Raw genomic sequence first — 72,089 nt, forward strand, 5'->3', positions numbered from 1 at the left:
GAATGGTGTCTGCCCATTATAATCAACCGGGCATATCTGATGAGTGGCTAGCACTAATGAGTTTGGAGAATAAGAGTGTTATTTCACGTGCCAACACTGAGGAGCTACTCAAAGCACACGAGACTGTTGAATTGGCAATCAAAATGACACAATTTCTCACTAAATGTATAAACATACACAGATCTTGGCACGACTGCTGGTGCCTTTTCTGTGAAGTCATTTGAAATTCTGGGCACTTGTGTAACAGGGTTGGTTAGGTTTCGACTTTCCACTGCAGATATGTATTCTATGTTTATGTATTCCGATTGGTTGGTTCGGAATACATAAACATTGAATATAAATCTGCAGTGTAAAGTCGAGGCTACCCTTGCAGATAGGGGGAGATCGCGAACGTCAATTCTCCCCAGGTTGATGAGTCTATGCACGTGTGAGGTCACTTTCTAAATGACTGTATTCTATTTTCATTTGAATGTTTACGAGTTCATTATGTACATTTCCTGATGTGTGTGTGTGTATATTTGTGTGTATGTGTGTGTGTACACAGTGCCTGTTAGATATTGGGGGCTTCCTGTGCTTTTGTATGTATGATTGCTGTATGTGTGATAGTCAGCTAGCATGCTTGAGCTGTAACGATCACATTAGCCCCTGCTAATACACACAGTCCAGCGGGTAAGATAAATAATTGTTTCATTTTATGATACAAATATCAAACATGGTTCACTAATACTAAATGCCTTAATCAACATTTTAAAGATTGGAGGCAATCTGGGAAGAGTGTAAGTCAACCAGGTTAAACATCCAGATTTTCTGTTAGCAGAAAATAGGGTAAAATCATTTAAACAATATAGAAATGACTTTAATTTAATCTACCCACCAAATAAACTCCACAGATAATATAGACAATCATTCGGATCATAAAGTACTCTTAAGACCTTAATAGGGGTCATATTGAGGTCATTTTGACCATAGTCCAGTGCATAAAAAATGGTGGACTTTGTGGTAGAGCCGCCAAATTTCAAGTATTTTTGTAAATAGTGCCATCACAGATTTTGTCCATTACCTCCCTGGGGGCCATTTCCAATATGGCCAGCAACCAGCGTTAGTGGGACATATTGGACTAGATTCATTTGTCAATATGTCCATAAATAATTTGTACATATAACCCAATGATGGCTTCAAATATTTGAGGGTGTCTGGAAAACACTATTTAAAAAAAACGTTTTTACAAACTTTGTGTTAAGGCTAAAATGTCTAATCATAAAAGTAGTTGTTAAAATGGGTTATCTGTCACTCTGCTGGACATAATAAGTTCCTGTGTGATTTTACCTAAAGTGATGTGCACAGGGAAGGTTTCCTGTCATTCTTCATAAAATGTACACAAAACAGAATATCATATTACATATCATTGCAGTCAGTAGACTTCCGGGAACACACATTTAAACTTTTTAGAGTGTGTACATGTAAACTATTGGAACTAATCGTTTTCACCACTCTTCTACTAAACGTTTAAATGATACGTATATATGGCATTATTGCGTTCTCCAGAGCCCAAATATTTTAAGCCATCGTTGGGGTGTATGCAACAATTATTTATGGAGACATGGCCATGTGAATCAAGTCCAATATGGCCCTGTGCAGCTGGGCCATCGCATGGCCATCATATTTCTAATGTTGATCATTGAAAGAATGTAGCCGGCTACATTTCCTAATGTTTTCCTTGAAGTTAATCTTGCATTTTACCGGGGAAAAAAGTAGGCTGGCTACAAAGAGAGAAGTACAGGAGAAAAGTAGCTACACATCAGTCAGAGCGCTGTCTACTGATAGAATTCCCGTTAGTGCATCCAAATGGAAAAGTGCAACTGAAGCAGAACAATTTGTCTGATACCGAGCAGAAATTCTAATACGAAGTTTACAAAACTCAGCAAGATATTTCTATTTGTTTTATCTTTTTTTTCCTCCCTGAAAAATGCAGAATTCTGTGTTAACTTGACCCCTAAGTTTAACTTGCTAGTTATCTAAGTAGCTGAATTAATTTGGTGACGGGGCATCATATTGTGTAAGCTTTTTGCCATGTTTGAGAAGTCAAAGCCCTTTGGATTAGTTATTTGTACAGCTTCCACCCTTGATTTACATGAATTTTTTCTTAGCCGGTCTTCTCCTTCCCTCTCTTGTCCTGAGCAGAGCAGACAGCCCGGTTGCCCTAGCGACTCCAGACTCCACACAGACACAGAATGTACACATTCTGCTCCAGAGCCAGTACTGTTCTTCCTTCAGACAGGCATGTATCAAAATGTTGTTCATTTTCACAAAATGTTGTTAATTTACATAATACCTCTTGTTCACATTCGCTTGTAAATGTCCAAACTCACCAAAAATGACATTCGGTAGCTCCTACCTATATATGTATAACTTTATGAGCTGGATTACCTGTCTGCAATTAGTGTCTTTATATTATTTAGCTGCCTCCATGGAAATTCCATATTACTTGCACTACTTTTGTTAGCATTGTCCAATTGTCTTTTTTTGCGTTTTTTTGGAGCCCCCTTGTGTACTATGTATGTACTAGAGTATATCCCAGGAAGAGAAAACGGACGGTATGACGATATGAAAATCTGGATACCGCCCAACCCTAAACGTTACAAAGTCATTTTGATATTGTTTGGAAGGATTTTATCCTATTTTCTTCAAACAGGAAATCTGAATGGCAGCCATTTTATAAAAAAGCCCACCCTGGTTATCTGACACACTTCCCAGACTGCCTCCATCTTTACAACGTTCCTTAAGGTACACTACATGACCAAAAGTATGTGGGAAATCAAATCAAATCAAATTTCAAACCCAGACAGGATGACCACATCAGTGAATCAACCCACTCAGGTGACGCACCCCTTCCAGGGACGGCATGAGAGAGCCCCAGTAAGCCAGTGACTCAGCCCCTGTAATAGGGTTAGAGGCAGAGAATCCCAGTGGAAAGAGGGGAACCGGCCAGGCAGAGACAGCAAGGGCGGTTCGTTGCTCCAGAGCCTTTCCGTTCACCTTCCCACTCCTGGGCCAGTCTACACTCAATCATATGACCCACTGAAGAGATGAGTCTTCAGTAAAGACTTAAAGGTTGAGACCGAGTTTGCATCTCTGACATGGGTAGGCAGACCGTTCCATAAAAATGGAGCTCTATAGGAGAAAGCCCTGCCTCCAGCTGTTTGCTTAGAAATTCTAGGGACAATTAGGAGGCCTGCGTCTTGTGACCGTAGCGTACGTGTAGGTATGTACGGCAGGACCAAATCAGAGAGATAGGTAGGAGCAAGCCCATGTAATGCTTTGTAGGTTAGCAGTAAAACCTTGAAATCAGCCCTTGCTTTGACAGAAAGCCAGTGTAGAGAGGCTAGCACTGGAGTAATATGATAATTTTTTTTGGTTCTAGTCAAGATTCTAGCAGCCGTATTTAGCACCAACTGAAGTTTATTTAGTGCTTTATCCGGGTAGCCGGAAAGTAGAGCATTGCAGTAGTCTAACCTAGAAGTGACAAAAGCATGGATTAATTTTTCTGCATCATTTTTGGACAGAAAGTTTCTGATTTTTGCAATGTTACGTAGATGGAAAAAAGCTGTCCTTGAAATGGTCTTGATATGTTCTTCAAAAGAGAGATCAGGGTCCAGAGTAATGCCGAGGTCCTTCACAGTTTTATTTGAGACGACTGTACAACCATTAAGATTAATTGTCAGATTCAGCAGAAGATCTCTTTGTTTCTTGGGACCTAGAACAAGCATCTCTGTTTTGTCCTAGTTTAAAAGTAGAAAGTTTGCAGCCATCCACTTCCTGATGTCTGAAACACATGCTTCTAGCAAGGGCAATTTTGGGGCTTCACCATGTTTCATTGAAATGTACAGCTGTGTGTCATCCGCATAGCAGTGAAAGTTAACATTATGTTTTCGAATAACATCCCCAAGAGGTAAAATATATAGTATAATATATAGGAAACTGCTCATTGAGCATCTCATTCCAAAATCATGGATATTAATATGGAGTTGGTCCCCCCTTTGCTGCTATAATAGCCTCCACTCTTCTGGGAAGGCTTTCCACTAGACGTTGGAACATTGCTGCAGGGACTTGCTTCCATTCAGCCACAAGAGCATTAGTAAGGTCGGGTACTGATGTTGGGTGATTAGGCCTGGCTCGCAGTTGGCGTTCTAATTCATCCCAAAGGTTTTCAATGGGGTTGAGGTCAGGGCTCTCTGTAGGCCAGTCAAGTTCTTCCACACCGATCTCAAAAAACAATTTCTGTATTGACCTCGCTTTGTGCTGAAACAGGAAAGGGCCTTCCCCAAACTTTTTCCACAAAGTTGGAAGCACAGAATAGTCTAGAATGTCATTGTATGCTGTAGCCTGAAGATTTCCCTTCACTGAAACTTAGGGGCCTAGCCAGAATCATGAAAAACCATCCCAGACCATTATTCCTCCTCCACCAAACTTTACAGTTGGCACTATGCATTGGGGCAGGTAGCATTGTCCTGGCATCTGCCAAACCCAGATTCGTCCGTTGGACTGAAAGTTGGTAAAGCGTGACTCATCACTGCAGCGAATGTGTTTCCACTGCATTTCACGAAGCTCCTGAAGAACATTTATTATGCTGAAGTTGCTTCCAGAGGCATTTTGAAACTCAGTAGTGAGTGTTGCATCCGAGGTCAGACGATTTTCGCAGATGACCCATTGTTGCTCCTAGACATCTCCCCTTCACACAACGGCATGTACAGTTGACCGGGGCAGCTCTATCTGACAAATTGACTTTTTGGAAAGGTGGCATCCTATGATGGTGCCACGTTGAAAGTCACTGAGCTCTTCAGTAAGGCCATTCTATTGCCAATGTTTGTCTGTGGAGATTGCATGGCTGCCTGCTCGATTTTATACACTTATCAGCAACAGGTGTCACTTATTTGAAGGGGTGTCTGCATACTTTTTAATGTATATTTTGTATCTATATAGTATTAGTGTACCAAGTTTGACACTTGTATCACAAAGTGGAACGAGCTCTGGTATGTTTGGTTCTTAGCCACTGGACTAAAAGTTGTTTCCATGCTACAGATGACTCTACAGGCATCGACAGACTTCTTTCTGTACTGCATACTTGTTACTCTTGCTCCGAAGATCGCGTTAAAGATTCCCTGAGATAAAGTGAGCGTAAAAGATTCCCTGAGATAAAGTGAGAGTAAAGAGAGAATGAACCGGGAGAGGGAGAGAGAATGGAGCAAGTGCGAAATGTAATTTCCAAAATTAGAAAGTTCAATTAGCGTCTCAAACATGATCCTTCCAGTGAACTATTTTGTATTTTCTAAGACTGAGAGTAAAAATAAAACCTTCAGTCCAAATCAAATGAAATCAGTTCATGGCGACTGTATTTCACTTGCCCTATTTCATAAACATTTACGAATAGAGCAATTATCAACGAGAGTAAGGGGACCTGGTCTGTTTCTACGGTTATGCCTGTTATGTGTGGCACAGGAGAAAGCACAACGATAATAATTAGAATTGGCAGCACACTCGACAGACACAGCAGCACAGGGACTACAGTAAGTCTTGTCCCAGCTGCCGTGGTAATGTTAAAAGAAAGAGTGTTGTTCAGACGACCCAAAAAGTAGGCGCGTCCACAAGAAGGGGGCGGGAGGCAGAGGAAAGGGGGAAAATGTGGGGTGAGCAAGATAAGAGGGACAGATTGAAAGGGAGACGGGGAAAGAAATACGGGATAGAGGGTTAGAGATCGGACGGGAGAGAGAAACTGCATGGGAGTCTCTCCAATTTGATAGGAAGAGTGTAGAATAGAAGAGCGGACTGGTGGTGCATGCACTAAGCATAGCCTCTCGATCAGAGCACTTGACTGCGCTCATTCAAGAAAAACACACGCATACAAAAACAGACACACACACAGGGGAAGGAGCTGGGAGCCGGGAAGGCAACTCAGGACGAGAAAAACCGAATGGGGCAAAACGCGTGAGTTTGAGAACCAACAGAAGTCGCAAAAGGGGGAGCGGGGGTATTCCATAGGGGTGGGGAGGGGGGAGCTCCAGACAAGCGCCAGCCAGCCAGCCATGGGAAGCAGAGAGGCGGGAGAGAGAGAGAGGGTAAACCAGAGGAACGTGTACCCAGCAGGACACAGACCCTCACCAGCAGCCCTGCAGCTTCCCAACACCAGACGGCCACTTATCCCAGAGATGACAAGCGGGATGAGAGGGGGCCGGATAGCTAGCTCTTGCTCCTGAGCAGTTTAACCAGGGGTGGGAGGGGGGTTGCAGTCCACAAATGTGGTCGTTGCGGAGGACCATGGGGCCGGGTCCATTACGGGGTGGCTGTTTGCTCAGGTGGCTGGGGTTGAAAATATGCCGCAGGAGCACGCTGGTGTTCGCCCTGCTCTGGTTCGGCACTTGGGTGTTCCTCAATGGCTTGGTGTTTGTGCACCGGACCATCCTCTCCGACTACTGCACGGATGACAAGAGCAAGAGGATACTGCAGAGAGTGGTGAGTAGCCTACGGGGGATGGAGGGCTCACGCTTACGCTTCTGTTTTGATGTTGACATTGAACTTGAGTTTAGTGTGTGTGTGTGTGTGTGTGTGCGTGTGTGTGTGTGTGTGTGAGAGTGTGTGTGTGTGTGTGTGTGTGTGTGTGTGTGTGACAAACATGCCACAAACCACATACTACAAACATGCCACAAACCACATACTAAGCAAAATAATATGACAGGTTAAGATACTGTAGAGTACACAGATTCAAATATTGACTGATCCAAACAAACTGACTTGGAAACAAAATATTTTCTCAGGGTAAAGTTATTTAACCAATCTGTCTTGGACAAATACCTTTTTAATTCCACCAACCAACACTCACGCAATTAAGCAGAATTGACTCAACTGAATCACAACTCAATTGAAGAGCATTCCTAAGCAGTTGTAGACAATAAACCTCCCTTATTCTTAACCTCCTCTGGGCTACAGCACAGCAAATTAGCCAGTGTTATATATATATATATTTTTTTTAAATCAACACTGAAAGTGTCAAGACTGAGGACCTACATAGACACCATAACAGTGTTAAATTAATACACGGCTCTGTGTAAAGCCTTATTCAAATCGTTTTTTTTAAAGCTGAGTTCCTTGCCTTCTGAGTAAATTGTAGATTTACCACCCATGACTGTATTTGTTAGTGAGAGAGACATGGTTGTTGCATTTGGACTTCAGCAAGTGATATCCCAAGTGAACATTTTATCATAATGTTTTTTTTATGAACACAATTTAACACTGGTCTGGTGTGTATGTATGTATGTATGTATGTATGTATGTATGTATGTATGTATGTATGTATGTATGTATGTATGTATGTATGTATGTATGTATGTATGTATGTATGTATGTATGTATGTATGTATGTATGTGTATATATATATATAGACAAAACACTTTGTGTTGATTTAACATGCTGTGTTATTTAAATAAAAAACACTGGAAAATTTGCTGTGTGTATGTAGCCTATCACATTTATGCCTTTTAATACAATTGCTCTATGCGCCCAGAGTCCACAAACAATCCCAATGTTTACTTAGGAGACATAATTATCTCTGCGCTGCCATGCTCTCTACCAATTACACCGACTAATGTTTCAACCCCAGCATCTTTATGTAGCCCTAGAGGCATTTCACGGACTATGCATTTCGTGGACTGCAATTCTGTCTGGGATTACTTCTTGCTTCTAAAGTTTTCACATAAATCTCCCTTTGAACCAGTGGATTACACACAATGTGTGAGTGCGATGTAATGGTGGAAAGGCGCAAAGTTCGCAGCATTTTTCCTGAAGGCAATTCCACTTACAGGGTAAAATTAAAAGATTAAACAAAAGTGACAAACAAGCGTGACAAGAGCAAACATAAGGATATAGGATAAATATTTGATTATCTATGCCTATTTGTGTACAATCTGCCCAATCAGATATACAGTGCCTTCAGAAAGTATTCACACCGCATGACTTGTTCCACATTTGTTATGTTACAGCCTAAATTTAAAATGGATTCAATTGAGATTGTGGGTCACTGGCCTACACACAATACCCCATAATGTCAAAGTGGAATTATGTTTTTTGAAATTTTTACAAATGAATTAAAAATGAAAAGCTGAAATGTCTTGAGTCAGTAAGTATTCAAGCCCTTTGTTATGAAAAACCTAAATAAGTTCAAGAGTAAAAATGTACTTAACATGTCACATATTAAGTTGCATGGACTCACTCTGTGTGCAATAATAGCGTTTAACATGATGTTGTAATGACTACCTCATCTCTGTCCCACAAATACAATTATATGTAATGTCCCTCATTCGAGCAGTAAATTTCAAACACAGATTCAACCACAAAGACCAGTTTTTTTTTTTCAATGCCTCGCAAAGAAGGGCACCTATTGATAGATGAAAAAGACAGTGAATATCCCTTATCCCCTATCAATACACACAGTAACTACAAAGATACAGGTGTCCTTCCTAACTCAGTTGCTGGAGAGGAAGGACACTACTCAGGGATTTCACCATGAGGCCAATGGTGTCTTTAAAATGAGGATGGATCAACAACATTGTAGTTACTCTACAATACTAACCTAAATGAAAAGAAGGAAGCCTGTACAGAATACAAATATTCCAAAACATGCATCCTGTTTTCAATAAGGCACTAAAGTAAAACTGCAAAAACTGTAGAAGAAATTAACTCTATGTCCTGAATCAACACAATCTCACACAAAAATTTGTGCAAATATGTACAAAAAGTATTTCAGCAGATTTTGTGCATTTTTGTGTGGCTTAATTCCTGTGAAAATACATTTTTGGGGGGCAAACTGTGGAAGTTATTAGAGCAATCCATGATGGGCAATGGTGTTCTACACTTCCTTATTTCGAGTCCCACATTTATTTATATAAAAACAAACGTGTTAACAACCCACTATTGTTAATCAACCAGGTTGTCACCGAAATAATTATAATATAATAGTATCCTTACCTTTTTTATTAATGCCAATACGGTTTTCAATGCTTGGGATACTGGTGCACTTGTAGTCAGAAAGACTGTTTTTTCGTGTAGGCAAACAGTGGCCTTCATAACACATTTCATATTTTGTGGAGCCTGCATTACACAAATTTCTTCATAATGTATTTAATACAAGGCTCCACTTTTTCGTGTTCATTACACAATGTCTTTTTGGGGGGGTATCGATGAAGGTATTCGATTGGGGAATGAGGATACATTATTATGATGGGAAATTATAATACACACTATGATACACGCACACAAACACTTAAACACATATACAACACACTCACTTTGTTTGTACTCATGTTATAGCCAACACTTGATTCTCTTATTTTTTATCTAGTTGTCATGTATTCATTATCTTTAAATGTTTGTAGTTTGCATCTGTCAGTAATGATTAACATGGTTAAATAGTCATACATCTGCTTGATTCAGCTTTTGATATATTTGGCATTTCTATACATATCCTGTATTTCCACTGAAGAACTCAATAATGAATCAACACACTATTCAGCTATGGGTTTCACAACCTTATAATAATGATACAAGTTATATCAGCTTAAAAAGGGTTCATTTACAAAGTCTGGGGTAAAACATGTTGGGCAAAGTGGTATAGGAGAGTCTGACATACAACCCCTAACTTGAGTTCAGTCTTCCCCAATGAGAACCAAGAGCGGCCTAGCTTCATCCTTCACGACTGGGAAAGGCCTAAATTCTAGGTTGTAGACAATCCTACATCCATTTCATTAGATGTATAACCTTTATTTAACTAGGCGAGTCAGTTAAGAACAAATTCTTATTTACAATGATGGCCTACCAGGGAACAGTGGGTTAACTGCCTCATTCAGGGGCAGAACGACAGATTTTTACCTTGTCAGCTCGGGGATTTGATGCAGCAACCTTTCAGTTACTGGCTCAACTCTCTAACCACTAGGCTACTTGCCGTCCCAGATCAGAACAAGAGGGATCAACAGAGATTGATATTACTGTTTTCCATCCTTGTTTTGCCGCGTAACACACATTATTTGTCTACCCATATGATGTGGATCATTGTCAGGTTATTAGAACATCGTGCTTGCAATAACACTTTAAACAGGCTGCTTGTAAATGTGTAGAATGTGTTTGTTTTGGGTCCACACTGGTAAGTTTACTTGTGTAAATTAGACCGTCACAGAGGATTTTCTTCTGAATAACTGGTCAGGGTTTTGCACTTTCCATTCAGCGTCAGGCAACTTTTGTATAAGGCTGGATCACACCTGTAGTGACTACATCTATCTGTCACACCCATTGATTCTTCTCCATTGTTCACTAGATGCAGCAATGTAATTACACCCAACGCAATGTTGAAAAACACAATGTTTTTATACCACATAACTAGACGTGAGCTGGACGTGATCCCTACGCTGCCACCAATGTAGAGGAAGAAAGTGAAAGCTGCAACAGGGACTCTAACCAGGGCTCATACGTGGCAAAGTGAGTTCTAACGGCCGTTGACATGAAAGCCTAGCAGGCCTCTGGGCAGAGGCAGTATGCCTACAATGCTGGCATATGCCTTGTTACAATAGCCTAAGTATATAACATAATCGACACGACCGCAATAATCATCATGAAACAGCCTTGGAAGTGCCATAAGTGTAAGCCAACATAATTCATTATTTTACATTAATCTGTTTAACTACCTTGACATGGCTTAATTGATCATAGTCCAGACTCGTTATTGTTGCAAAAACCATGCAGTTGCACCAAGGGAATTGAAACCAAACTGATTTTTTTTTGCAAGTCTTCTGTGTCCCCACATTAATTGATTCATTAATTTCCCATCATGAAAATGAATCCCAATTCCCCAATAAATGCAACCCTCATAAAATCCGACATCGCACTAGTATCCCTAAGTATTAAGCGAAAACAGTATTGGCATGAATAAAAAGGCTATTATTCTTAAGTATTTTGTGGACAACCTGGTTGATTAACAATACTGAGGTGTTAACAATTTTATATAAATAAATGTGGGACAAAAAAAAATGCAATGTCAAACACCATTGCCCAAAATGCATGGCTTTTTGAACAGGCAAAATCCTAGACGAAAACCTGCTTCAGTCTGCTTTCCAACAGACACTGGGAGAAGAATACACCTTTCAGCAGGACAATAACCTAAAACACAAGGCCAAATATACACTGGGGTTGCTTACGAAGATGACATTGAATGTTCCTGAGTGGCCTAGTCATAGTTTTGACTTAAATCGGCTTGAAATTATATGGCAAGACTTGATAATGGTTGTCTAGCAATGATAAACAAACATATTGATACAGGTTAAAGAATTAAAAAATAAAATAATTTGCAAATATTTTACAATCCAGGTTTGAAAATCTCTTAGAGACTTACCCACAATGACTCTCAGCTGTAATCGCTGCCATAGGTGATTTTAACATTTATTGACTCAGGGGTGTGAATACTTACAGTATGTAAATAAGTTTTTTCTGCTCTCATTTTAAAAACATTTTTTTTAATGACCAAAAAAGACAACATGTGGTAAAGTCAAACACTTAAGTACCAATTCCTTATTGCATTGCTCCATATTTAAATCCCAATGAACATTGCGCAAATCATTTTGGTAGGCAAGCCTGAACAAACAAAATACACAAGGTAATAATAGCTAGATTTCGTATTATGATTAAATGCAGGAAATCCATTGTCTCCCTTCAACATTTACTCTGCCAACTTCATAAATAACGCCAAACATGCTTTGAAATTATGCAGCCATTCTAATTAATCATGTGGCGAGACAAGAAATTAGCACAAAATAGGCAAATATTGGTTGCTTTTGCAACAGGTCATCAGTCAGTCATTTCTGGTTTTGGCTTTGTTGCAGGGCCTTATGTTGGCCAACCTTAAAATGTATCCCACTCTTTAGGGTCAAACTGACCAATGATTTACTGGTCAGCAATGTCAGCCAAGGTAGAACGCAAGTAAAAACACCCCAACTCTGTATTTGCTGTCTGAGTCTATATTCCTATTCAGACAAAGTTCCTGTTCTGTCTGATTTATATTCATCATTATTTGTTTGCAATAGGTGCAACAAAACCATACTATTCATAATATGTACACACATACAGTACTCAGTATTTACTCTGAGTACATTCTGGTAAAATGTTCAGATAAAAACATGTTAAGGCTAGGTGTGTAGATTTTCACATTTTTAAGGGACATTTCATCATGGCCTATAGATTATTTAGCTTTCAATCAACATTTCATTGCAGAGAAGGCTATATATGTATATATATTATGTGGCTTGAGGCGACCACTGAGGATTGTAGCTAAATTGTATATAATGTAACAGGGGTATTTTTAACTAAGCTACTAGATGAAAACTATCACACTGATACCTTGTGAACCTATTACTAAAACCACACACAATGAAGGCAGCAGGTATCTTTGAGAGCGGACCTTGATGGAAATGACCAATATCCTGATGATACAGTTGAAGTCGGGAGTTTACATACACTTAGGTTGAAGTCATTAAAACTCGTTTTTCAACCACTCCACAAATTTCTTGTTACCAAACTATAGTTTTGGCAAGTCACTTAGGACATCTACTTTGTGCATGACACAAGTAATTTTTCCAACAATTGTTTACAGACAGATTATTTCACTTATAATTCACTGTATCACAATTCCAGTGGGTCAGAAGTTTACATACACTAAGTTGACTGCCTTTAAACAGCTTGGAAAATTCCAGAAAATTATGTCATGGCTTTAGAAGCTTCTGATAAGGCTAATTGACATCATTTGAGTCAATTGCAGGTGTACCTGTGGATGTATTTCAAGGCCTACTTTCATACTCAGTGCCTATTTTCTTGACATGGGAAAATCAAAAGAAATCAGCCCAGACCTCAGAAAAAAGGTTGTAGACCTCCACAAGTCTGGTTCACCCTTAGGAGCAATTTCCAAACGCCTGAAGGTACCACGTTCATCTGTACAAACAATAGTACGCAAGTATAAACACCATGGGACAACACAGCCACCAAACCGGTCAGGAAGGAGACACGTTCTGTCTCCTAGAGATGAACTTACTTTGGTGAGGAAAGTGCAAATCAATCCCAAACAACAGCAAAGGACTTTGTGAAGATGATGGAGGAAACAAGTACAAACGTATCCACAGTAAGTAGTCCTATATCAACATAACCTGAAAGGCCGCTCAGCAAGGAACCGCCATCAGCAAGGAACCGCCATAAAAAAGCCAGACTATGGTTTGCAACTGCACATGGGGACAAAGATCGTACTTTTTGGAGAAATGTCCCCTGGTCTGATGAAACAAAAATAGAACCGTTTGGCCATAATGTCCAACGTTATGTTTGGAGGAAAAATGGGGAGGCTTGCAAGCCGAAGAACACCATCCCAACCGTGAAGCACAGGGGTGGCAGCATCATGTTGTGGGGGTGCTTTGCTGCAGGAGGGACTGGTGCACTTCACAAATAGATGGCATCATGAGGGGGGAAATTGTGGCTATATTGAAGCAACATCTCAAGACATCAGTCATGAAGTTAAAGCTTGGTCACAAATGGGTCTTCAAAATGGACAATGACCCCAAGCATACTTCCAAAGTTGTGGCAAAATGGCTTAAGGACAACAAAGTCAAGGTATTGAAGTGGCCATCACAAAGCCCTGACCTCAATCCTATAAAAAATTTGTGGGCAGAACTGAAAAAGCGTGTGCGAGCAAGGAGGCCTTTACTCACCTGTCTCAGTTACACCAGCCCTGTCAGGAGGAATGGGCCAAAATTCACCCAACTTATTGTGGGAAGCATGTGGAAGAGTACCCAAAACGTTTGACCCACATTAAACAATTTAAAGGCAATGCTACCAAACACTAATTGAGTGTATGTAAACTTGTGATCCACTGGAAATGTGATGAAAGAAATAAACGCTGAAATAAATCATTCTCTCTACTATTATTCTGACATTTCACATTCTTAAAATAAAGTGGTGATCCTAACTGACCTAAGACAGGCAATTGTTACTAGGATTAAATGTTAGGAATTGTGAAAAACTGAGTTTAAATGTATTTGGCTAAGGTGTATGTAAACTTCCAACTTCAACTGAATATACAGGGACTAACATTGTCCCAGTGTTGCTATGGTTTGCTACGGTTTCCTGATGGGAAGTTAAGCATATCTACAGCTTGGAACAACTTCTCACTTTGGTAAGGGGGCATTTACACTAATTTCATCACTTCTCAGCTGGCAATAGGGACTTTGTGCTTTAGATAGCATCATGTAGCTATGCCTCTAAGCCCGGAGCAGACATGAAAGTGTCTGTATGTGTTCAGGACTATTGTCTATCTGTGAGTCATATTTGTTTGTCAAGTTGCAATATCCATGAAATCTCTTTTCTCATCCATAATGATAACAGACAAAAGCAAACAAAGGGAAACAAAAAATCAACAGAAAATGTAGCCAGAGCTGAACTTCAATTTGAATATAACCTAAAAAAAAAACACTTTGGAATGCGTGCTTACTTCCTTACCTAACCACATAACCACATAAATACCTACAACACCACCCCACCCCTAGTTGTGCTACTGTATGTAATAGATAGTACTAGAAATATTAAAGTTTACAGGTTCTGATGTTGGATCTTAATTTAATCACCAGGTTTCAAGACAACTTTCCTGCAATGTAGGACATTTTGAACTTGTAGTGTATTTAAGGTTTTAAAAGGCATCTGCAGCTTGTAATTCCCACTTTGACTTGATTTTCCCTTAAGAAAAATGTATCAACCCCTACAAAAATGTCCATTCATTATAATCCACCTAATAATTCACATTTCCTGTTGCTACAGGATTATTTTACTGCTCTAGCAAACTGGCACAAAATTAAGATCCTACGTCTATCTGAATGCTATATTACCTCAAATTAAATTAATCTAAATTAACTCAAACTAAATTTGAAAGGATCCCATTCAAAATGCTATGTTGTGAGTGGAGCCATCTTTTCGAAGGTCTTTTGGCAGCCTTTGCCAGTTGAACAAACCCCTTAAGATTTTTACTGCACACCTTAATAGCTTTCTGCTCCAGGGCTTACACTACAGCTTGGCTATTTTATTCTTTATTTATGCATTTAACCAGGCACAGATGGCAATGCCTGGAGATAGGGAGTTGTACCAAGGCCACTTCAATGTGAATTCTAATGATGCTTGTGTTTCATAGGATAATTACAGTAGGCTACTGTTTTAGAAAGTATACATAATATATATATTATACTTTATATCTGTAAAGTAACTGTAAATATGATATTGTGTTCCTTTTATACCATGCCATTGTGAATAATATGATTGGTTAATAATATTGTGACAATTCCACATTTTGTTGTGTTACAACCTGATTTTAAAATTGATTATCTTGTGATTTTTCTGTCACTGGCCTACACACAATACCCCATAATGTCAAAGTGGAACAATGTTTTTTGAAAATGTTACCAATTAAAACCTGAATTGTCTTAAGTCAATAAGTATTCAACCTCTTTGTTATGGCAAGCCTAAATAAGTTCAGGAGTAAAAATGTGCTGAAAAGGTCACATAATAAGTTGCATGGACTCACTCTGTGTGCAATAACAATAATATCATGATTGTTTAATGACTACTTCATCTTTGTACCACACAATTATTTGTAAGGTCCCTTGGTCGAGCAGTGAATTTCAAACACAGATTCAACCACAAAGACCAGGGAGGTTTTCCAATGCCTCTCAAAGAAGGGTACTTATTGGTAGATGGGTAAAAAAAAAGAAAAGCAGACATTGTACATCCCTTTCAGCATGGTGAAGTTATTCATTACACTTTGGATGGTGTATCAATATACCCAGTCACTACAAAGATACAGGCGTTCTTCCTAACTCAGTTGCCGGAGAGGAAGGAAACTGGTGACTTTAAAACAGTTACAGAGAGTTATGGCTATTATAGGACAAAACTGTGGATGGATCAACAGCATTGCAGTTACTCCACAGTACTAACCTAATTGATAGAATGAAAAGAAAAAAAGCATGTACAGATATAAAATATTCTAAAACATGCATCCTGTTTGCAATAAGGCACTAAAGTAATACTGCAAAAAGTGTGTCAAAAAAAATGTGTCATTAACTTTTTGTTCATAATACAAAGTGTTATGTTTGAGGCAAATCCAATACAACACATTACTGAGTACCACTCTCAATATTTTCAAGTATAGTGGTGGTTGCATCATGTCATGGGTATGCTTGTAATCGTTAAGGACTGGGGAGTTTTTCAGGATTAAAAATACATGTAATTGAGCTAAGCACAGGCCAAATCCTAGAGGAAAAAGTATGGTTCAGTCTGCTTTATACCAGACACTGTGTCACGCCTGCTCCTGTTCCTCCCCTCCGGCATACGAAGTTGCCAGAGTACTAACCACCGGTCCTGGGATTCATCATTACACACATCTGGCTCTCATCATTACGCGCACCTGTGAATCATTATGATTCACACATGTACTCCATTACCTTCATCATTTCCTCCCCTTCATATGTCACTCTCCCAGGTTCACTCACCAGTTGGTATTGTTCTTGTGTATCGGCGTACTGCCTTATGTTAGTGTCATGTTCTTGGTTTTGTTGTTTTATTAGAATGGTTCACCTGCACCTGCTTCCGACTCACCGCCCCATCATTACACACTGGGCATTGAATTCAATTCTCAGCAAGACAACCTAAAACATGAGACCAAATCTACACTGGAGTTGCTTACCAAGAAGACAGTGAATGTTCCTGAGTGGCTGAATTTCAGTTTTGACTTAAATCTACTTCTAAAACTATGGCAAGACCTGAACATGGTTGTCTAGCAATGATCAACAACCAATTTGACAGAACTTGAAGTATTCTTAAAAGAATAATGGGCAAATGTTGCACAATCCAGGTGTGTAAAGCTCTTAGAGACTTACCCAGAAAGACTCACCATATATCTGCCAAATATGCTTCTGCTAAGTATTGACTCAGGGGTGTGAATACTTATGTAAATTAGATATTTCTATATTTAATTTTCAATACATTTGCAAAAAAATCTTTTAAAATCATGTTACTTTGTCATTATGGGTTATTCTGTGTAGATGGGCGAAAAAAATCTATTTTAATCCATTTTGAATTCAGGCTGTACCACAACAAAATGTGGAATAAGTCAAGGGGTATTAATACTTTCTCCTATGGAGATGGAACAGGTCATGAAAATAGAATATAATATTAATATAATGTATGTGGTAACTTTTGTGTTTTTTATTATGTGCTAGTAAACCAGCTGTTTGAGACTAAAAACAATATGACAAGGGCTTGAATCCCACAGCTAAACGATCAGATCATGCAACACTAGGCTACTGAATAAAGGGGTTTAGTTCACCATATAAGCAGCAATGAAGTTGTGCATAGTGCATGCATACATAATTATGGGATACTAGTACTTCCAGTGAACTGGACTTCTCGACAAAAAACAGGCCACCCTCTCAGTGCCCTCAAAATGAATGTATTTATTGTTCTTCTTCGTTTAAAATGAATAAACACAATAAAGTCCACCCCACATTCACACTCCACACAATAAGAGCAATTATGGCTTGATGATTTACAGTCCTGGCTTACATTGGCCGTGATGAGTGAGTCCAAATAATTATCACATTGTTCCCGCTTAGCAAATCGAGCCAAATGTATATAATCTAGGCTACAATGTATATATTTTAAAAGATTGTCTGTCGAATAATGGGGGAACAAAAGGTCTTCTCTGGGCGTATTTGAGCATATCTTTGTTTTCGGACAAATTCTTCCAGTGAGAGAAATCTTAGTAGAGCTAAGGCCACTGTTGTAGGACATTCCAGACATGCCGACTCTGACCAGTGCTTGGGCCAGACTGCGCTCCGCTCAACGGACCGCAGCACACTGGTCCACTGCACTTTTCTTGTGTGAAACTTGTGAACTGTCATGTGAACTGAAGCCACTACAGTTCAGCCATTTACAATAATTGTACAAAATAAGTATGCTTTTAATAACAGGAAACTAACCATATTTATGACACATGCATTGAACTAATGTAATTCTGAAGGATTCGTTTGTTATTACATAAATGCGAAGGGACATTGCGTTAGTTAGCTCCCTTAGCCATTAGCGAATAAGATTACAGAATGGTGAGCACTGTAAAACCTATACTGCCACTTCCAGGTAGATTCTCTTCATAGGTAGATGGCTTCAGTTTTCAGAATAAGAAGTGTGCGTAAACAGGCAGCAGTTTGTGAACTTTGTCTGTTTGATTGAATCCCAGTCATAGAATAGAAATAAAACATAAATGGTACAATTAAAAGGTAAATATTCTATAATAGAAAAGTGGACCAATCTTTGCAGTGGTGCAGACGCTTTAGTAAACCTTGCCATTGAGCTAAAATAAAAATAAAAATGTGATTAGCTTTTGTTGGGCCTTTTAAGGTCTATGTATTTGGACTTTAGTATATGGAACGTGCTCCAGAGATGGAGTTTGGGCTTTGCCCAGCCAGCAGCGATTTCCCTGATTCTGATTGATGGTCAATAAATGTTTGCTTTGTTCATTACCTTTTTGGGGATTTCGAGACATACAATGTAAAAGGAGGAAAAGAACAGAAAGCAAACACCTGCTGATTTTTTTGTTGTTGTTGCTGTTTCGACCCTGTAATCATGATGATGTGACTTGGCTGGTCAACCGAAGGTTCATTAATGACTTGGACTACTTCAAAGTCTGGAGTGTGTTGTTTCCCTGAGCCCACACATTCACGTCATTAGCTAGAGTTTGAAATGCCAAACAAACATGCTGTGGGCGCCAGCAGGGCTATTTATTGACTTTAACTCTTGTTGCCGTATTTTGGCTTCTCTGTACATATCCACATCTGACAGTATGACATGTGTAACTATAGCTGAAGCCACTGTTTCTCCACAAAGCAATTATATGTACATTGTAAACGCCAATGCTTATACAAAATGCCAGCAAAACATCATGACAGAGTCCAAACACCACAGTGGGAAAGTTTACATACAAACAGAAGCTAAAAACAGCTGCAGTCTGACATTAGGCAAGTCCCAGGAAATCCAGGGAATTAAAAATGGATGTGTGGAACTTGGATGCCTTGCTGAGAAGGGAAAAAAAGAAAAGAAAAAGAAAATACACGATTCGGCCTGGGCTAGATGCCTAGGCTGGGATATTATGGCCACGGCACCGGTTAGCCTACACAAGGCCGAGAGATAGCAGGGGTGCATTAGGGGCCTCAAAATAATTGCAGGGGTCTCTGAGTTCAGCTCTCTGGAGATAAGGGGAGGACACTTAGGCCTTTCAGATGGCTGCAATGACCATCAAAACTATGTGATACAGCTCAAGACAGGCCACTTTCATTTGTGTTGTACCCAGCCTAACAGATAGAAAATTTGGAGAGCAGGAAAGTCTGCCAATGCAACCATAGTATGAGACTCAATATCAGGCACAAGCCAAGCAGAGAAGGATGATGACTGCTAACTCTTTTTCATTTATTTTGTGAAATATACACTACCGGTCAAAAGTTTTAGAACACCTACTCATTCAAAGGTTTTTCTTGATTTCTACAATTTCCTCATTGTAATAGTGAAGACATCTAAACTATCATGTAGTAACCAAAAAAGTGTTAAACAAATCCAAATATATTTTACATTTTAGATTCTTCAAATAGCCACCCTTTGCCTTGATGACAGCTTTGCACACGCTTGGCATTCTCTCAACCAGCTTCACCTGGAATGCTTTTCCAACAGTCTTGAAAGAGATCCCACATGCTGAGCACTTGTTGGCTGCTTTTCCTTCACTCTGTGGTCCGACTCATCCCAAACCATTTCAATCTGGTTGAGGTCGGGGGATTGTGGAGGCCAGGTCATCTGATGCAACACTCCATCACTCTCCTTCTTGGTAAAATAGCCCTTACACAGCCTGGAGGTGTGTTGGGTCATTGTCTTTTTGAAAAACAAATGATAGTCCCACTAAGCGCAAACAGATGGGATGGCGTATCGCTGCAGAATCCTATGGTAGCCATGCTGGTTAAGTGTGCCTTGAATTATAAATAAGTCAGCAGTGTCACCAGCAAAGCACCCCCACACCATCACACCTCCTCCATGCTTTACGGTGGAAAATACACATGCAGAGATCATCTGTTCACCCACACCGCGTCTCACAAAGACACAGCGGTTGGAACCAAAAAACTCCCATTTGGACTCCAGACCAAAGGACACATTTCCACCAGTCTAATGTCCATTGCTTGTGTTTCTTGGCCCAAGCAAGTCTCTTCTTCTTAATGGTGTCCTCTAGTATTGAATTCTTTGCAGCAAAATCAACCATGAAGGCCTAATTCACGCAGTCACCTCAGAACAGTTGATGTTGAGATGTGTCTGTTACTTGAACTCTGTGAAGCATTTGTTTGGGCTGCAATTTCTGAGGCTGGTAACTCGAATGAACTTATCCTCTGCAGCAGAGGTAACTCTGGGTCTTCCATTCCTGTGGCGGTCCTCATGAGAGCCAGTTTCATCATAGCGCTTGATAGTTTTTGCGACTGCACTTGAAGAAACTTTCAAAGTTCTTGAAATGTTCCGTATTGACTGACCTTCATGCCTTAAAGTAATGATAGGCTGTCATTTCTATTTGCTTATTTGAGCTGTTGTTGCCATAATATGGACTTGGTCTTTTAACCAGGTGACTTCCTCATGAAGCTGGTTGAGAGAATGCCAAGAGTGTGCAAAGCTGTCATCAAGGCAAAGGGTTGCTATTTGAAGAATCTCAAACATAAAATATATTTCGATTTGTTTAACACTTTTTTGGTTACTACATGGTTCCATATGTGTTACTGCATAGTTTGTTCTTCTTCTACAATGTAGAAAATACTAAAAAAATAAAGAAAAACCCTTGAATGAGTAGGTGTTCTAAAACATTTGACCGGTAGTGTACATATGATTATGCCACATGGACCAAGTTGTTGTTATGTTAATGATTTTGTAGCACATCTGCAATGAGCATGAAATAATCACTAAATTGTAATGAATATAAATAGTCCACAACCACAGTTTTCAATTATTATCAGTGAAGTTAATGTTCAATTTCATGTTATTTTACCAATTAATTAACTTCAATGTGTCACTATGTGAAGTATGACCTATGCTTGTAAGCTTGCAATTTCAATGCAAACCTACAAGCCTAGAGAGGAAAGGGTGTGGAAGGACCAATAAACATCTGTGAGGGTTGGTGATAAGAGAAACAAAACTATGGCTAACGTGTTAATGCCATGCCACCCAGTCAAGGCTATTAAGCATCTCACTGAAATCTTGAGAGAATCAAGATGACAGCTGTTTACTTTGGAATGTAGGCAGAGAGGGAGTTTCTATGTAATCCCGCTAGGAACACTAATCATTTCCAACCTCTGGATGTACATCTATGCACTGAGATGTACACCAATCACATTAGCTCGCGAATCGGAGACATAAAAAGCAGGTTGAATAGAGGGCGAAGCTGTAGTGTAGTGGGATGTAATTTAATTCACCATCAACTGAAACATTTTCAGAAAATGTACTGCCTTGTACAGGATTGTCCATTTTCATTTGAGTAGCACAGTAATACAGTGCCATTCCCTTATGAGGGTGTGACATAGACTACAAATCACATTTTTCAAATCTGCTGTTCAAAAATAAACGTTGTTTCCTGCAAAATTGTTGGTGCCTTGTCATTTTAGGAAAAAAAAGAAAAGATTAACAAAAAAACAACAACAATGTTTTGTGACTCTACCATGACAACCTTACTATGTACACCAAAAATAATTTGATTTTGTCTGTGTGTCTCTCTGTCTGTCCCAGTGTGAGGAGTACCGCGAGGGCGCCCTGACTGGTGACCTCTGCGAGGACCTGTGCGTGAGCGGCCAGGTGGAGTACAAGCGCTGCCTCTACTACGAGAATGGCAAGAAGGTGATCGAGGCTCGGTGGCGTGGCACTCCTGTGGTGCTCAAGTCCAAGCTGGAGAACTTCTCCTCCTACGAAAGCCTGGGCCTCCTGGAGTACCAGGACCCGGCCGAGGAGCTCGCTCCCCTGGACGTGGTCTTCTATGCCACCCTGGAGATCAGGAACTCCCTGGGGCTGGACATGGGTGGCAACGCCTCACTGCCACCGCTGTGGGGCCAGAGGCTGAGGGAGCGTGGGCGGCCCTACTCGCGGGCAGAGCTGGCATCGCTTTGGTCCCTGCTCCAGCAGGAGGAGTACGTCTTCCTGAGGGTGCTGCAGGACCTCAGCCACCACGTGGCCAAGGTGTTGGGCTCCTGCGGACACTTCTACGCTGTTGAGTACTTGTCGGCGGGCCACGCCTGGGACCAGAACATATTCTCTCTGGAGGAGTTATCGGCGGGCCCATGGACGGCGAGGGACATGGTGCACCGCATCGCCCTCAGCTTCCTGGACATGGCGTGGCGCTTCGACAATGACTTCTCGCACCGCCTCCACCTGTGCGACATCAAACCAGAGAACTTTGCCATCCGGAAGGACCTTACGGTGAGCTGACCACATTCGCACACATACACACACACACATATGAACACACTCACACACAGAGTACACTCATAGACACACACGCACATGCTTCAAAGCAATAAGTTGCTGACTCTTTCACACAGGAACGCTAAAACAGCATGGAAGTCTCGTTTGGAGATAAACCTGTCATTAAAACTGTCCCAGAGCGGCTGCTGGGTACCCCTCACAGATCTGAGATCGGCTTCTTTTTAGTGGGGGAGTTCAGATTGTTTCTGTGTAAACAAGAAAAGGTCAGATTTAGCTCCTTTTTTTATAGTAAAACAGTAATTAATCCACACAATAATACTGCAGCACATTCATCCGCTGAGTGCAAACCGTTTGATGAGAACAACGCGCCATCTGAAGAATGATGAGGCTCCAAGTTGTTTAATTGTTTCCCACAAGGTTAAAAAAAACAGCCGGTTGTGCCATTTTTCACAATTATATTACGTTGCTTTTTAACATGGAGGAAGCCCATGATCCAGGCAACACACCGAGGAATAGGATTAAAGATTTATTTAAATATGCTTGTTGAGGACACCCCCTATGCATTCCATGATATAAGTTTGTCTGAGTTTCACCTGAGTTTCTCTGTGTGAAACCTATACACCTTTGGCTGACTCTGACCTATGAAGGACTGAGAGCAAGGTGCATATACACCTCACGTTGCATTTTTGTACCCCAATTGTGCCACCAGTGTGTCAATAATCAGTACAAAACATGTTTTTATTTCTGCTGATGGGGGATTCAAAGCATAGACAGATATCCAAATGAACTCTTTCTGAGTAGCCTAGATGAGACAAGAGGAATAAAAAGTGAAAATCATTAACACAAAAGCATAGTGTTACCATAGAGGGTATTACAATTTATTAACAGTCCTCTCTGGTAGGCAACCATTTTCATTTTATTTCCATAATAATGTGATAAACTTGCCAGGGCCGTGAAGAATAAGCTGTTTGAGCAATCAATGAAAAACACATGTATTATCTTTAGAGTGAGTAGATTTATTTATATTTTCATTCAACTTGGCTTAAGTTGCTGTACACCAATTGCTCATGTTGGCGGCGGTACCCGAAACTGGAGAACATTAGTTTGATGAGGCCCTCGATGAGATAACTATTGTTATAAGGACATCATTTATTTTGCATAACAGTTAGCATGCCAAAACCCAAATTATCTTTCGAAGTAAAAAAATAAAAAAAATAAAAAAGAAAGATAGAAGCTTTTACAAATTATCGACAGCATAGAAAGTAAAGAGATGACGCTGTTTGAAATTAAATAGAATATTCTCGTCCCTATTATGGTTTACATCAACCGTGAGCTCATTTGATAGTGTGGACAAAGACCAGGAGGAAGGAGAGGAGTCCAAAGGAGACATGTTATTGTCTATGTTTCGGCTGCTGCGTCGTCAAAAAACAGTATCCTTTCAATCCCTCCTTTCTTTTTTATCTCAAAAATACATGTATATAGCTCCAGGTGATACTTTGTTTTTTTACCGTGCAGCTGATCCCTTATTTAGTTTTCTCATGTGATAATAAACAGAGGAAAGGAATTCTCTGTTATATACTGGGGGGTATATTGAAAGGGTGTATTGTGTACAGTATATTAAATGTTGGGGGGGGGTATACAGTATAGGGGCTATATTGTATATTGAAAATATATTAGGAGTATATATTTGGTTGGCTTGCGTCGTCGCATTAGCAGTGGTAAGTGATACATAGGATACCATTTATTATCAAATCTGTCAGATCTACAGCTCCTTAAAGCGCTATGCTGATTTGGCTAGACGTGATGGATGAGTGAAGAGCAATGTCGAGAATACCATCTCTTATGTTCACTGATCACTAAGGGCTCTATTCAGTCTGTATCGCTGAAGCATCACAGATTGCGCACTAGAAAAGTGAAGGTCATTTCCGATTGAGCCGACATACCGTGAATGCAGTCTCCTTGACCACGAGAACATTGCCTTTAGTTGTCAATCACGCTATGAAGCTTCACCTTCCGCGATACAGATTGAATAGAGCCCTTAAGATTCTTTCTACCTTTCAGAATTCAACAGTGACTTGTTTTTTGGTTTGTTGGTGTTCTGACATGTTTGCTACAAATCAGCTGAAGCTGACATGAAGTGCTGCAGTGGCGTCATTCCTCACGGGCCGTCACTTATGCAAAGAGGACGATTATAACAAGCCATACAGATGAAACAGAATCCCAACGCCCTTAAACAACAGCATGTGTGAAAATGTTTTTGTTTTTTTACTGTATAATTCCATGTCAATGAGATTCAAAATATCTCCCACAGGAATAGTTGCAATGTGGTTATTCTTGATTTATTCCTTTTGCTTAAAAAAAGAACAAGTGGTGAAGGAAAAGGGATGTAGATGAAAGTAGTTAAAGTAAGTGAAGATACTGAAAATAAACGAGGCTAAATTAAAATACATGTGATTGATTGATACAGCTATTAAACCCTTGCCTCTGGGGTCAATGTGAGCTCCGGAGTTGGCAGCAATGAAACTCCGGCACTTACTCACCTCTCTCTGTGCTGTTGTGCAGGTGGTGGCTATAGATGTGGACATGGCTTTCTTCGAGCCCAAAATGCGAGACATCCTCGAGCAGAACTGCACTAATGACGACGACTGCAACTTCTTTGACTGCATCTCGAAATGCAACATGAAGACGAACAAGTGCAGCTCAAAGCGGAGGAATAGCAACCTGCAGGTAAGTGTGATTGCATCGAAATATGAACGTGATTGCATATTATTTTCAACTCACTCTACATCTCACCATTAAGTAAGTTATTCAATTCTTGGGTTGGTTGCTCCTTTGAAGAGCTAAACAGGAGCACTCAACTTTTAATTATTTTTAATTATGAATGTGTAGTTGAGCGCTTCAAGGAATGTTAATTGCTTATGATAACACTATGGAATTCCAGTGCATGATTATAATACAAGAACCAACCCAAGATAGATAAGACCTCAAGAGACTATTTCCCACTTTCGCTGTAAACACAGAATAAATCATTTTCGCTGTAAACACAGCAGTTGTCAGCTTAAGTAGAAATCACCTTTACGGCCCGGGATTCAATGCGATCGTGTTTTTTGTCAGCATTTTAATTGCTATGTTTCCGCGTTTGGGGAGACTATATCCACGGTTGACCTTTCAATGTTGACCTTTCAATGGCACATTGTTCAAATCCGCGATCGGTTTGAAACCCGGCCTAAGACGCAATGCAGTACTGACTGCAAAAGAGACAGGTTGGAATGTCTGAGAAATTAGTGGACAAATGAAACTTTTTGGTAAATTAGTGGTGTTTGAATTTGTTGATAAAATGCGGGACATGATTGTTTGGTTGCGGGATTCTGGACAAAAGGCCAAAATGCGGCACGGTCCCACACAATCCGGGACATGTTGTCACCCTTGTCAATACCTAGTCTTTGACATAATATGCATCCAATTGATTAGTTGAAATACTGTCGTCACTCATACTGCCGGATGCCCTGGAGAAGTAGAGAGCTCCCAGACAATGTCGCATATGTGATGACACCAGGTCCATCTCAAGGCCACAGGTGGCTGCTGCGAATGATACCTTTCCTCCGCTCCTGATCACTTATCGCGACCCTCGCTGACCCCTACCTCTCCATTGTACTGCCTGCCATCCAGGAGACAATGGTGGCTTTGTCTTTAAACGATTGCGGGGGTCAAGGAGACGATTTGTGTCTCGGGGGCTCTCGTCCCCTTCAAACAGGCGTGTAATAAGAATATGACTGATGATGGCCCCGGTGATAATGAAATAAGAACTAAGGAACAGTAGGTTACTCTCACAATGACCAACCCCCCTTCCCTTTTCTCTTGTCCACCCCTCTTTCTTCTCCTCTCTGACTGTCCACTTCTGTCATCCCCCCTCCCCCACTTTCCTTGTGTTTCTGACTGTCCCCTCCTCTTCTCTCCCCTCTCTGTTACCCCCCTTCCTCCGTTCCTCTTGGGTCTGACTCACCCCCTCTTCTCTCCTCCTTTCTTCGCTCCTCTCTGGACTGCCATCCCCTCTTCTCTCCCCCTCTCTTCTGCTCTGGACAGGTGATCTGTCAGAAGATCTTCAGGCCCTGGTTCTCTCCCACACTGCTGGGCGCCAAGGCGGGCCTCCCCCTCCAGGTGGACCTCCAGCGGGCGGTGCAGGAGTGCGCCGAGACGCCCTGGGGAGAGGACGAGGAGCGTCCCCAAGCCGTCCAGAAGCGCTTGCTGCACCTCCTTACGCACCTTCTCCACCAAAGGACCTCCTCTGAGCGTGGGGGCGCAGATGGAGAGGGCATTCACTCCCACACAGCTCTTAACTTCTGAGACATTGCACTGTTCACTCTCACAAAAACTATACACTGAAGAAAACAATCATATTGGCTTCATGAGAGTTATTTAAAGTGTCTAGATGTTTTGTGATGTGATTCCTGCGGACTGATACTGGTTGTTGATGTAACAAAAGATCCACTGATGGTGGTAGTACTGACTATGTGTCTGTAGTACCTACAGTAAGCAGACAATGGCAGTTTCTGAGGTATAACTGAAGCATCTGCCAATAATTGGTGGTCTATCAAGCAAGTGGTTCTTATTTGAGTCATCATTACATTAAATAAATGCAGATACTTTCTTTGAACCCTTTTGTACAGTCAATCTATTACTATGATCTCATGTTGATCACTAAGGATATGCCCCTTTTCTTCAATTTCCGCCAAAAATGAGATACCCAAATCTAACTGCCTGTAGCTCAGGCTCTGAAGCAAGGATATGCATATTCTTGGTGCCATTTGAAAGGAAACACTTTGAAGTTTGTGGAAATGTGAAATGAACGTAGGAGAATATAACACAATAGATCTGGTAAAAGATAATACAAAGAAAAAATCTACAGTTCTTTTGTATTTTTTTGTACCATCATCTTTGAAATGCAAGAGAAAGGCCATAATGTATTATTCCAGCCCAGGTACAATTTAGATTTTGGACACTAGATGGCAGCAGTGTATGTGCAAAGCTTTAGACTGATCCAATGAACCATTGCATTTCTGGTCAAAATGTTGTATCAAGACTGCCCAAATGTGCCTCATTTGTTTATTAATACCTTTTCATGTTCAAAATGGTGCACTCTACTCAAACAATAGCATGGTATTCTTTCACTGTAATAGCTACTGTTAATTGGACAGTGCAGTTAGATTAACAAGAATTCAAGCTTTATATCAAATATGTCTATGTCCTGGGAAATGTTCTTGTTACTTACAACCCACGCATTAGCTCAACCGTCCCGTGGAATGGACACCGATCCCGAAGAAGTTAATAAAAAGTTACTTCAGTAACAGTCATGCAGTGTGACACACTTAGCTTTTTAAAAATGTTTCCCAATATCTGTTTGATACCCGCTTGTGATCAACTAGCCAAACTCACAGCTGCCTGTTGTCAGATCTGCCTTTTGTTTCAAGTAACATGTCAACACCTTCCAGGCTAATGGACGGGGAGAAGTATAGATCAGAAACAGAGCTCGGTTCCCACCGTCTGGCCCGGTCGCTTGTTCCAATGGGAAATGGCGATGCTGTCTGTCGGGCAAGTACTCCCCTTCTCTCTACAGTGGACTTTAGCTTCCAAGAAGATCAGGTTCCCTACGCTCTCCAGCTGGTTCACCACAGGATAGGGGGAGGAAGGAGATGAAACCCAGGCTTTGGACGGGAAGGGCGGGTGGGATGAGGGGCAAAACCCATCACATCCACAGGGGGCATCGAGAGTGTGACACGGACCTGGTAATCTGGTAACATCTTACCTGCAAGTGAACTCCGGCCCTATGGGGACCTACAGGGAGAGCCACTGATTTATGTTCAAGTGTCTCAGCTTTCTCTCAAAACACAGACCTCTGCAGCTCCCAGGGTCTCCAAGGTGATACTGAGGGTCTGGTTTGGATCTACTCCTAGGGACTAAGCCAGGGGATGGTGGAGATACTGTACTATGAAGGAGAGTGAGAGATGAGTGGACTCTAGGTTCTAGGAAGGTCTTCAGCTGGATCACTGTCACGTTCGGAGATAAACAGATTAGTTTAGATAGAGTTAATGTAAAAGGGAGAGATGGAAAAAAGGAATGAGAGCGCAAGAGACTCTTTCCAGTCCCTACTGTCAACATTCCACTACCTCATCTTCATGGGAAAGAAAAAGCCATAGGCTTTTATTCCTAGGTTCAAGTGTGCAGTGGAAATCTGCTGGCCTCTGTTTTTGTGTGTGCAGACATAGACCTCGTAAAACATTGAGTTTTATAAGATTGGATCATAAAACCGGCGTCATCAGCGTTTGCATCCTGTTCATACTCTAACTCTTCATACAAACATAAGGGAAAGTGTCACTTGATATGCCTGACCAATGATGTTCTGAAGTTTTGTGTTGTCTCTCCCTGAAATCATGTTTAATATCAACCTATCAGTAATGTGATGATCACAATATCCCAATAACTGTCTGTTTCATATTGGACAAGGCAGATTTCATGAGTTGACGAGATACTATAGCTTGGAATAATAATCTACATTTAATGATCAGAAACACTTGGGACTTGGGAGATAATGCCCCCCAAGTGAAATTTCTTTTTTTAAAAGCACGGTTTGGTAAGATTTAGATATGTGCATAATGTCTATCCTTAGGCAAACACATTTTTAAGGGGAATAAGTGGGCAGATTTTTGTTGTTATTCAATAGAAACAAAAACTTTAGATAGGGGTGTTTTGCCCCAATATCTGGGCAAAATGCCCCCTGAAGATTAGTGTGTTAAAATCCATTTTATTTAGTATTTTTTTTGTAATTGACTCCTAAAAGATAAAGTCTAGGTATCTTATTTTAATGAAATAATCTCTGAAATAATCTCACTATTAATATCTTCACTATATTGAGGTTTTGATGTAAGTCAATGGTAATTTTTTTAATTACATTTACATTTGTTCCCTTCCTGTCCAATCATCCTAAAGTTTCTCAAAATTGACTGTGTAACTCAAAGAAGTTACTTATAGATGATTTGAAAAATTATAATATACAGTGCATGAAAACCGCAAATATCACATTACATACATAAGTATTCAGACACTTTACTCATTACTTTGAAGCACATTAGGCAGCGATTACAGCCTCAAGTCTTCTTGAGTATGACGCTACAAGCTGGGCACATGTATCTGGGTTTCTCTCATTCTTCTCTGCAGATCCTTTCAACCTCTGTCAGGTTGAATGTGGAGCGTCGCTGCACAGCTATTTTCAGGTCTCTCCAGAGATGTTCGATGCTTCACCGTAGGGATGATGCTAGGTTTCCTCCAGATGTTACGCTTGGTTTTCAGGCCAAAGAGTTCAATCTTGGGTTCATCAGACCAGAGAATCTTGTTTTTAATGGTCTGAGAGTCCTTTATGGGTCTTTTGGCAAACTCCAAGCGGGCTATCATGTGCTTTTTACTGAGTCGTGGCTTCCATCTGGCCACTTCACCAAAAAGGCCTGATTGGTGGAGTGCTGCAGAGATGGTTGTCCTTCCGGAAGGTTCTACCATCTCCACAGAGGAACTCTAGAGCTCTGTCAGAGTGACCATCTGGTTCTTGGTCACCTCCCTGACCAAGGCCCTTTTCCCCCGATTGCTCAGTTTGGCCAGGCTGCCAACTATTGGAAGAGTCTTGGTGGTTCCAAACTTCTTCCATTTAATAATGATTGAGGCCACTGTGTTCTTGGGAATCTTCAATGCTGCAGAAATGTTTTTGTACCCTTCCCAGATCTGTGCCTCTACGGACAATTCCTTTGACCTCATGGCTTGGTTTTTGCACCTTATATAGGAGGGGTGTGCCTTTCCAAATCATGTCCAATCAATTGATTTTACCACAAGTGGACTCCAATCAAGTTGTAGAAACATCTCAGGGATGATCAATGGAAACAGGATGCACCTGAGCTTAATTTCGAGTCGCATAGCAAAAGTACTTCCATTTTTTATGTTTAATATATTTGTACAAATTTGAACAAATCTGTTTTCACTTTGTCATTGTGAGTTATTGTGTGTAGATTGATAAGGAAAACATTTATTTAATACATTTTAGAATAAGACTGTAACGTAACGCAATGTGGAAAAAGTCAAGCGGTCTGAATACTTTCCGAATGCACTGTAAATAGCGTATATTTGATGGTCCGAACACATTCTGTCCCTTATCAACAAGAATGACAGAAAATAGTCAAGACAACTAGCTTAATCGAGCCTCCGCCATGTATATCTTAATACTTTCTGAATGCACTGTAGGTACCATTGACTTGCATTTTACCCCCACTGGATTTTGCCCCAAATTGTACTACTATATTAAAAATCCAAATTCTCTCTTTTTATTTAATTATGTAAGCAAAAAGGCATAAGGGGGGGGGGGGTGATATATGGCCAATATACCACGGCTAAGGGCTGTTCTTAGGCACTATGCAATGCAGCCCTTAGAGGTGGTGTATTGGGCATATACCACAAACCCCTGAAGTGCCTTATTGCTAGTATAAAGTGGTTACCAATGCAATTAAAACAGTAAAAAATATGTTTTTGTCATACCCGTGGTATACGGTCTGCTATACCATGGCTTTCAGCCAATCAGCATCCAGGAGCCAAACTACCTGGTTTATAATTATCTTTAGGCTCTTTTTTTTTTTTACATGTATAGATCTAACATTTATTAAAATTGACAGAAAACAGAATATCATATTATAGACTGAACAAAAATCTAAACGTAACATGCAACAATTTCAAAGATTTTACAATTACAGTTCATATAAGGAAATCAGTCAATTTAAATAAATTCATTAGTCCCTAATCTATAGATTTCACATGACTGAGAATACAGATCTGTTGGTCACAGATACCCCCAAAAAAAAGGTAGGGGCGTGGATCAGAAAACCAGTCAGTATCTGGTGTGACCACCATTTGCCTCATGCAGTGCAACACATCACCTTCGCATAGAGTTGATGAGGCTGTTGATCGTGGCCTGTGGAATGTTGTCCCACTCCTCTTCAATGGCTGTGCGAAGTTGCTGGATTTTGGAGAGAACTGGAACACGCTGTCCAAACATGCTCAATGGGTGACATGTCTGGTGAGTATGCAGGCCATGGACGAACTGGGACATTTTCAGCTTCCAGGAATTGTGTACAGATGGGGGCAACATTATCAAGCTGAAACATGAGGAGATGGAGGCAGATGAATGGCACGACAATGGGCCTCAGGATCTCATTATGGTATCTCTGTTAATTCAAATTGCCATTGATAAAATGTAATTGTGTTCCTTGTCCGTAGCTTATGCCTGGCCATACAATAACCCCACCGCCACTATGGGGCACTCTGTTCACAACGTTGCCATCAACAAACCGCTCACCCACACAACGCCATGTACACCGTTCGCCTTCTGCTCGGTACAGTTTAAACCGGATTCGTCCGTGAAGAGCACAGTTCTCCAGCGTGCCAGTGGTCATCGAAGGTGAGCATTATTCTCTAAAACAACAATGAAGGCGGCTTACGGTAGAGAAATGAACATTCAATTCTCTGGCAACAGCTCTGGTGGACATTCCTGCAGTCAGCATGCCAATTACACGCTCCCTCAAAACTTGAGACATCCATTGTGTTGTGTGACAAAACTGCACATTTTAGAGTGGCCTTTTGTTATCCCCAGAAGAAGGTGCACCTGTGTAATGTTATTAATATTCCACACATGTCAGGTGAATGGAGTATTTTGGCTAAGGAGAAATGCTCACTAATTTAAATACATTTGTGCACAAAATTCAAGAGAAATACACTGTATGTTAAAAAAAATAATTCAGCTCATGATACATGGGACCAACATTTGACATGTTGCATTACATTTAGTGTATATCGTTTTGTTGGAGTAATTTAAAAAGTTGAGGTGAGGCAGATTTTATGTTGAGAAAGTGTTGTGGCATTCAGCGAAAGTGTTGAAAAAAATGTTGCCGACATAAAGTGGTTTCTGGGAGAATTACATGGGGTGGCGTGGGGACGTTTAACCCCAAGCCACCCTAATGCTATTAGATTGGGAAGAGACAGAAGTGTGAATGGGAAAATGTATGGCTAGTCTGTCATTTGGAAAAAATTTAACACAGTGTAAATTGCTGTGGAAGCGCAATAAAACCAGCGAGCTGTGACAAATTACTCTTAGCAAAAATGCACAGAGTTCCAGACTAACAAGCTGCTTTCGCAAAGTTAGCCAATCTTTTGTTTAGACAGCAGCCCAAATAGGGAAAATGTGAATCATGAAATACGCACCAAATCCAAAATGCACATAGCTCAGTATTTTCCAGTAAGATATACACCTATGGAAAGAAATCTAACATACTGAGACAAAAACCCAGTTACTACTAGGTTCCTCCTTGCAGTTTCAAGCTTCCACACCTTGTCATTGGTGGGCTTAGAACCGCTGTTGTCATGGTTCTGTGGTGTGGAATGGCTGCGCCAGGCTTTGTTGCAATGCATATAATCACGTGTGACACTTTGAAGTTTCTTCACCCCTGTGATTTCGAGACTGGAGATGAGAGCCTGGCGAATTGCACACGGATGTGCGGAAATTGGTCACATATTTTGAGCGTTATCTACTTCGCAAAAAAGCTGAGAAAGGTCAACTGTTATAATAGATTGCGGGGACCTTAGGAAAATAAACTTTGGACTGCTATACTACAACCCACATGAAGAAAATACTATAGTGTTTTTGCAGACTACTGTATTTACTTCATTGTCTTTGCTTGATTATCTTTGACATAGAAGGTTTCACGTACAGAAGAAATAATAAAAGAGTACATTTCCATAACCTGTAGGTAGAACTGGGGTCTGACCAGATAGCTCAGCACTTCTGCAGTTTTATATAACATTTAGAGAACACAATATATGAAGTATATTTGGCATGAAGGTTTCTCATTTATGGGTGGCACAAATTACGATATGGGGAGGGGAATGGTATATGTAAATGAAATACTGTAGCATTGACTATAGTTTAAAAAGTGTAGTGTCTGTCGGCCTGTCGTGTTTTTGCAGACATTATTATAGTTTTTACTAAAGTATTATCCGCAAAAAACACTGTAGTATTTACTATGGTATTTTACAGTATACTAAAACATTATATAGTAAGTACTACACATGATCGAGGGATATTACAGTGTGTAGTATAATATTCTATAGTATACTACAGTTTACGATAGAATTCTATCGTAAGTACTGTAGTATTCTATTGTAAACTGTAGTATTTCATGTGGGAGGGTGGCAACACAACAACAGTTTTCCAAACAGCAGTAGCCCCAAAGTAGTGATAGGAAATGCAACACAGAAAAGCTAGCTCAGTGCAATTATTAATCTTATCACTATTGCAATTGCCTCACTGCAATTTAAAGGGACAATACACTTCAAAATCTAAGTTTTTCCTATATTTTCAGACCTCACTAATGATCTTCTATTTAAATAAATCCATGTGCCAGGCCATTTGTTTTGTACATCCAGTTATATAGCACAACCCAAAATAAATGGAAAAGATAAGCATAAAAAACCTGGAAATAATATGGTGCTTATCTTTTCCACTCAGATGGGTTTGCAGCGGGGGGAAAAACTTTTGAGGTTTGAAAATATTCGAGAAACTTTGATTTTGGAGTGTAATGTCCCACTAACTAGATACATCTGCATAGATAAATAACTGGCATGTTCTCATATCCTGTTTTGTTGAGAATCTTGAATGGCACCATCCATCTGGAAGTCATAGAGGAAATTTGTAGCAAGGACTTGATCAACTGCTATCATATGGGCCACTGACTTGATATAAGGCTGATAGGCCCAACTAAACAGTTTCACATGTCTCCGGCAGAGATTCTCCGTTGCGCATCAGTCGTCTGGGCAATTTTAGCAATGGGGCTATGGAAGGAAATATGTGGGTGAGGCAAAATTCTCTCACTGACTTTATATCTAGTGATGGATTAATGTGTTGACAATCATCAGTGTGCTTTGGGAACCAGCGCACCGCTGTGGATTGACTAATATGGACTCATGACCAAAAAGTCAAGAGTTCAAATGTTGGTTAGGAAAATGTTACAATCTAAAAAAAGGCTGGGTTAAAAACAACCCAATCTGGGTAAATATTGGACAGAACACATTTTGGATTATTTTGACCAAGCCAGTTGGCTCACAAACAACCTATTGCTTTCTTTAAATGTGGCTGCTGAGGCTGGGTTATTGAGCTATGAGCCACTGGGTCAGATCAGAAAACTGGATGCATGGCTTAGTAGGGGTGTGGCTTTCATGTAGTTATTTTTCGCCACCCGTGAGAGTAAATGTCAATATGCTCTGTTTTATGGTCAACACATTTAAATCAAATTGAATATTATATGTTATATGTTACTGTAAAAAATTATCACATTCCTTGTGAATGATCATATATTTTGATACATTGAATGTTAATATTGTGACACTGTGTTATACATTTTGTACCTCGTGTTTCAGGAAGTGATGTCACTGAGTACTGTCCCAATATATAGGACCTTCCACCCCCACCTGGGATATGGATGTCTGATGAAGACCTAACAGTCGAAACGTTGTTATAAATAAATATCACCTGGGAGGATGAGCAGCAATGTGCTGTGTTTTCCTTTCTGTTTTCCCTGAAATAAAAGACCCCAGAAATTTTTCAGAATCCTCAAAAAGCACATTTCTTTTAAAAATAATGGCACAAATGTATTTACATCCCTGTTAGTGAGCATTTCTTCTTTGCCAAGACAATCCATCAATCCACTTGACAGGTATGCCATATCAAGAAGCTGATTAAACATTAAACATCATTACAGAGGAGCCCTTTGTGCTGGGGACAATAAAAGGCCACTCTAAAATGTGCAGTTTTGTCACACAACACAATGCCAACGATGTCTCAAGTTTGAAGGGAGCTTGCCATTGGCATGCTGACTGCAGGAATGTTCACCACAGCTGTTGGCAGAGAAGGAATGTTAATTTCTCTACCATAAGCTGCCTCCAATATTGTTTTAAAGAATTTGGCAGTACTTCCAAACGGCCACACAACCGCAGACCACGTGTAACCATGCCAGCCCCGAACTCCCCATCCGGCTTCTTCACCTGCAGGATCGTCTGAGACCAGCCACCTGGAAAGCTGATGAAACGGAGGAGTATTTATGTCTGTAATAAAGCCCTTTTGCGGGGAAAAATTCATTCTGATTGGCTGGCTCCTCAGTGGGTGGGCCTATGCCCTCCCAGGCCCACCCATGGCTGCAATAATACATTTTAAAAAATTCAATTGGCGCTAATCTTTGGATTTCAAATGACTGGGCAGGGGTGCAGTCATGGGTGGGCCAGGGAGGGCATAAGCCCACCCACTGGCTGCACCCCTGCTCGGTCATGTGAAATCCATAGATTAGCGCCTATTGAATTTATTTTAATTGACTGATTTTCTCATATGAACTGTAACTTGTTGAAATTGTTGCATGTTGAGTTTAAATATTTTTTCAGTATAAATATTTTGTCATTTGTATCAAACTGGGCTGAGCTACACTCCAAGGTTTTTTTGTAACAAGATGCTTTCGAGAGCTGTAATTTTTATTTTCTAAATACAAAATACTTTTCTATACCATTTATTATAGCGGTTCATAATTTTGTGCCCCCCTTTCACCCTTCATTGGTATCCGAAGTCTGATGGCACTATGGTGTGATAAGAGTGTCTGCTAAATAACTAAATATCAATGTATATGTAAAAGTTAACAATTGCAAAGCATGCTGAGTATTATTCTTATGAGCTCCTCCCCAAAACAAGGCTAAAATAATAACACTTTGCAACTCATTTTGGTGTGTTAATTTTAACATATACATTTTGGTCATTTAGCAGAAACTTACAGTCAGTGTGTTCAACTAAGGAAGATTAACAACAACATATCACAGTCATAGAAAATAAAACGTTTCCAGACCTGTTACTGAGAATGTTGTTGCAGTTTGGGCCAGCTACTTTTAAAATACTAAATACTGCTGAAGTCGGAAGTTTACATACACCTTAGCCAAATACATGTACATTTAAACTCAGTTTTTCACAATTCCTGACATTTAATCCTAGTAAGGATTCCCTGTCTTAGGCTCACCACTTTATATTAAGAATGTGTAATGTCAGAATCATAGTAGAGAGAATGATTTATTTCAGCTTTTATTTCTTTCATCACAATCCCAGTGGGTCAGAAGTTTACATCCACTCAATTAGTATTTGGTAGCATTGCCTTTAAATAGTTTAACTTGGGTCAGATGTTTCGGGTGGCCTTCCACAAGCTTCCCACATTAATCACACAATAAGTTGGGTGAATTTGGGCCCATTCCTCCTGACAGAGCTGGTGTAACTGAGTCACGTGCCTTGCTCGGAGTCAGGCCTCCTTGCTCACACACACTTTTTCAGTTCTGCCAACAAATTTTCTATAGGATTGAGGTCAGGGCTTTGTGATGGCCACTCCAATACCTTGACTTTGTTGTCCTTATGTCATTTTGCCACAACTTTGGAAGTATGCTTGGGGGTCATTGTCCATTTGGAAGAACCATTTGCGACCAAGCTTTAACTTCCTGACTGATGTCTTGAGATGTTACTTCAACATATCCACATAATTTTCCTCCTCATGATGCCATCTATTTTGTGAAGTGCACCAGTCCCTCCTGCAACAAAGCACCCCCACAACATGATGCTGCCACCTCCGTGCTTCCCTGTTGGGATGGTGTTCCTAGGCTTGCAAGCCTCTCCCTTTTTCCTCCAAACATAACGATGGTCTTTATCGCCAAACAGTTCTATTTTTGTTTCATTAGACCAGAGGACATTTCTCCAAAAAGTATGAACTTTGTCCCCATGTGCAGTTAAAAACCGTAGTCTGGCTTTTCTATGATGGTTTTGGAGCAGTGGCTTCTTCCTTGCTGAGCGACCTTTCAGGTTATGTCGATATAGGACTCGTTTTACTGTGGATATAGATACTTTTATACCTGTTTCCTGCAGCATCTTCACAAGATCCTTTGCTGTTGTTTTGGGATTGATTTGCACTTTTCACACCAAAGTACGTTCATCTCTACGAGACAGAACACGTCTCCTTCCTGAGTGGTATGACGACTGCGTGGTCCCATGGTGTTTATACTTGCATACTATTGTTTGTACAGATGAACGTGGTACCTTCAGGCGTTTGGAAATTGCGTTTGGAAAGGATGAATCAGACTCGTGGAGGCCTACAATTTTTTTCTGAGGTATTAAAACAAGTTTTAATGACTCCAACCTAAGTGTATGTAAACTTCCGACATCTGTACATTTATTTTAATTCAAGACATCTCAAAATACAAATATTTTGTCGTTTATTTTGATAAATGGATCTTTATGGTATTCTGTAATTGTATTTTGCAATTATTTTTACATTTTTGCCCGTCCCTGCCTACAGTAATGTATCCCTTTCCTTGTGGCATATAGCTGGGAAACATTTGCTATGTCCAATCAACACAATTCAGGAAAGGAAAAGGGTTCCTCATCAAGTAACCGAGACAAAATTCATCAAGAGGATGGGGAGAAGAAATCCTTTTGATGCACAAAACAAGCTGTTTGTTTGATCTTATTCATAATCTGGCCCTGCGAATGAAATGAAATGCTTAGTGAGATGAAGTCTCCAGTCACTTCATTAATCCTCATGGTTCTTAATACAGTTTCTGAGAGAGCAGCCGAGTTGAAGTAAACGTGTTGACCATAAATCATATCGTATCTTCGCAAATCCTTATGAACAACATAGCTGTACACTGTTAGACGTTTTTGTAATTTGATCAGTAACTTACTGTACTAATCAACAGTATGATTCTGTATAAACTGAATACAGTAGATTACTGTAGAATGCACAGTAAAATACTGTATATTTGTACAACAGCACACTAACACCTATCTGTAATTTCAACAGTAAAACACTGTAGAATGCATAGTAAAATACAGTAAATGTGTTTAACAGTGTTAGTTATGGCACATTGTGAGAAAGTGTTGTGGGTGGGGAAATAGTCTCTGGCTCATTAACGTATTTTAAGGCATGCCTTGTAAGAGGCTATATTTGTTGCACCTGTGAGTGAGAATCCTATACCCCCACAGAATATAGTAATAAAATAAAATAATATCAAATCAAATCAAATCAAATTTTATTTGTCACATACACATGGTTAGCAGATGTTAATGCGAGTGTAGCGAAATGCTTGTGCTTCTAGTTCCGACAATGCAGTAATAACGAACAAGTAATCTAACTAACAATTCCAAAAAAACTACTGTCTTATACACAGTGTAAGGGGATAAGGAATATGGACATAAGGATATATGAATGAGTGATGGTACAAAGCAGCATAGGCAAGATACAGTAGATGATATCGAGTACAGTATAACATATGAGATGAGTATGTAAACAAAGTGGCATAGTTAAAGTGGCTAGTGATACATGTATTACATAAGGATGCAGTCGATGATATAGAGTACAGTATATACATATGCATATGAGATGAATAATGTAGGGTAAGTAACATTATATAAGGTAGCATTGTTTAAAGTGGCTAGTGATATATTTACATAATTTCCCATCAATTCCCATTATTAAAGTGGCTGGAGTTGAGTCAGTGTCATTGACAGTGTGTTGGCAGCAGCCACTCAATGTTAGTGGTGGCTGTTTAACAGTCTGATGGCCTTGAGATAGAAGCTGTTTTTCAGTCTCTCGGTCCCAGCTTTGATGCACCTGTACTTACCTCGCCTTCTGGATGACAGCGGGGTGAACAGGCAGTGGCTCGGGTGGTTGATGTCCTTGATGATCTTTATGGCCTTCCTGTAGCATCGGGTGGTGTAGGTGTCCTGGAGGGCAGGTAGTTTGCCCCCGGTGATGCGTTGTGCAGACCTCACTACCCTCTGGATAGCCTTACGGTTGAGGGCGGTGCAGTTGCCATACCAGGCGGTGATACACCCCGCCAGGATGCTCTCGATTGTGCATCTGTAGAAGTTTGTGAGTGCTTTTGGTGACAAGCCGAATTTCTTCAGCCTCCTGAGGTTGAAGAGGCGCTGCTGCGCCTTCTTCACGATGCTGTCTGTGTGAGTGGACCAATTCAGTTTGTCTGTGATGTGTATGCCAAGGAACTTAAAACTTGCTACCCTCTCCACTACTGTTCCATCGATGTGGATAGGGGGGTGTTCCCTCTGCTGTTTCCTGAAGTCCACAATCATCTCCTTAGTTTTGTTGACGTTGAGTGTGAGGTTATTTTCCTGACACCACACTCCGAGGGCCCTCACCTCCTCCCTGTAGGCCGTCTCGTCGTTGTTGGTAATCAAGCCTACCACTGTTGTGTCGTCCGCAAACTTGATGATTGAGTTGGAGGCGTGCGTGGCCACGCAGTCGTGGGTAAACAGGGAGTACAGGAGAGGGCTCAGAACGCACCCTTGTGGGGCCCCAGTGTTGAGGATCAGTGGGGTGGAGATGTTGTTGCCTACCCTCACCACCTGGGGGCCCGTCAGGAAGTCCAGTACCCAGTTGCACAGGGCGGGGTCGAGACCCAGGGTCTCGAGCTTGATGACGAGCTTGGAGGGTACTATGGTGTTGAATGCCGAGCTGTAGTCGATGAACAGCATTCTCACATAGGTATTCCTCTTGTCCAGATGGGTTAGGGTAGTGTGCAGTGTGGTTGAGATTGCATCGTCTGTGGACCTATTTGGGCGGTAAGCAAATTGGAGTGGGTCTAGGGTGTCAGGTAGGGTGGAGGTGACAGTATAGTAATATACTGTATTTTTGTAACGTGGGAGTCGGGAAGCAAGTTCAGGGAGTGGATCATTTAATAAACAAATGAACAAAACAAGAAACAAGAACACCTGAGGAAAGAACCAAGGGGAGTGACAGATATAGGGAAGATAATCAAGGAGGGGATTAGAGTCCAGGTGAGTGTCATGAGGCACAGGTGCGTGAGACGATGGTGACAGGTGTGCTGGATAATCAGCAGCCTGATGACCTAGAGGCCGGAGATGGCGCATACGTGACAATTTTATGGATTCTCCAAACTCAACAGTAAATTACTGGCCAATTGCTGCCAGTAATGTACTGTAATTCAGAATACAGTACCATACCGCCTTACTGGAGCTACAAAAATCATTCTCACTCGTTAACATATTTCGAAGAGTCTTGTAAGATGCTATATTTGTTGCACCCATTATGTGGTAGTGGTTCCCTAACAATTAAATATAGGGGACAAAGCCGAGTGACAGCAATTCTCAAACCTTTAATGGTTCGCCATGTCCATTTGATCTGGTTTGCTATGTAGTCACTGTCAGTTTAGAGGACTTTGTTAAGGCCTGAAGTGCAAGTGATATTAAACACCAAATGTAAGCTGGTATGCTGTAATGTATAATACAATATTCACTATTAGCAATGGCTGATTTTATGTTCACTACAATTCAACTACAAAGTGCTGTTTTGCTATATATTTTTTTACAGCATACTGTAAATTATGGTGCATTGTGGAGAATTATTGCGGAAGGAGAATCTCTGGCTCATTAACATATTTTAAGTCATGCCTTGTACAGTAAGTGGCTATATGTTTTGACCCGTTTGTGAGTCCTGTACCAATTTAAGTGATATGTGGTAGTAGTTCCCTAATAATTGAACAGATCAGAGTGGTAATGGGTATTAAACCTTTTCATAGTTGAATATTTACTCATATCCAATTAATCTGTTTTGCCCTGTAATCAATACCATTTTAGAAGCCTTTATTTATGAGGCTAGAAGTGCAAGACATATAAAACACCCAGTATTCATAATTATGCTTTAATATTTAAAGACAACCTGCTTGCGCTAATCCCTTGTAATTACAGTAAAATACTGTAGAAATAATTTTCTTACAGTTAATAGTCATTTTTACTGTATTGTACTGTGATTCATTGCTCTGGCATCAAGTTACTGTGAATATCTCAGTATTGTATTGGGGCTCCCGAGTGGCGCAGGGGTCTAAGGCACTGCATCTCAGTGCTAGAGGCATCTCTACAGACCCTGGTTCTATTCCAGGCTGTATCACAACCTGCCATGATTGGGAGTCCCATAGGGCTGCGCACAATTGGCCCAGTGTCGTTAGGGTTTGGCTGGGGTAGGGTGTCATTGTAAAGAAGAATTTGTTCATAACTGACTTGCCTAGTTAAATTAAGTTTATAAAAATGTAGATATTTTTTAAACTATCCAACAAGATATCTTGTTGTAATTACAATCACAATGAAGACCAATGTTTACTTAACTACAACAACATTTTCAGTAACGGTTATGGATACTTTTTACTTGCTATGACTGTGATATGTTTTTTATAATCCTGTAAATTACCAAGGACAAGAGTGCCCGCTAAAAAATCTAAATGTAAACTTGTAAAGAACACTGGGTAATACGTCGCAGCATGGGTAATTCCAATAATATACCGTAAATTAGATTTCAGTAACATTTCCGGTACTGTAAATGGATTACTGTAAAATGGATTACAGTAGCTGTGCTGTAACATAAATTACAGTAACTTACTGGACAATTGCTGCCAGTAAGTTCCTGTACATTTTACAGGAAATATTTTACAGTGTAGTCATGGAAGAATATGGAAAATGGTTGAAGTTAACTCATAGGCACAAAAGTATCAATAGCAATGATAATCAAATTGCATAAATGCACTAAATATTTGATACACGCAGTCTGTCATTTATTCAGACCTAATACATATGAAGTTTTCAACAATGAAAGTGGAAAGTGCATAATAATACCTGATCGGAGGGATATCGGCAGTCACATAGTGCTCATGTATGGCATTCTCAGCCAAAAGCCTTGCATTCCTTAGTGAGATTAATTGGCTAAAGTAACTGCATCTAAAATTCGGAAAACTTCTCAGTCAAGACCGTGTCATTCACTACATGTAACCTTGCCAGAGTAAAAGGATCTGTAGGAATGCATTCTTTGAGGGGAAATGCATATAATTTAAAGCACTTATGTTTTTTTTAAAAGGTGCTGAGTGAATGAGGGTGACGAATCAGGGAAAGACTCTAGTCATGTTCCCAAGTAAGGCTATATATTTCCAATGTGTTATGGGAAAAAAGAGATTGCGCTCTCATCAAAGGTTCAAAGCGCTTCATTCGGCATCTCGGTAAACAATATTTTGTGATTGCACAACAGTGGTACAATTTAAACAAGTGTCCAGAGCTGAAATGTATTTACAGTTGAAGTCAGAAGTTTACATACACCTTAGCCAAATACATGTAAACTCAGTTTTTCACAATTCCTGACATTTAATCCCAGTAAAAATTCCCTGTCATAGGTCAGTTAGGATCACCACTTTATTTTAATAAGAATGTGAAATGTCAGAATAATGGTAGAGAGAATGATTTATTTAAGCTTTTATTTCTTTCATCACAAACCCAGTGTGTCAGAAGTTTACATCCACTCAATTAGTATTGGTAGAATTGCCTTTAAATAGTTTAACTTGGGTCAGATGTTTCGGGTAGCCTTCCACAAGTTTCCCACAATAAGTTCGGTGAATTTTGGCCCATTCCTCCTGACAGAGCTGGTGTAACAGTCAGGTTTGTAGGCCTCCTTGCTCGCATATGCTTTTTCAGTTCTGCCCACAAATTTTCTGTAGGTTTGAGGTTAGGGCTTTGTGACGGCCAATTTGCGACCAATCTTTAACTTTAACTGACTGATGTCTTGACATGTTGCTTCAATATATCCACATCATTTTCCTCCTCATGACGCCATCTATTTTGTGAAGTGCACCAGTCCCTCCTGCAGCAAAGCACCCCCACAACATGATGCTGCCACCCCGTGCTTCACGGTTGGGATGGTGTTCTTCGGCTTGCAAGCCTCCCCCTTTTTCCTCCAAACATAACGATGGTCATTTTGGCCAAACAGTTATATTTTTGTTTCATCAGACCAGAGGACAATTCTCCAAAAAGTACGGTCTTTTTCACCATGTGTAGTTGCAAATCGTAGTCAGGCTTTTTTTATGGCGGCTTTGGAGCAGTGGCTTCTTCCTTGCTGAGCGGCCTTTCGAGTTATGTTAATATAGGAGTAATTTCTACTGTGGATATAGATACTTTTGTACCTGTTTCCTCCAGCATCTTCACAGGGTCCTTTGCTGTTGTTCTGGGATTGATTTGCACTTTTCGCACCAAAGTATGTCCATCTCTAGGAGACAGAATGCATCTCCTTCCTGAGCGGTATGGCGGCTGCGTGGTCCCATGGTGTTTATACTTGCGTACTATTGTTTGTACAGATGAATGTGGTTGAAGGATGAACCAGACTTGTGGAGGTCTATTTTTTCAGAGGTCTTGGCTGATTTCTTTTGATTTTCCCATGATGTCAAGCAAAGAGGCACTGATTTTGAAGGTAGGCCTTGAAATATATTCACAGGTGCACCTCCAATTGACTCAAATGATGTCAATTAGCCTATCAGAAGCTTCTAAAGCCAGGTCGTAATTGTAAATGAGAACTTGTTCTTAACTTGCCTACCTGGCAAAATAAAGGTGAAAAAAAAAAAAAACATTTTCTGGAATTCTCCAAGGCACAGTCAATTCAGTGTATGTAAACTTCTGACCCACTGGAATTGTGATACAGTGAATTATAAGTGAAATAATCTGTCTGTAAACAATTGTTGGAAAAATTACTTGTGTCATGCACAAAGTAGATGTCCTAACCGACTTGCCAAAACAATAGTTTCTTAACAAGAAATTTGTGGAGTGGTTGAAAAACGAGTTTTAATGACTCCAACCTAAGTGTATGTAAACTTCCGACTTCAAATGTATATGAAGTGTTCCTGGAAAGTGTTACAAATTCGAGGCTTTAAAAAACAAGGAATTGCAGTACAAAGCCATACTACAATAACCAATGACCTGCATCACTCACCACCAAACCCTTTCAATGGGGGAAATTGCCACCTGCATACTGGTAAGTGATAGCATGTTGCAATTTCAATGGAAAACAGGAGGAACCACTGAACTAATTACTTTCGTTGGAATTGTCAGTGTGTTGCCGCCGGCTTCCATTTATTTTCCCAGTGTGGTTAGGTTTGGAAACTTCACTGGCCTTCTGACATGATGGGAATCACCTGGCCAACAGTGGAGAGTGTTGGCAATTGTGATGAGCATTTCATAAAGATTGAGGTTCCATGAATCTCCAGTTGACATCTGTGATAAGTTATAGAAGTTTATCCAAGGATTCCAAACAGTGGCTGTTACAGTAGGTTTCCCAGATGCAATAGCAACTTCATAACATTCTCATAGAAAAATACCTTTCACTGTTGATACCTCTTATCAAGTGCATTATTCGTACTGTAATGTAGATGGTATGGTGAACCACACTAATGTAATGAGTAGACCTGAAGAGGTATGTTACGTCCCCGAGCTAATGCCTAGGCAGGTCCTCGAGCGGATGCCTAGGCTTTAGCTCAGCGGGATAACACAGCCCTGTGGTGTGTTGCAGACCCAGCTTTGTACCCAGTCAATCACACTACTGAACATACCACAAGTAGAGTCTACACAGTATTGCCCTAAAATATTGAACTGTTTTTGTTTGTCTGTTTGTGATAAAGGAAACTTCTAAAACCTCCTGTGGTGCAGTGCAGAAGATGAGGAGTACACAAATTATACATCACCTCATTGACGTAGTGTGGATGGGAAAAGCAGGGGAACATGAAACATTCACCCAATGAATGTCAAGTAATGGAATTTAATGAAGATCAATCAAATCAATCACTAGTATTTATAAAGCCCTTTTTTTTTTACATCAGCAGATGTCACAGAAACCCAGCCTAAAACCCAGCCTAAAACCCCAAACAGCAAGCAATGCAGGTGTAGAAGCACGGTGGCTAGGAAAAACTCCCTAGAAAAGGAGGAACCTAGGATGAAACCTAGAGAGGAACCGGGCTCTAAGGGGTGGCCAGTCGTCTTCTGGCTGTACCGGGTGGAAATTATAAGAGTACATGGCCATTTAAGGCCAGATTGTTCTTCAAGATGTTTAAAAGTTCATAGATGACCTGCAGGGTCAAATAATAATCACAGTGGTTGTAGAGGGTGCAACAGGTCAGTACCTAAGGAGTAAATATCAGTTTACTTTTCATAGCCGAGCGTTCAGAGGTCAAGACAGCAGGTTCGGTAGAGAGAGAGAGAAGGCCGAAAACAACAGGTCCGGGACAAGGTAGCACATCCGGTGAACAGGTCAGGGTTCCCTAGACACAGGCAGAACAGTTGAAACTGGAGCAGCAGCATGACTGGGTGGACTGGGGACAGCCAGGAGTCATCAGGCCAGGACGTCCTGAGGCATGATCCTAGGGCTCAGATCCTCCGGGAGGGGAGGGAGAATTAGAGGGAGCATATCTAAATTCACACAGGACACCAGATAAGACAGGAGAATTACACCAGATATAACAGACTAGCCCCCCGGCACAGACTATTGCAGCATAGATACTGGATACTGAGACTGGTGTGGGTCGGGAGACATTGTGGCCCCGTCAGACGATACCCCCGGACAGGACCAACCAGGCAGGATATAACCCCACCCACTTTGCCAAAGCACAGCCCCGACACCGCTAGAGGGATATCAACAGACCGCCAACTTCCTACCCTGAGACAAGGCTGAGTATAGCCCACGAAGATCTCTCCCACTGCACGAGCCAGAGGGGGCGCAAAACCGGTGTAGTCAAACACCATCAAATCATGGGGGTCTCGGCAAAGAACAAAAACAAAACAAAAAAAACTTTGATGGCTATCCTGGCAATCTCGACAGACATTCCAATATAGATAGAGAAGATTACATTTTAACTGCTCTAGTAATGCACACCTTCTCCACCGCCATACATTGTCAAAGATAAAGGGCATTGACTATCACTGCACAGAGAAAAGGATGGAGAATCAAAAAGTTGAACTGATTAATTAAAGGGACATTTTGCGCTCCGGATTTTTTTGAAAACTGCAAGTTTTCAGGACAACCCATTAGAGTGAAAATTGAGAAATGTCACCCAACAAAGGCAGGAGTTTGGCTCAGTGAGTTCAGAAAGTTGCCAGTACCTTTTTATGTTCCAGGTCAGCCACACACCAAATGAATAAGTCCTTTCTCTGTCCAACCTTTGTCAAGTCAAATAAAAGAAGAGGGAAAACTTGATAGATTGATGACATAATTTACAATAATCCCCTGTGCTTATTTGATACATTTGTTAAATTATTGTCCTCATTTATCCTAATTTATCTAAATTGAAGACAAAGATCAAAAGTAACACCTTTCTGTGCACCCACATGGGCAGTCCCTGAGTATTGTATGTTGAACGATAGTGAACTGGCAAAAAAGGAGGGAGGGACATTGTTTCCTCAGAGCTTGAAGGATGGCCAATGTGTTAAATGTGACTTGCTAAAGAGTGAGCTCAGTCATCTCCAACTGCACACTCTTGAAATAAACAATGTTGTAATTACCTTCAAAGTTGATTGCATTTAGTACAGCAGGGTGTAACATTTTTCAGTTCCCTGGCATTTTGCACCTGTGTTGAGGGAGGTCTCTCTCCACACTTGGCTAATCGCTCCCTAGGGGCTGGATTAAGTCTGCAGAAGCTCCATGCCGGTCTCCACCTGTCCTGCCATCTCCACAAGTCTGAAGTTCTACTCAATTAGAGGATTTCCGATAATCCTTCTGTTTCCCAGCTTGTAGACAGCCTTTTCATTGTGGGGGCAATCAGGGTTTACAAGGATATTCCCATTAATATTGGCCTTGGCCTGCGACAATCTAGCTACCATCTCGCAAAAACAAAGGCGGCTTTGTGATGTCTGGCGCCTCTCTCCCATTGGCTGACGCCAGCTCCTTGGGAAATAAAAACAAATAGCAGCCATTCAATATAATGCTTCTAAATTTAGGAGCAGGCTTTCATACAGGAATCCATTAATTTTGGGATGACAAGTTTCCACTTGCTCTGAGGCCAGTGCTTAATTAGTCAGAGTTTCAGTGCAGCCAAGAGTACTGGTTTTGTCTCTGAAGTCTTGAATTCCTGTAACGTGAAACCAAGTAGTAGTCTGCACAGTAAATAAGAGACAATATTCAATGTTTCTGAAACATTTTCCTGAGGGCACAAACTCTGATGAAAAGGCCACATAAGTCACAACACGTATTCTGAATGGTACTGTGTCTGTCATCCTTATCATCGGAGTTTGAACCATCAGGAAAATATAGACATGCTGAATATCAGGGTATGTCCAAGGCAGACTCAATGACCATACCTTCAGGTGACAAGTATGTCAGATTAGATAGAGGTGAAAAGTTCAGAGGTTGAGCTATCAGTATATTTTCTCTGCTATCTTTTCAGCTCTTAGTTTATTTGCCCAGAGGGGCCACCTAAACCCACCGGTCCTAAATCAGTCACATTTACTACAGAGCCTCATCGGCTGCGAGTAGAACAACTGGCCCATGAGGTTATACTGACAGGGAAAATGCAGCTAAATCTTTCAGCTATTTTCTCACCTGAAAATATGACCTGTGATATATTTGATCAAATGTGGAGAGACAGAATGTGTCTGCAAAGTCCATGGAGAACGATAGAGCTGCAACTCCTTTCCTTCAGGCATTTGAATTTCAGATGATCTATCCCAAGCCTCTATAAACTGTGAGCTGACATTGAGACAGTTCAGAGGGTGTAAGGCAGGGGGGGGTGTGAACTGTCCTGTGATGCCTCACTTCCGAGATATGTTCCATATCTGGATCTCTGAAAAACGTTGTCCCTCTACAGTACAGATGTATCCAAGTGAAGGTATGTGTCCATGCAAGAACAGATTCCCATCCCTGATGGCTAATATTTTATTTCGGGAGGCTGGACGGGAGGCTTCATCCCCGGTGAGGAAAGCCAGGTCAGGAAGCAAGGAATGTCACGCGGCGGATATGACAAGATTAGGGGAAAGTATCTCTTGGCTACTCCCCAAAATGTAGCTGAGCCATCACCATAAAAAGTACAGCGAGAATGGTTTAAGTGAGGGAGCGGTCTCCAAGAGACAAGTGGACCAGATGTAGTGAAATGTAAGCAGGGATGGGGGAGCACTGATATGTTAATGCTGAGAGGGCACAGGAGTACAATGATTTCACCTGTATGGAATTTGACTATACTTTAAAGTTGAATTGGCACAGCCAACTCTTGAATGAACAATGCAAAAATATTCCCATAAGGTAAATCATGGAAATACATTCACCACATGAATCTGTTTGTGAGCTGCAGAGCAGGAACTATGTGATTTTGATTGAATCAATCCAAACCTTATCATAACATTAATTTGGACACATTACTTTAGAGGGGACATTATAATAATATTCTGGGATATTTCTAAAGGCCATAGATGACTCTTAGAAACTTGGGTAATGAAAACCTAATTTGCTAAAATCAGATTTGGCCACATTTTTTCTTGACTTTATTTGTTTGAGAAATTCAAACAACTGAACTCGGCATTACTGGATGTACAGTGCATTCGGAAAGTATTCAGACCCCTTTACTTTTTTCACATTGTTATGTTACAGATTAAAACGGATTCAATAAATATTTTTCCTCATCAATCTACACACAATACCCCATAATCACAAAGCAAAAAAAGGTTTTTAGATTTTTTTTTTGCAAATAAATAAAAAATAAATAACTGAAATACACTATTTACATAACAATTCAGACTTTGCTATGAGACTCGAAATTGAGCTCAGGTGCATCCTGTTTTTATTGATCATCCTTGAGATGTTTCTACAACTTGATTGGAATCCACCTATGGTAAATTCAATTGATTGGACATGATTTGGAAAGGCACACACCTGTCTATATAAGGTTCCACAGTTGCCAGTGCATGTCAGCGCAAACACCAAGCTACGAGGTCGAATGAAGTGTCCGTGGAGCTCGAGACAGGATGGTGTTGAGGTCTGGAGAGACCTGAAAATAGCTGTGAAGTGATGCTCCCCATCCAACCTGGCAGAGTTTGAGAGGATCTGCAAAGAATGGGAGAAACTCCCCAAATACAGGTGTGCCAAGCTTGTAGAGTCATACCCAAGAAGACCCGAGTAAAGAGTCTGAACACTTATACAAAAGTGATATTTAAGTTTTTTATTTTTAATACATTTGTAAAATGTATAAAAACCTGTTTTCACTTTGTCATTATGGGGTATTGTGTGTAGATTGATGTGAAAAAATCGATTTCATAAATTTCAGAATAAGGCTGTAACGTAACAAAATGTGGAAAAGGTCAAGGGGTCTGACTACTTTCCAAATGCACTGTAAACTTTTTCGGATGACTGCCTTGCCTGGTTCACCAATTACTTTGCAGACAGAGTTCAGTGCGTCAAATCGGAGGGCATGCTGTCCGGTCCTCTGGCAGTCTCTATGGGGGTGCCACAGGGTTCAATTCTCGGGCCGACTCTTTTCTCTGTGTATATCAATGATGTTGCTCTTGCTGCGGGCGATTCCCTGATCCACCTCTACGCAGACGACACCATTCTATATACTTTCGGCCCGTCTTTGGACACTGTGCTATCTAACCTCCAAACAAGCTTCAATGCCATACAACACTCCTTCCGTGGCCTCCAACTGCTCTTAAACGCTAGTAAAACCAAATGTATGCTTTTCAACCGGTCGCTGCCTGCACCCGCATGCCCGACTAGCATCACCACCCTGGATGGTTCCGACCTAGAATATGTGGACGTCTATAAGTACCTAGGTGTCTGGCTAGACTGCAAACTCTCCTTCCAGACTCATATCAAACATCTCCAATCGAAAATCAAATCAAGAGTCGGCTTTCTATTCCGCAACAAAGCCTCCTTCACTCACGCCGCCAAGCTTACCCTAGTAAAACTGACTATCCTACCGATCCTCGACTTCGGCGATGTCATCTACAAAATGGCTTCCAACACTCTACTCAGCAAACTGGATGCAGTTTATCACAGTGCCATCCGTTTTGTCACTAAAGCACCTTATACCACCCACCACTGCGACTTGTATGCTCTAGTCGGCTGGCCCTCGCTACATATTCGTCGCCAGACCCACTGGCTCCAGGTCATCTACAAGTCCATGCTAGGTAAAGCTCCGCCTTATCTCAGCTCACTGGTCACGATGGCAACACCCATCCGTAGCACGCGCTCCAGCAGGTGTATCTCACTGATCATCCCTAAAGCCAACACCTCATTCGGCCGCCTTTCGTTCCAGTACTCTGCTGCCTGTGACTGGAACAAATTGCAAAAATCGCTGAAGTTGGAGACTTTTATCTCCCTCACCAACTTCAAACATCAGCTATCTGAGCAGCTAACCGATCGCTGCAGCTGTACATAGTCTATTGGTAAATAGCCCACCCTTCTTCACCTACCTCATCCCCATACTGTTTTTATTTATTTACTTTTCTGCTCTTTTGCACACCAATATCTCTACCTGTACATGACCATCTGATCATTCATCACTCCAGTGTTAATCTGCAAAATTTTAATTATTTGCCTACCTCCTCATGCCTTTTGCACACATTGTATATAGACTCCCCCTTTGTTTTCTACTGTGTTATTGACTTGTTAATTGTTTACTCCATGTGTAACTCTTTGTTGTCTGCTCACACTGCTATGCTTTATCTTGGCCAGGTCGCAGTTGCAAATGAGAACTTGTTCTCAACTAGCCTACCTGGTTAAATAAAGGTTAAATAAAATAAAAAAAATAATAATAAATGGAAACTAAAGGCTAGGATAGTGTATGTATGGACTTCCCAATGGAAAAGCCAAGAACAGCAACATTAATCCATCAGGACTATAATATTAGCACATTTGTCTATGAAAATTAGAATTTATGGGTCACAAAGTGATATCAATATTCTGTAACAAATCTTTACTCATTGATAATTTGAGGCCAAAGAAAACATAATTTGTGCCAATTTTGAGTTTTTTCATTTGAGGGATTTATTTTCCCACCGGATAAAAATGGTTCCACAGCCAATGCAGCTGGCCTCTCCCTATCAAAATCCAGCAACCCTCTTATGGCAGTGTGGAAATGGACTCTCCAGCTAACAAAACAATAACTAGTACATTACATGAACTGCTCTCTCTCAAAAATGAGAAAATAATAAGTCCCTGTGAATCTCTCATGTTCATTAACTATGGGAGTGCAATAGTCTGGATCCCCAGCCCTTTAAATCGACAGAGGAACCAATACTTATTACACTCGAGTCCTTTATGTGAGGCTAGCCCTTCTCCACCTACTCTTTTCTCCTCTACCGCCCTTTGAGTACAGCCTCGTGATTGTTTCAAATCCAACCCTTTCCAGCCATGATTCAAATCACCAAACAGTACAGTGTATTTTGTTTAAGAGCCACAGAAACAGAAATACAGTGAGTGTTTGGTCAGTACTTAGTTGTCATTTAACCTTTATTTATAAAGGTTATTCCCATTTAGATAACATCTATTTTGCAAGCGAGACCTGTTCAAGTCTTCCAAAGGTATTGATTAACCTATGTGGGGGGGGGGTGAATGTTTTGGGTGACACATTTTCAAGAACTGCCCTCAGGGGTGACTGGGTAACATCAAAGGTATCCCATAAGAGCACCTCGTTGTTACTAGCTTGCATCGAGAATCAGGGGTCAGAGAAAGGGTTAAACAGATGTATTTGGATGGAGCGGAGTGGGTAAATGAAGCCAGCTGCCACCTGCTGCAGAGCTAACACAGCCCGACTAAAGCTCTGGTTGAAGATGGAAAAGGTTAAGACAACGAGATTGTAATATCCCATAACTCTTTGCAAAAATGGTACCAGCGTTGCTACTTGAATTATTATGTTGTCTTACACCTGTATATTTTCAACCTAGACTAAAGCGTGGTAATGGCGATGTCCCAGTGGTAGTTGTTATCCATATTTCAGGAACATGAAGGAACCAAGAAGAGCGTATCCTGCTAACTGTGTCAGCTTCGCAGTGAGCTGCTGGACTGCTTGTATGCTGATGAGCAACTCTCACCACAGGAAAAAAGCACCCATGAGAGAAAGTTCTTGATGCCTGAGTGGGTTAAAATCAAATCAATAGCTGGATTGAAATGGCAGCATACAGCATATGGGTAGAAATAAGAAAGGTAAGTGCTACACAGTGGATGCGAATCCTCTGGGGCTGTAAAGAAAAACAACAAGGCCTTTCTCACTTCAGGGCCATACTTGCAAACATTAGAAAAAGTAAAAATGTTAGTTTAATCGTCAACGTAGTTGGACATGATCCAACGCTTGTTCATAAAAGCCTCTTTAACAGAATTACTACAATACATACAATTACTACAACACACAAGAAATGTATACTGGATAATTAGCTCAAAGTGTAGCTAGACTAACTTCTAGTACTTTTCACCATACGCAGCAAGTCCAAATCCCAGGTGAGATTTCGTTTTTTCCCCTTTGAAATGTAGAATTGCATTTGTTGTGATAGTGTGTTGTGAAGGGAAGTTCAGCCAAAACCTTGTAAATTAATATTACAAATATATTTAATGAGGAACTTCTTGGAATCCCTCTTGCAGACCGACACATAGGCTACCGCTACACAGAGGTGCAGTGCTGCCAGTGTCGCCACATCTCAGAATGGTGCTCGTTTAATGTGGACCTCAGGAAGAGTAGCTGCTGCATGAGCAGTAGCTAAAGGGGATCCAAATAAACTAAACAAAACAAATAAAGTTGGCATCAAAGCTGAATCAATGCCTCGCAAGATCATTTAATAATGAATTAGTATTTTACATAGGTTCTAAAATAGCGAATACAACAGCATAGTAAAACGTACTGTTAGACCAAAAACATCTCTTAAATTGTGTAGGCTACACTTACATACACAATGTTTTATTTGCATTATTATAATCATCCACTTCGTCACATATGCGTCATTTGAATACAGCATCAAGGATCGGTAGATGTTTTTTTCCTTAACAAAAAAGCTTGACAGGAGGGGGGCTCGTAAAAGCAAATGGATGTACAGTACCAGTCAAAAGTTTGGACACACCTACTCATTCAAGGGTTTGTCTTTATTTGTACTATTTTCCCCATTGTAGAATAATAGTGAAGATATCAAAACTAAGAAATAACACATATGGTATCATGTGTTATTTATGGGCTCCTGAGTGGCGCAGCGGTCTAAGGCACTGCATCTTAGTGCTAGAGGCTTCACTACAGACCCTGGTTTGATTGCCAGCTATATCACAACTGCCTGTGATTGGGAGTCCCATACGCCAGTGCACAATTTTCCCAGCATCGTTAGGGTTTGGCCAGGGTTAGCTGACATTGTAAGTAAGAATTTGTTCTTAACTGACTTGCCTAGTTAAAAAAAAAAGAAAAGTGTTAAACAAATCCAAAATATATTTTAGATTCTTCAAAGTAGCCACCCTTTGCCTTGATGACAGCTTTGCACACTCTTGGCACCAACTCCACCTGGAATGTTTTTCCAACAGTCTTGAAGGAGTTCCCACATATGCTTAGCAATTGTTGGCTGCTTCTCCTTCAATCTGCAGTCCAACTCATCCCAAACCATCTCAATTGGGTGGAGGATTGTGGAAGTCAGTTCACCTGATGCAGCACTCCATCACTCTCCCTCTTGGTCAAATAGCCCTTACACAGCCTGGAGGTGTGTTGGGTCATTGTCAAAATAAAATAGTCCCACTAAGCGCAAACCAGATGGGATGGTGTATCGCTGCAGAATGCTGTGGTAGCCATGCTGGTTAAGTGTGCCTTAAATTCTAAATAAATCACCAACAAAGCACCCCCACATCACCTCCTCCATGCTTCATGGTGGGAACCACACATGCGGAGATCATCCGTTCACCTACTCTGCACGTTTTCTTTTGTTCTACTATAAGTTTTGTTTATTCCATGTGTAACTCTGTGTTGTTGTATGTTTCGAATTGCTACGCTTTATCTTGGCCAGGTCGCAGTTGCAAATGAGAAATTGTTCTCAACTAGCCTACCTGGTTAAATAAAGGTGAAATGTAAAAATAAATAAAAATCTCACAAAGGCACGGCGGTTGGAACCAAAAAGCTCACGTTTCGACTCATCAGGCCAAAGGACAGATTTCCACCGGTCTAAACAGTTGATGTTGAGATGAGTCTGTTACTTGAACTCTGTTAAGTTTTATTTAGGCTGCAATTTCTGAGGCTGGTAACTCAAATTAACTTATCCTCTGCAGCAGAGGTAACTCTGGGTCTTCCTTTCCTGTGGCAGTCCTCATGAGAGCTAGTTTCATCATGGGGTTTGATTGTTTTTGTGACTACACTTGAAGAAACTTTCAAAGTTCTTGACATTTTCTAGATTCTGACCCTCATGTCTCAAAGAATGGATTGTCATTTCTCTTTGCTTATTTGAGCTGTTCTTGCCATAATATGGACTTGGTCTTTTACCAAATAGGGCTATCTTCTGTATACCCCACTTCCTTGTCACAACACAACTGATTGGCTCAAATGCATTAAGAACTAAAGAAATTCCACAAATGAACTTTTAACAAGGCACACCTGTTAATTGAAATGCATTCCAAGTGACTACCTCATGAAGCTGGTTGAGAGAGTGCAAAGCTGTCATCAAGGCAAAGGGTGGCTACTTTGAAGAATCTCAAATATAAAATATATTTTTATTTGTTTAACACTTTTTTGGTTACTACATGATTCCATGTGTTATTTCTTAGTTACAATGTAGAAAATAGTAAAACATAAAGAAAAACCCTGGAATGAGTAGATGTGTCCAAACTTTTGACTAGTACTATATGTGAAACAACTAAGCAAACACGTGTGATTTTGTCATATATGAAAAAACGGCTTTGTCTAACATAAAATTAGTAAGTAACCTAGTCAGGATTGATCATGCAATACCTTGAATTTGGAGGTTTAATTATATCCCTCTGGTGGCCAAGTTGACCTATTTTCAAAAATTAAATTTATTGTGGATAGAAAGTTTAAGATGTTTGATAGGCTGATGCAAATTTGTTACAGGAATCAATCACAGCCACCTAGTAAGGTTAGCATAAGGCTAAATGTGGCAGGTTATGTAATGGGAACAGCTAACATGAAGCCCTTAATCAGGTACAACTACGTCAACAATTTTAGTTGGCTAATGCTTAAACTAAACTTTTTCTCTTGTTCACTAGTATGGCCCCAGTGCCTTTTTCAAGACTGGTCTTGAGACAGACTTTGTTGCAAAAACACACATGTCTCCCTGAGTTCCCTTTATATCCCACTGTCCTCGTTTTTCTCTAAACATGTATGGGTAAACATTAAATATGCAGCAAAAAGGAACTCTGGGGACAATTTTGCAGCCCACCGTCTGATTTAACGACACCCCCTAAAGTTTCCAACCTTTCCAACTCTTACATACCTCTGTTTCCAAGACTATTTGAAAGGAATACAAATATGTTTGAAGGAAAAAGTCTGTCAGTTAATGCTGTTTAGTTAATGAGTCAATGAGCAACTGCTGGAAGCATGCGACTACAGTACAGGCTAAACATGGGTGTAATATACATATTTTTTAGGCCTCCTGACAATTGCCTTGAAAGGAAAACAAAATCACCATTAAGGAACACACGACAAGGCTGTAATAAGGGAGCAGAGACCTTAGTCTCATTAGTCTGTGGATGGTGATCATTAACAGTATGTAGGTTACGTAGATCAGGTAAACAGAGCATTGTCATGCAGCAGCCCGTGAATAAACTGCACACCGGTGCGAGACACGGCATGCCTCAGCCCGCGGAATGTGCACTCCAACCCTGGAGTGACAGCATTTAAAAATAGGGTGTTTCTGAGGAACTCAACCTCCGTCTCCTCCAGCTACGCTGCACACCTGTCTGTACACCTCTCTTTTTGTCTAGTCTCTGTCTCTACACCTCTCTGTCTGTGTGTCTCTAACTCTTCAACTGTTTGTCTGTCTCTGCACCTTGCCGACTGACTGTCTGCACCTGTCTGTCTCTACACCTCTCTGACTGTTTGTCTGTCAGTCTGTCTCCACACTGACAAGAGATTAAGGCCAATAGCTTTGATGTGATTTTGGCCTCCATTTCTCTCCATAGCATGCCACACAAACACATTATTGCCAAGCAATCACACCCCATAGTAATTGATAGTACCCGTAGGCACTGTAAATAAAATATGAAACCCATATTCGACAAAAGGTATGTTGGACTATGGCATAGATGATGTCTCTCTGTAAGACGAGTGAAACACAACTACTGTACTATGGGTAATGAATTGTTACATTTTTGTCATTATCAGACGCTCTTATCCAGAGCGACTTACAGTTAGTGCATTTATCTTAAGATAGCAAGGTGGGACAAACATACATTCGGAAAGTAATCAGACCTATTGACTTTTTCCACATTTTGTTACGTTACAGCCTAATACTAAAATTGATTAAATAACCCCCCCCCCCCCCCCCCCATCAATCTACACACAATACCCCATAATGACAAAGCAAAAACAGGTTTTTAGAAACTCTTTGTTGAAGCACCTTTGGCAGCGATTACAGCCTCAAGTCTTCTTGGGTATGTCGCTACAAGCTTGGCACACCTGTATTTTCTCCCATTCGTCTCTGCAGATCCTCTCAAGCTCTGTCAGGTTGGGTGGGGAGAGTCGCTGCACAGCTATTTTCAGGTCTCTCCATAGATTCAAGTCCGGGATCTGGCTGGGCCACTCAAGGACATTCACAGACTTGTCCCAAAGCCACTCCTGAGTTGTCTTGGCTGTGTGCTTAGGGTCGTTGTCCTGTTGGAAGGCGATCCTTCGCCCCCAGTCTGGAGTGTGCGGAGGAGCGGGGTGACATGGGAGGATTTAGGATGTTTGCAGAGAACGACAGGGTGTTGTCCAGGGCCACGCCAAGGTTCTTTTGCACTCTGGGAGGGGGACACCGTGGAGTTGACAACAGTGATGGAGAGGTGTTGGAATGGGCAGGCCTTCCCCGGGAGGAAGAGCAGCTCCGTCTTGTTGAGGTGGTGGGCCAACATCCAAGATGAGATATCTGCCAGGCACGCAGAGATGCATGTTGCCACCTGTGTGTCAGAAGGGGGAAGGGAAAAAAGTATTTGAGTGTCATCCGCATAGCAATAATAGGAGAGACCATGTGAGGATATGATGGAGCCGAGTGACTTGGTGTATAGAGAGAAGAGGAGAGGGCCTAGAACTGAGCCCTGGGGGCTAGACACAGATTCTCTCCATGTCACATAGTAGGAACGGCCTGCCAGGTAGGATGCAAACCAAGAGTGTGCAGAGCCTAAGATGCCCAGCCCCGAGAAGAGGATCTGATGGTTCACGGTGTCAAAGTTGATAGATCTAGGAGAACGAGAACAGAGAAGAGTGTGTCAGCTTTGGCAGTACAGAGAGCCTCCGTGACACAGTACAGAGAGCCTCCATGACACAGAGAAGAGCAGTCTCGTTTGAGTGACCCGTCTTGATTAGGGTCAAGAAGATCGTTCTGAGAGAGACAGCGAGAGGGTTGGTCAGAGACAGTACGCTCAAGTGTTTTTGAAAGAAAAGAAAGAAGGGAGTTTTTGATGTAGGAGGGGTCGACAGTTGGTTTGTTGAGGAGGGGAGCAATTCGGGCCATTTTGAAGTCAGAGGAGATTCAGCTTGTGGTCAGGGATGAGTTGATGAGGGAAGTGAGGGATGGGAGAAGGTCTCTATAGGTGGTCTGGAGAAGGGAGGAGGGGATGGGATCGAGCGGGCAGGTTGTTGGACGGCCAGACCTCCTCACTAGTCGCAGGATTTCATCTAGAGAGAGAAGGGAGAAAGAGGTAAAGGCGTAGGGTAGTTCTGTGTGAGTAGGACCAGTGGACTCAATAGGCTGAGTGAATGAGGAGCGGATGTCGTCTACCTTATTTTCAAAGTGGTTTACAAAGTCGTCCTCAGAGAGGGAGAAGGGAAGGGGGAGGAGGATTAAGGAGAAGGTGGAAAATAGTTTCCCAGGGTTAGAGGCAGAAGCTTGAAATGAAGAGTGATAGAAAGTGGCTTTAGCAGTGGATACAGAGGAAGAGAAGGTAGAGTAGCGAGTGAAATTAGGTAATGACTAATTATCAAAGTAATATATCACATTACTGTCACAAAGAGCACATGCATCCATAAAAGGACCATGATGCTTGGAGCCATTAAATCTAATGCCTAACAGTTGTCCTTAAAGCCAAGAAAGGGAAGAGGAAAAATTCACACGGTCTGTTTCACATTAAAAACTGTGATGTATGAAATACCACCCCTCCAAAATAATGGCTTTAAAAAACCTTGAAAGAATAGTTGAAACTCAATGCAAACCTCTCAATGTCAGCTTTGTACGGATCATTAAGCTTTTGCCCGAATAAACCATAAAGAAAGAGCTTTAAGTCTCCTCTTTGAAAGACACGCAGTTTGGCTTCTGATGCTTGTGATCAAATTTCACACAAATGCTTTTTACTCTTTTGCAGTTGATCCAGACTGAGGGTATCATTACAGATGTCTCCAACAACCATCGCAGCGCTTTCCATCATACTTAGTTATACAAGACTTTTGTGCTGTCGCAATAGCCATCACTCTAGAATTCTGTCTCTAGCTAGGGTACCATCCAACTACCGACACATTTTCATGCGAATATTCTAAAATCTGCATGAAAACAAAATGCGTATTTTCCCACCAGAGATGTGTTTCCATCAAATTGACTTGTTACGGATAATAGCCGATGCGTGATGACATAGTTCACATGAAAATAACTTTTTTGATTAAATTCCCATGTGCCGAATAAAGTTAAATGGGTTTCCATCGCATTTTCAACTCAACTGATGGTTTTGTCACAAGAAATTATATAGCTAATGTGCCCACTCTGGTCTTGGCACGTGCGCTCTAGACAACAGCTCGCAGATACAGTGCAGGTATAGCCTACATGATGAAATGATTATGGACGAAAGAGCAAGATTATTTTTATTTGTCAAATGGCAGCCAAGCATCAGTCACCAGAATAAAACCCTCAATATTTATTGAAAAGGAGTATCAAGCTCATTACCTTGCACTTTCACCACCCTGTGAAGTTCATCATAACTTATTTCATCTGTAGCCTAATAAACTGCATGCTTTCCAGAGTCATAGTTGGAGGACCACAAAACATATCATTGCGTGACTCCAAGTTGACTTTGATATAATTATTATATCAATATTTGTGCATAAAGGCGCTTCCACCACCATTTCTCACATAATTTAAATATCCCACCTTGTCTAGCATATTTTGGTTTGTCGACATTTGGAAAGTTTAGCGACAAATTAGCTGTTTTCATCAGGCTTGTCATTACATGTTTTTACCTGACATGTACTTTACTTGCATATAAAGGTTGGAAGGAAACCTGGCTAGAGAGAGAGGCATTAAAGAGAATTTGTGAGTTGACTGGCTGGCTCAGTAAACATAGCACACTTCAATCAATAAGGTCAGAGGTAGACCTGGGTTCAAATTCTATTTGAAATCATTTCAAATACTTTATCTGTTTGACTTTTGCAGTGGAGCTAATAGAAAAGTCCCCAAAGTGCAAACGCCGGCCACCTGGCACTCCTGTAGGTTGAAGCAAACGCTCCCCCCCCCCAAAAAAAAACATTACACAAAAAAAAAAAAAACATTCCACAAAAAATAAAAAACGATTTGAAGATTTTCGAATAGTATTGGAATCCAGGTCTGGTCACAGAACATTCCCTCTGCTGAGAGCAAAAAGTGTAAGGGGGCCATATTCATTTTACATGGGGAATCTTTTCTATTTAATATTAAAAACATCTTTGTTTTATTATGGCAATCAATGTGTATGCACAATTTCAAAGGATCTGAATATTGAATAAGTACTAACAGACATTTGCTTTGATCTTTTCTGAAATAAAGCTCAGACATACTACAGAAAATTACATCTTGAACAAGAAAAGCAAGAAATGGGGATTAATAAAAATGACTAATATATAAAACAAAACTATATAAATAGGAGATATATTACTCTTTTTATGTTAAACAAATACATTCAATAAATATATTACATAAAATGATCTGTTCTTTCCTCAAACTCAAGGCCAGAAACATCTTACTACCTCAGTTGAATTGACTTCTGTGCCCAGTGGGTATTAACTTCATAACAAGAACACCATACAGGTACAGTACATATCATTCAAGAATGATAACACAGAGACCTGATAGCAATACAAAGCTCACTATCAATGACCCTTAAAACCAGCTCGTTCTCTGTGATGTTGAATAGTATAAAATGACCCTCTCTGTGCCTGTCTGGAAGGTGACCCTCACTACTCAAGATTCACTCAGGCAACGCATGACCTTTGACACCAGCTCCTCTTTCCTTTCCTTGGACCGTACCACCACTCCGCGGCTCTTCAGCCAGGCCTGCAGGGTCGTCACATTGATCTTCGACAGCTGAATAAATAGCAAACAAGACATGTTCAATCATAAAGCCAATCAATCAAAAAAATGTATTTCATAAAACCCTTCTTACATCCTTCTTATCCTACTGTAGGTCAAGAAAAAAATCTGAGGTGGTAGAGAATTTCCTCACAGGTATACTGTAATCTTTGTATAATGTCATCTTTTGGACGCTTACTTTGCTTACTTTAGTTTCTGAATTATAGCTCTCGAATTGGACCGATAAGGAAATATATCTTTTTTTGAAAATCCTTCAGCTTAGTTTACAATTAGCGGTTTGAGAGTGATGTCATCAGACACAGTGGAGACACCTTCACCTTCTGAGGGGGGAGCACATCAAGACATTTCTTATGTGAATCCTCCATACATTATGTGTTGAGATCCTTAGTTTTGTTCAATCTTCATTGTACAGGGAAATGTACTTTCTGTTGATTGGGTGTAGATGTTGGCAAATTTCCTGGTTTCATTGGGTGTTTGCTTACAGAAAAAAGTATAAATTACCTAAGAGCTCAAATCTACTCGGACTTCCATAGTTTACCTTACCTGTGTTTATTCAAATAAAACCAAAAACAATGCAGCTACAAAAGATAAATGACTGCAGTTGTAATAATGAACTATACAGATGCTGTAAAGTCATTTTGAAGAGTAACATCCCTATAGATTACATCTAGCCCTCCCTGGAGTATATTAGGTAAGGTCTCTATGTCCATTCAGTGCCCATGTGTGTCCCAGTCCGAAAACGAATCCGTCAAAATGGCAGCAATCATTCTAATAAACTTTCCCCCGGCTCCCTCGTAAAAATGATCAACCGAGTCGTAACTTTTGTGAAATAGTATCTGTAAAAAATGTTATCTAGCTCGTGAACAAGACACAAGACGGATCTCATTTAGTAAAAGCTTGTAATGGAATTCAATCAGGGGTGTAGTGGGAAAATCTATTCGGTTTATGGATCTTGCTAAACATTTACTCTGATGTATCGTCCCCTAATCAACCTGCTTTGGTGGGATGTTTTGCCTCCCTCAAACCATTTGTCGAATTTATCACCTCTCTCAACACGCAGAACATTTGCAAAATACATACTTTTCACTGTAAATCAAAGCTATGGTAAAGGTCAAGGTAAAAGTATAGTAAAGGACATACCTGGTTACTTCTCGCGTGTTTCTCCACGTCCACATCCTGCACTGCAGACTTTGGCTTCTTTGGTTTTGACTCAAACCAGTCCCCCTGAGAGGTGAGAACCCATTACTTTAATTACATCTTATATCTTTATATATTTAAAAAAAAATGTTTTTTAACTATTCAAATCCTCAGCAAATACACACACATAAAACATATTTGACTACTGCACAGTCTCAAACATACAGTACAGGGACAAATCCTCACCTGGGAAAAGCATTGACTTCACGCAAACAATCAAGCACTGAATGCAATGGGAGATATATATTTAAATTAGGTGAGCTAATCTTAATTCCTAAGATTGAAATCCCACCGTAGTCCTTCCTGCAGTAAAATGACCTAGTGGCCTCATGGGTGGAATGTTATTCCTATTTTTCATAATTTCAACATTAATAAACATTTATTTTTTAACGCTTCAAATACAGTGTTTCTGTGTCAAATAGTTTTGTTTTCAGTTTTCTGTGATGTATAGTATATATAGTGTAACGTTGGGAAGCAAACAAAAAACTCTATATCTGATATGGTACTTCTGATACTTTTGTTTCAAAGGAGATTTGTTTAAGACTACCAAGAAACACTCGGTGTGACCCTGATTTAGCCCACTGCAGTAAAAAGTTAAACTGAAATGTGATTGGACTAAATCTCAAATTACAATTACATCTAGAGTGTGTTTGGTGGTGACTCACCCCTCTGTTGCCTAGCAGACCAGATGGAAGAAGATGAGGGGGACCTGAGGCGAACTCGTCCCTCACTCTGAAAGCTCTCTCACTGGCGTGCACCTGGGAGGAATGTGGGGAAACCCCTTCAGGCCGCGGAAAGGGGGTCAAGTGAGGCATGGATGATGGAGTGGGCCGGCGGGCTTCCTCTGTCCACTTGGACGAGGTAGACGAGGAATGCAAAAAGAGGGGAACAGACGAGGAGGAAAAGGAAGAGGAGGAGAAGGCTGGGCAGGCCCTCTTCTGTCCCGACACAGGTGTCTGCCGTTGCTCCTCGGCTCTCTTCTGCTGCTTCTCAGCCAGAAGCTGGGTGACATTGACATGGCGCGGGAGGGCCTTGTTCTTGAAGATGGGTACCATCTTGGGTCCAGTCGGTGGGGCCTGGCTGTGTTGGGGGTGTGTGGTGGGTTGGGGAGGGGCAGCACTGGGATAGAGAGAGGAGGAGGGCAAGCCTCTCCCTGGGGTATAACTCTGAGTCGGAGTGGGATGGACCCCCTGGGTTCTTCCAGTGCTGAGATAGCTGCTGCTGCCACTCTGTTCCACTGGCTGGCTGAAAGTCTGGGCGCTTGGTGCCCCCCCAAATGAGGGCTTGAGGGGGCAGGAGGCATGGAATTGACTCAGCACGGGCCTGCTAGCTGACTTGGTCGTCAAGTTCACCGGTTTGCCACTAGCCACCTGCGACCACAAAGGAATGCACAGTGCAGTGATGTTGGAACATGGGAACATACAGTTCTGGGAATTAAAAAAGTGAAACTGTACTGCAGTAAAAAACATTTGCTTCAAAGTGGATGTACTGTAACTGCACCGTCATTACATGTTGTATTGCAAATTAACTAGCATTTGGTAGCATGTTTGTCACATTAACAATGTACCTTCATGCTGCAGTAGGTCATTTTGAAAAAATATGATATAATGGCCAGAGTTGCACCAGCTTTGTATATTATAAATGTATGAAATGAATCCATAATGACTCAATAATACCTATGAACCATATATCACGTTACCCCAAATCTAGGTACATATACAGTTATTACTCCTGTAAAACGGATGATTACTGTGAGTTCAAGTTCTACTTCATTAACTTCTTAATTAAACACTGTAAATACCCACTTGGCACACACTGGTTGAATCAACATTGTTTCCACGTTATTTCAATGAAATTACATTGAACCAACATGTAAAAGACATTGAATTGACGTCTGTGGCCAGTGGGTAGGGTGTTTCAACAAGCTCCCACATAATTTGTCAAACTTTAATAACAGCGTCCCGTTCCAGGTCCAGCACAAATAAACCTCTATTCACTTTGACAGCGAGAGCTTCCACCACCAACATCTGTGGGCAATAACAAACCAGGGTCGTATTCACTAGGCACCAAACAGACGCAAAACGGACTGAAACAGGGAGGGACTAACCTGAAGTTATCCATTATGGATCGTTTGTTTTCATTGCAAAACCTTTTGCTACGGTGAATACTAATGAATATGACCCAGGGAAGAGGATATGACCTAGCTGCTAGCAGAACGCTTTGCCATCGTTTCAACTTGAAAATTCTACGATTTTCTCTGCCTTGTATTATTCACCCATATTGTACTAATCAATCACCAGAAAGGGTGGGTGGATGGAGGAGGGAACCTGAGCCTTCTCTCTCTCTTTCTGCTCGTTTCTCACATCCTATCGGGAGGACCCAGACATTTATCATCACACCTCCTTTCTGACAGTTTGGAGAAAAAAAAAACTGTCAAACATAAATTTGGATCTAGAGAAATGTAAGGCGTAAATCTTATTTTGTGAAGATAAATTGTACAGATAAAACTAATGTGGGAAATCTACTATTAAAATAAAATCTTTATCATGAATAGTGTCTCTTTTGTAAAACCTCTAAAACGTAGAAATCTCGCATGTGTAATTTAAAATACATGAGAAATATGAGCAGCACCAATTGTATATTGTACCAGTACGTGCGTCTATGTGTGCAAAATGACATACGTTGTATCAACGACAGTCTGTAGTCCTGTACCTGTGAGTGTGGACGGGTTTAGGGTAATTCAATATAGTGTAGATTTTCTTATTTTACCTTTATTTAACCAGGTAGGCAAGTTGAGAACAAGTTCTCATTTACTATTGCGACCTGACCAAGATAAAGCAAAGCTAAATAAATAAATAAATACAGTAGGGGAAGAGGTAGCTGTTTGGGGTAAATTATAGATGGGCTATGTAAAGGTGCAGTAATCTGTGAGCTGCTCTGACAGCTGGTGCTTAAAGCTAGTGAGGGAGATAAATGTTTCCAGTTTCAGAGATTTTTGTAGTTTGTTCCAGTCATTGGCAGCAGAGGAGGAGAGGCGGCCAAAGGAGGAATTGGTTTTGGGGGTGACCAGAGAGCTATACCTGCTGGAGCGCGTGCTACAGGTGGGTGCTGCTACGGTGACCAGCGAGCTGAGATAAGGGGGGACTTTACCTAGCAGGGTCTTGTAGATGACCTGGAGCTAGTGGGTTTGGAGACGAGTAGGAAGCGAGGGCCAGCCAACGAGAGCGTACAGGTCGCAGTGGTCGGTATTATACGGGGCTTTGGTGACAAAACGGATGGCACTGTGATAGACTGAATCCCATTTATTGAGTAGGGTATTGGAGGCTATTTTGTAAATGACATCGCCGAAGTCGAGGATCGGTAGGATGGTCAGTTTTACAAGGGTATGTTTGGCAGCATGAGTGAAGGATGCTTTGTTGCGAAATAGGAAGCCAATTCTAGATTAACTTTGGATTGGAGATGTTGGATGTGAGTCTGGAAGGAGAGTTTACAGTCTAACCAGACACCTAGGTATTTGTAGTTGTCCACATATTCCAAGTCAGAAACGTCCAGAGTAGTGATGTTGGACGGGCACGCAGGTGCAGGCAGCGATCGGTTGAAGAGCATGCATTTAGTTTTACTTGTATTTAAGAGCAATTGGAGGCCACGGAAGGAGAGTTGTATGGCATTGAAGCTCATATGGAGGGTTGTTAACACAGTGTCCAAAGGGCCAGAAGTATACAGAATGGTGTCGTCTGCGTAGAGGTGGATCAGAGACTCACCAGCAGCAAGAGCGATATCATTGATGTATACAGAGAAGAGAGTCGGTCCAAGAATTTAACCCTGTGGCACCCCCATAGAGACTGCCAGAGGCCCGGACAACAGGCCCTCCGATTTGACACACTGAACTCTATCAGAGAAGTAGTTGGTGAACCAGGCGAGGCAATCATTTGAGAAACCAAGGCTATCGAGTCTGCCGATGAGGATGTGGTGATTGACAGAGTTGAAAGCCTTGGCCAGGTCAATGAATACGGCTGCACAATATTGTTCCTTATCGATGGCGGTTAAGATATCGTTTAGGACCTTGAGCGTGGCTGAGGTGCACCCATGACCAGCTCTGAAACAAAATTGCATAGCGGAGAAGGTATGGTGGGATTAGAAATGGTCGGTAATCTGTTTGTTGGCTTTCGAAGACCTTAGAAAGGCAGGGTAGGATAGATATAGGTCTGGAAAGCATGGCTAGCCGTAGAAAAATGCTTATTGAAATTCTCAATTATAGTGGATTTATCGGTGGTGACAGTGTTTCCTATCCTCAGAGCAGTGAGCAGCTGGGAGGTGTTCTTATTCTCCATGGACTTTACAGTGTCCCAGAACTTTTTTGAGTTTGTGTTGCAGGAAGCAAATTTCTGCTTGAAAAAGCTAGCCTTGGCTTTTCTAACTGCCTGTGTATATTGGTTTCTAGCTTCCCTGAAACGTTGCATATCACGGGGGCTGTTCGATGCTAATGCAGAACGCCATAGGATGTTTTTGTGTTGGATAAGGGCAGTCAGGTCTGGAGAGAACCAAGGGCTATATCTTTTCCTGGTTCTAAATTTCTTGAATGGGGCATGCTTATTTAAGATGGTGAGGAAGGCATTTAAATAAAAAAAACAGGCATCCTCTACTGACAGGATGAAGTCAATATCCTTCCAGGATACCCCGGCCAGGTCGATTAGAAAGGCCTGCTCTCTGAAGTGTTTCAGGGAGCGTTTGACAGTGATGAGTGGAGGTCGTTTGACCGCTGACCCATTATGGATGCAGGCAATGAGGCAGTGATCGCTGAGATCTTGGTTGAAAACAGCAGAGGTGTATTTAGAGGGCAAGTTGGTTAGGATGATATCTATGAGGGTGTCCGTGTTTACGGCTTTGGGGTTGTACCTGGTAGGTTCATTGATCATTTGTGTGAGATTGAGGGCATCAAGCTTAGATTGTAGGATGGCTGGGGTGTTAAGCATGTTCCAGTTAGGTCGCCTAGCAGCACGAGCTCTGAAGATAGATGGGGGGCAATCAGTTCACATATGGTGTCCAGAGCACAGCTGGGGGTAGAGGGTGGTCTATAGCAGGCGGCAACAGATAAACAGATAAAGGGCAGGTGGGTTGAATAGAGAGAAAACAATTCCTTACAAAATCCGTAAATGTATAACTCTTGTGCAATTTATATTTGCAGACCCACGAGCCACTGTTCCCATGAGACCCATGAGCCACTGTTACCCATCCCTGATCTATAGGCAAATAGAGTTTTTTCTCTCTCATTATTTTAGGCTATCTGGTATTAGTGCACAAGCTTAAGCTGTGCCAAATAACCTACACACCAATCGCCAAATGCTTTTGGGAACGGGCAGAAAAAGTTCAGGTCAATCCACGAAGGCAAAAAGGGCAATGTCGGAGTTTAATTGAATAAGAGAAAAGCTGTGAAAGGGGAGTGAAAGTGAAGGGAAGGCCAGAAAAGTAATGTTTGGGAAAGATTGGTTGAAGTGCTAAAAGAGGATGATAGCAATGCACTTTGTTATGTGCATACACAGTCACAAGACAGTAGACTTCAAATAGGCCTATGGCACGTCAAGGGAATTGTAGCCTGCTGTTCAAATGGGTTAAATGGAAAGTGAAATCTGGACCTCTCACATAGCCTTAATATTACCTCCTGCAAAATTAACCACTTCTTGCTGTAAAATAATAACCTACACCAAATGTAGGCAACATTTTGACTCGGGAACAGGAGTGGAGAAATATGATTTCTTTCTTTCAGCATCTTGAGAGAATGCTAATGCTCAGTTAGATACCATCTGTAGAGGTACTATATTTATCAGCATCATAAAAGCTGCTAGTATTTCAACCACATAAAATATGCATCCAAGCCAACCTGAAATCTTATCAGAAACATGTTGGATTGTTTTCACTGCTTTCTATTTCCTTACAACAGATCAAACTGATGTCATTTTTTGGGAGTTACTGCATTTTCTCCCGGTCCCTAAAGGTCTTTGCTCCATGAAAGAATTTCACAGAGAAAACTTTGTCAACTAGATTTAAGCATTCATTCTATCGATTAAAGACATTATTCTGGTGAGCAAGGGTTTATTTAGTCTTCTAGGGCAACATATAATGACAGAAGAGAAGCTGAATGGATCTAGTTGACGAACAAATAGCCTACGAAAATGTCCTGCACCCTGTCCAAAAATCTTTCCGCAGTCTTTGACTGTAGCCTATAGAGCATTTTCCATATCAGCGGGCTAGGGTCGGGTGCGGGCCTCAGATTTTCACTTCATCACATATAGTCGGGCAGTTGTGGATTATTAGCAATTACGGGCATGTGCGGGTGAACAAACAGCTGACCCGCGCACCACTTGTGTGCACCCTGTACCTGTGCTGAGGCAATGCTGAGCAGGCTGGTGGTGTGATAGCAGGGCTTGCTGGTCATGCGGGCTGGGAAGCCACAGACAGACTGCAGGCTCTCCCTCAGGTGGGATAGGAAGGAGCTGAGCGCCCCCTGGAGGTCCACCCTGGGACAGCGCTGCACCGGGTCAGTCCGGATACAGCTCAGAGGGTATCTTAGCAGACTAGTTAAAGGTCCAATGCATCTGTTTTTTTATTTTTTATCTCAGTATCAAATCATTTCTGGATAACAATTAAGTACCCTACTGTGAATGTTTTCAATTGAAATGGTCAAAAATTAAGCAAAAACAGCTTCTTAGAAAATAGCAATTTCTCAAGCAAGATTTTTGCTAGGACTAGTCTGAGTAGGGAGGGGAAAACATAAAATGAGCTGTTACTGGTTTGGAACTCTCTTTCTTATTGGTCTATTAACTGTTGACTGGTGATGTCACCAGGCAGGCCAAAACTTCATCCCACCTAAACAGGCTGAAACGTCATGCAGTCTTTTCAAGCAGCTCTCTCTAAAAGGGCATTATCAAAATTTTCACAATTTCACAGTATTATTCAACCTCATAGTGTGGAAGTATATATATATATAAACTCAGCAAAAAAAGAAACCTCCTCTCACTGTCAACTCTGTTTATTTTTAGCAAACTCAACATGTGTAAAAACTTGTATGAACATAACAAGATTCAACAACTGAGACATAAACTGAACAAGTTCCACAGACATGTGACTCACAGAAATTTAATAATGTGTCCCTGAACAAATGGGGGGGGGGGGGGTCAAAATCAAAAGTAACAGTCAGTATCTGGTATAGCCACCAGCTGCATTAAGTACTGCAGTGCATCTCCTCCTCGTGGACTGCACCAGACTTGGCTGTTCTTGCTGTGAGATGTTACCCCACTCTTCCACCAAGGCACCTGCATGTTCCCAGACATTTCTGGGTGGAATGGCCCTAGCCCTCACCCTCCGATCCAACAGGTCCTAGACATGCTCAATAGGATTGAGATACGGGCTCTTCGCTGGCCATGTCAGAACACTGACATTCCTGTCTTGCAGGAAATCACGGACAGAAAGAGCCGTATGGCTGGTGGCATTGTCATGCTGGAGCGTCATGTAAGGATGAGTCTGCAAAAAGGGTACCACATGAGGGAGGTGGAGGTCTTCTCTGTAACGCAGTGTTGAGATTTCCTGCAATGACAACAAGCTCAGTCCGATGATGCTGTGACACCCCGCCCCATACCATGACGGACACTCCACCTCCAAATTGATCCCGCTCCAGAGTACAGGCCTCGGTGTAATGCTAATTCCTTCGACGATAAACGCGAATCCGACCATCACCCCTGGTGAAACAAAACCGTGACTCGTCAGTGAAGAGCACTTTTTGACAGTCCTGTCTGGTCCAGCGACGGTGGGTTTGTGCCCATGAGTGACGTTGTCGCTGGTGAAGTCGAATGAGGACCTGCCTTACAACAGGGCTACAAGCCCTCAGTCCAGCCTCTCTCCGCCTATTGCGGACAGTTTGAGCACCGAAAGAGGGTAGGTGCGTTCCTGGGGAACTCGGGCAGTGGTTGTTGTCATCCTGTACCTGTCCCGCAGGTGTGATATTCGGATGTACCGATCCTGTGCAGGTGTTGTTACACGTGGTCTGCCACTGCAATGACGATCAGCTGTCCGTCCTGTCTCCTGTAGCTCTGTCTTAGGTGTCTCACAGTACTGACATTGCAATTTATTGCGCTGGCCACATCTGCAGTCCTCATGCCTCCTTGCAGCATGCCTAAAGCACATTCACACAGATGAGCAGGGACCCTGGGAATCTTTCTTTGGTGTTTTTCAGAGTCAGTAGAAAGGCCTCTTTAGTGTCCTAAGTTTTCATAACTATGACCTTAATTGCCTACCGTCTGTAAGCTGTTAGTGTCTAAAAGACCGTTCCACATGTTCATTCATTGTTTATAGTTCATTGAACAAGCATGGGAAATAGTGTTTAAACCCTTTACAATGAAGATCTGTGAAGTTATTTGGATTTTTACAAATTATCTTTGAAAAACAGGGTTCTGAAAAAGGGACGTTTCTTTTTTTGCTGAGTTTCTAAAACACAGGAAAATCTAGTTTGCCTGAACAGGGCCTTTAAATAAACGTAATATGTTCACTGTCTGGATGGAACTCACTTTAAAGGACCCATCTGGGATTGGTACAGCCATTTTGGGATTTTTAAATTAATGATGTATAGCCATTGATGTTTGAAAAATATAACTTAGAAATTCCTCACGAGTTTAGTTCAACTGTTGTACCCCATCAGAAGCCAAAATATAAGCTTGTTTTACTTGTAAACAATGTACTTGCCCCTTTAAGATTAATTGAAATGTCTGCCAAATTTGAATGAACTTAAAGAGTGAACACTGGCTTGAAGAACACCATATGTGAACCATTTGACATTGTTTGTTTTGTTATTTTCCCTCTCCAGATTTCGATTAATGTTTCATTTTACAACCTATCAAGGGACAAATGCTGGTTACAAGCAGTTACAAGTTACAAGAAAACACTAACTGTGCCTTATCACAATAACAGTTGCATGAGTAGACATAAACGTGACAGTTTTGAATCAGTGTAACAACATAACAGTCAACAGGTGGGCCAAAGGCAGATGCCTCAGATGGTCCCCAATCCATACCACAGGCTTAAAAAGATACGTGAACAGCCTTTCTCCAACCAGTTTGAAGTATACATTGCAATAAATCACTTCTTCCTCATCAATTTGGGGGAGTTGGTAGCCATACTGAAAAATAAAAAATAAACAAGGAAGAAGTAGTAAGGACAAATACATTAACTGTGTGTGAGTGTGTATTGTGTGTATAAGCTAGCAGTGTCAAACAGAGGGGGTGAGTAGACGACACAGCAGGGAAGATTATTTGTTTGTGACCCGTCTCTGAATGTCAAGCACTCACCCAGATGTGACGACAGACCAACACCAACACTAACGTGTCGAGCATTACTATCAGCCAGCTGTCCCGTCCATTTGTTCAATCCACTGGCCCAACCACACAGGCCAGTGAGAGCTCTTGTTCAAGGCTGAGATACAATAGTCATACAGCACTATAATATACTTCATTAACAACACATGTTGGGGAGAGGGCTTTGGCAATGCATGTTTATCATTGGGCATTTTAGGAGCAAAAGGACCTTAATTAACAACATGATGGTAGAGTAAACTGTTAGGCAGCGTGGGTGTGAAATCTGATGGCTTGTTTCCAGCCAACGTTAGTGAGTCATACTGAAGGGCCAAGTCTACACAAACACGCACACACATTGTCACACACACTCACACGCATACAGGCACACTCAAGCACACACACTGCGCCGGGCCAAGTCCATGTTTAGTTGCTGACAGATGTTGACAGACAGGATGTGAGCAATGGGATGTCATTCACCACCATCAAGTTTGGTCCTGTGGTTGTAGTTAGAACAACAGTTCCCCGGAGTAGTCCACGTGTG

At 41.2% G+C, this 72,089-nt stretch overlaps 1 protein-coding gene across 1 annotated transcript; it reads left to right on the top strand.

Annotated features, from left to right (window-relative positions):
* The first annotated feature begins 5,683 nt into the window (after positions 1-5,683).
* Positions 5,684-27,257, top strand: dipk1c (divergent protein kinase domain 1C). The gene is made up of 4 exons (XM_020468320.2): positions 5,684-6,507; positions 21,914-22,597; positions 25,166-25,330; positions 26,687-27,257. Exons 1-4 carry the CDS (start codon positions 6,292-6,294, stop codon positions 26,945-26,947), a joined length of 1,326 nt encoding a protein of 441 aa, XP_020323909.1. The 5' UTR covers positions 5,684-6,291; the 3' UTR covers positions 26,948-27,257.
* The last annotated feature ends 44,832 nt before the right edge of the window (positions 27,258-72,089 follow it).

Source organism: Oncorhynchus kisutch, linkage group LG11 (genome assembly GCF_002021735.2).
Source record: "Oncorhynchus kisutch isolate 150728-3 linkage group LG11, Okis_V2, whole genome shotgun sequence".
In the NCBI taxonomy this organism is placed as follows: Eukaryota; Metazoa; Chordata; class Actinopteri; order Salmoniformes; family Salmonidae; genus Oncorhynchus; species Oncorhynchus kisutch.

What these genes read in the sequence shown, in the direction of transcription:
- dipk1c (XM_020468320.2), top strand. Translation starts at nt 6,292, where the DNA reads ATGTGGTCGTTGCGGAGGACCATGGGGCCGGGTCCATTACGGGGTGGC. An exon ending in AGAGGATACTGCAGAGAGTG is followed by an intron (nt 6,508 to 21,913) that starts GTGAGTAGCCTA and finishes TGTCTGTCCCAG; the next exon opens with TGTGAGGAGTACCGCGAGGG. An exon ending in CCATCCGGAAGGACCTTACG is followed by an intron (nt 22,598 to 25,165) that starts GTGAGCTGACCA and finishes GCTGTTGTGCAG; the next exon opens with GTGGTGGCTATAGATGTGGA.